This window comes from Lathyrus oleraceus, chromosome 6 (genome assembly GCF_024323335.1).
Source record: "Lathyrus oleraceus cultivar Zhongwan6 chromosome 6, CAAS_Psat_ZW6_1.0, whole genome shotgun sequence".
NCBI classification, from domain to species: Eukaryota; Viridiplantae; Streptophyta; class Magnoliopsida; order Fabales; family Fabaceae; genus Lathyrus; species Lathyrus oleraceus.
Window position 1 is genome coordinate 79,878,186 of NC_066584.1, and position 72,089 is coordinate 79,950,274.

Genomic DNA, 72,089 nt, shown 5'->3' on the forward strand with positions numbered 1-72,089 from the left:
TGCCATGTGCCATGGTCAATTATATCAACAAAGAATGAAGAAAGCTTTTGACAAGAAGGTCAAGCCTCGTGTGTTCCGAGAAGGTGACCTTGTGCTCAAGAAAGTCTTGTCTTTCGCGCCCGATTCCAAGGGCAAGTGGACTCCAAACTATGAAGGTCCATATGTTGTTAAGAGAGCCTTTTCAGGCGGTGCTTTGATACTTACAACTATGGATGGGGAGGATTTCACTCGTCATGTGAATTCAGATGCAGTCAAGAAATACTTCGCCTAAAAAATAAAATAAAAACAGAATAGCTCGCTAAGTTGAAAACCCGAAAGGGCGGCTTAGGCAAAAATGAGCGTCTCGGTGGATTGAAGACCCGAAAGGGCAATCCAGGCAAAAATTAGAGACATATAAAAATTGAATATATGTATCCCGCCAGATTGAGTACCTCACCCTGGGGAAATCTAGGCAAAAAGTAGGGATTTGGCAAGTAACTGCATCCTAACAAGACTTTGTTCTACAACTATTATCCGTCAAAGATTCTCGATCATTCATCATCAACCAAAGCTTCTAATACATCGGATTCGGAATTGGTGGAGAAATGGTCATTATGTTCAATGTAGCCCTTTTCCAATATTCATCACCAATCTCAAATTTGTAAAGATCCATGGAGCCTTTCCATTTGCAGACTACCATCCCATCAAATAAATTTGAGCCTTTATCCAATTATTTGCACTCTTACTTATTTCTATTCAACAAATGTTTTGCATGTTTTAATTGAAAAAATATATATCATTATTTTAAATAATCAAACTTTTCATAACTTTTTTTAAACAAAGTGAACATTCACAATGACATAGGAATACTGAGAATGCCTGTAGTGCTCTCCCAAGGATGATAAGATTCTCGAAAGGATAAGGCATTTGTTCATACCCCTGGCATGCTCATGTCCTCTTCCTCCGGAGCCTCTTGTGGTTTTTCTTCTCAAGCAGAGTGTTGAAGATCCATCCTCCTTCTTGATAACTTTCCCGATAGAGTTGCTCCTACGTCGGAGTTCATCTGTGCAACGGCTTTGCCTCAGTTGGAAGGACTGACGCTCATCCCCCGCAGAGATCTTTGTGATCTTGGCTTTCTCTCGAGATGTAGTACCGGATATTTGTGTACTTGTTCGTTGGACTCATTGATGTTAGAAACGTCTGTTTGCCAGCATTCATCATACATAAACCATGCATATGTGCATACTGATAATACTCATGTTGCATTCTTTGCCATATTTCTTTGTTTGCTATCCCCTGCTAGTTGGTAATATATTTCCCCAAGCGGATGTCGGTGTCTGATTTCCCCATATAGAATCAGCCCCTTAAGCAGAAAGTGTTTATCTTTCCTTCCATATTCCCCACCGAGTTATATCCTCGTGGATGATGGTTGTTTTTGTTTCTTCCCAACACATATATTGGGATGGGATTCCCTATTGAGTTATATCCTCACTGGGACGAGTCTTGATTCAGCTTGCCTCTTTAGTTTGATCCTAGATTGGTTTTCTTGTGACTGTTTCCTGCGCTTCCCTGTGGTATAAATGAATAATTGCTCAGTAATCAGTAATCATTCATCTTATCCCCGACGGAGTCTGTGGTTTTCTACCCTTATACCGGTAGTTGTGAACCCTATTTCATCCCCTTGCAGAGTTAACCTCTTGTTCATCCTAATCGATGACGGTTACTCTTTCGTGGTTTTCTACCCAGTATCCGGTAGATGTAATCCCCTTCCTTGACGGTTATCATTATCCAATATTCGGTATTGATAAGTCCTTCACCCCCGGTGATATATCTCTTGGATAATTGCTCTGATTAGGCAGTTTATCCCCAGCAAGTCATCTTTCATATACCGATTGCCGGTAATGGTTGTTGCTCCCCTTGAATGGTCATCATTATATACCTAGTTTCGATATCCCGATGCCTTTCTTTGTCGGTCGATTTATCCTTTATTAACCCAGTAACCGGTTGTGGATAATCTTCCATGCGAGTATATTATCTATGTTCTGACGGTAATAGATAATATATCTCATGCACTCTTTGGTCGAAGCCTTTTGTTCTTCCCCAGTTGAGTAAGATTCGTATCCCTCTGCGGAGTCGAACGTCCGTCCTATGTTAGAGTTTGCTTTTAGCCCTCTTTTGGATGATGAGTGTGTTGGGAACATTCCCCAATTCACGCTTTGGTTGGTCACCTATTTTATGCCCAGTAACCGGCATCCCTGGTGTTCCTTCCTTCTGCTCCCTTTTTTTGACTGGCTGTTCCTTTACGGAGTCAGATTTTCCTGAGTTGAAGTGTACCTTTTTTAGGTCTTCCTCAGATGATCTCGGATGTTTGATATCTCTCACCCTTGTACCGGTCTTAGATATTCATTCTCCCGGAGCATATTTTTCTCTCACCCTTATATCGGTGGGATCACATGATCTCTTTTTGAGTTTATTACCCAGTAACCGGTAATACCTCATTTGTTATTTCCCCACCTGAGCCCGGATGTTTATCCGAAGTATCCGTTATGGATAATTTTTGCTGTATTGGCATATTCCCCAATACGTGCATCTTTGAGTCAACTCGAGTCTTTCCATTGATGTATTTCACTGGATTTCCTTCGTGCCTCTCAGCAAGTTTCAAGTCGTGACCTGCTCACGCATTTTTATCCCTTTACTCCCCGGTAGAGTCTCTGCCCCATGAGTGGATTACTCATAGGGATTGTCAAATGCCTCCTGATCTTTGCCTTTGTGGACACATCCCCCCCATAGAGTATTACCGTTTGCATACATACATCATGAGGTCTCTTAGGGACCAAAATTCGTATCTTTGTTATTATTTAAGCCCATTCTACCTCGTCGAGGTGAAGATTTTAACCTTCACTTCTCCGGCTAGAATGACCTTAAATAGGGGCATCTGTAAGACCCCAATTTTGACCCTAAGATCCCTCATGGCATCATAACATTGCATTTGCATTGCCTCAAGGATCATAAGCATCTTGGTTCCCCTTACCTTTGGGTGGGACCTCTTGTGAGTGGTTTGAGATCACCAAGCATGCTTGAATTGTATATTATTGCTTTTCTTATTTTGTTTACTAACCAAAAGCACAAAAATATGTCACTAACATCTTTTGTTTATAGCTTGAGCAATCACAAGGTCAAAAGCTTCAAGGAGAATCATTGGTGCAAAGATATGGCCAAGAGAAGAGGAAAGCAAGCATGGTAATGGTTCTCAAAGCTCTCATCCATCAAATATGCCTCCCTAGCATCTCAATTCATCATTTTTGATCAAAGCCAGTCAAAGAGTTTGAGGTTTGTTTCCCAAAGAAACCCTAATTCCTCTGTGTACCACATTGCCTTGCTCCTGAAGCAACCTCAGCACATGATCAAATACAATCAAGTGAAGTTATTTAATTCATCATTTCATGCATATTTGAACCTATTTGAGTGTCCTCAATCATCAATTCATCAAGATATGAGTCATGGACTTGAGAAGTTGATCAGTTAATTCATCTGACTATTTTGAAATGCACTGAGACCTAACTTTTTATGTGTTGGTCAAATGGAGATGATCCCAAAGGAAAAAATGTTCTTAAGGACAATATGAACAACTTTCATGTTCATCAAAAATTTATTTGAAGCTTGGAAGGTCATCATCCATTCCAAGACATTATAGGTCATTTTGACTGAAACCCTAATTTTGGGTCAACTTCCCAAGAGCATAACTAATTAATTTTTTATGATTTTTAGGAGGGATAAAATTCATTGGAAAGCTTAAGATGTCTACTTAAAATGTTATGTTGAACAAAATATCAAAATCTCAAAGGAAATACATGTGATAATGCAAAACATTATAGGTCACTTTGGACCAAATGCATTGAAAGGCAAAAAAGTCCAACTTCAAGTGCCCATAACTCTTTCATCAAAAATCCAAATGATGCAAAATTTAAGTCCATTTTGATTTTCTTGAAACGATATACAACTTTTATGTTGGAGGTTTTTTCATTTGAGGTTTGCATCATCAAAAAATAGGGGCTTGAACATTGGCCAAATTTGGAAACCTCACCTTTGCATGTTTTGCACCTTACACATTAAACTCAAAATTCACTAATTTCCACACTTCAAATGGAGTTTTGCCCAACATAACATTTGTTCCTCACATCAAGACCTTTCCAACCATTACTCACATGCTCGTGTTTGAATTTGGCAAATGGCATTTTCGAAGAGGAGAAGTTTTAGGCATAATTGTGCATAACATGTTGGAACTCATTACACAAGCCTATGCATTGCCAACTACACGTCCATTTCAGCTCAATTATACTTCAGATTACATTTGGCATTGAGTTTGGGCCTTCTACATGATCATGCAAGCCCATGCAATGAATATCCTCTTCCCATGCACACGAATTTTTCACCTCCTTGCATCAGCTTCTACTATAAATACACTTGCTTGCTTCACTTGAAATTCAACCTAATGGCGCCTGAGATGGTGCACAACTGAATCCATAACCATTACCAAAGGAACTATTTCACTTTTCTTCAAATTTTTCAGATCTAAAATTCAATTAAATCTGGTTGAATCTTTGGATCTAAAGTTCCTAGACCTTCATCCTTCAGTCCATAGAACTTCTGTTTGGCTAAAGGAAGCAAGGAAGCAAGCTCAGATCTCCATAATTCAAAGGTTCTCTCCAACTGGTTTTTTCTTCGAAACTCACTATTTCTTGATCTATTTGCTTGGAGATTGTGTTGGCTGAAGTCCTCTTCATAGAGGCAATTGTTTTGAGTGCTCAATTGTTGAAATCCATGAAGTTCACATGAACACCATAGAATTTCCACTTCTGATTTCTCTCAATATAGAGATCTAGAGTGGAATTGAGTGGTACAGGGGTGATGTACATCACCCCAGCTTTCGAATGATACCTAGATCGTTCATTTTGGTTTCCATTTTAAGTTCTGCAAATTTTGGATGTGGCCGGAGGTTGGCCGGAGAAGACGGTGGCGCTGGCCACCGTCTGGTTCCCAGATTCAATCTGATCCGTCCATGTGAGTTTCCAGATTCAATCCCACGCGTCCATTGTTATGACTTATTTAAAGGCTTGGTGTGTTTCAGTTGACCAAGGTGCATGGTGAACGCGCGCTTCTAGGCCGTGTGATGATCCACGTCAATTAATGAATCTTCATCCAATGGCTCACGCTTTTTGCTTTTTTTTTAATTCTGATTTCATTTTCCATTTTAATTATTTTAATTTCATTTCATTTCAAAAATTCATATCTTCTTCATTTTAAATCCAAAAAATATGGGATCAATTGCATTCTTCTCCAAATAAATTATAGTTTCTAAAATTGATTTTTAATATTTTTTATTTTGTCATTTGATATTTGTTTGTGAATTTTCTCTTTTTTGGTTATTTTTAATTCATTTTAAATAGTTTTTGATATTCAAAAAATACAAAAATATTTTCCTAACCTATTTGAATGATGATGGATCTATAAAAAATATTCTCATCAATTTTTTAATTGATTTGAGAATTATTTGAGATTTTAGTTCAATTAGGTTATTTTTATTCATTTTTAATTGATTAAAAATAGTTTCTGACTTTTAAAAATGCTGAAATTTTTTGTCAAACTTTGTTTGACCTTGTTGAACTTGGGATAAATCACTTGGACCTTTCAAGGTTGATTTGAAGTGATTTTGAAGTTTGACCTTTCTTTTATTTTTAATTCAAGTTTATTTTGATATTAAAAATGCCAAAAAATATTTTGTTTATTTCTTGACCTCCAATCTTCATCCCATTTCTGGTTTCTCATTGTTTGACTTTGACTTTCAATGTCATTTGGTCAACACACATGGATTGGTACATTTTATTTCACCTTATGCATTTTAATCTTTCCATTTCATGATCCATTATTCATCTTTTTCTTTTTGTTCTTTTTTTTTCTTTTTGATCAATGAGTTAGAGGTTGATAAGTTAGCATTGATTAGGGAGGTTTAATCTTCCTTGATTCAAATATAATTCATCTTGATCAAATGATCAAGTGAATGGCTTTGCATTAAGGATAAGTTGCTTCCTAAATCATGCAAAAGACTTAAACCAATACAAGATCAATTCTCTTTTTTTCTTTTGGCATGGCAAGTTGTTGGAACTTGGTTCACTAATTAAGACTTCTAACTTGTGTTGTTGCCTACATTATTATTGACCGGCCTCAGATAGTTGTGACTTCTATATAAGTCCAATTACGATTGCTTAACATAGCGCTAAATTTGCCTTAGGGCACACTAACTACTAACATTAACCATTAACCATTAACATTTACTTTGTGCATTTTACATTTATGCAATTTATTATTCTTGTACATATTATCCATTTGCTTTTTCCTTTGCTCATTGGAGCACATGTTTATGTTAATGCCATTTGCCTTTTGCTCACTTGAGCATATAATTGTATATATATCTTTTGTGCTTGTGTTTGTCTGTTTGTTGTGAACCAAATGCAAAGAATTGGACAAAATGGACTTAGATCTTAGGACTTTACCCAAGCTAATGGAGTTTGAAGAGAAACTAGGCCTCATGCCTTTAGAATGCTTAAATGTCAAAGAGCAACTAGGCCTCATGCCTTTAGAATGCTTAAAGCTTGAAGATGAACATTGAAAGGACCATATTCTAAACTCCCTCTTGTCCATTCTTTAATTTATAAATAGAACCTTTTGATGTGTGTGTTTCTTTGTGCTAGGGATTCCCACTTGAGCCAAATTGAGGAACCATTACCATGAGCTCCTAAGAGAGAGAGATCCAAGATACATTGAGGAGCCTTTCCAAGAGTTCATTTGATTGATTGCTTGAGTTTATGTTTTGTGTGATTGCTTATTCCAAAGGATGGGAGCTACTTGTATCATCAATATGATCTCAAGAGAGGAACTCCATTTGTGGTTTTGCTTCTTGTCCCTTACCTTTTTGCATGTTTAGGACTCTAGCCATTCTTCTTCTTCCCTCCACTCTAACCCAAGCCAAAACTTTTGTGCAAACATCTAACACATGTTTTCAACATTAGAAACCTAAGCCTTATGCTTTTGATTTCCAAGCTTTCTTTTCATAATAATTATTTTGAACTGAATCTTTTTTTTAAGATGGTACATAGGCAATGGGTTTATCCATCCAAACACAAAAATGTAAATAACTTGTATATTCTCTTCTCATCTCTTCAATCATGTTTGCACAAACAATTTTTTTTTACAAAATAACAATCTTACAACAAATGTGAAAAGGGCTCCCTAGGAGTACCTAGGATGTTTTGGGTGCCTAACACCTTCCCATTGCATAACCAACCCCCTTACCCAGATCTCTGACTCTCTTTTACTAGTTTTTGATTCGATAAAACTTTTAGGTTTTTGTTCGCTTTCTAACCATTCCTTTGGATAAATGGAAGTGCGGTGGCGACTCGACTTGTATGATTTACCTATGATTTAGTCAATATCTCTAATGGTAACGAATACCCCGCTACACCGACGAACCTAACCGCGCCGGTTCGTCACTGGCGGTGGCAATCCTACTCAACCAACTCTCGCGGAGGCTTAGTAACGCTCAACATATGATTCATTCATTAATCCGTTATCGGATCCAAAGTTCATACCATCAAATTCGACTCGATATGTTATCGTATGAACGAACAGGAATAAACGATGTCGCAGGCGAATTGAAGACTTACCGAATGGAGAAATTATCGGGTCTTCAACCGGCTTTTCAATTAACTCTTCTTCTTCCTTTCTTGATTTTCGACTCTAATTTATGGTTGTTCTGATGTTTGCGAGTTTGATGCATTTGCGAATCCGAGCGACTCTTAGAGTTGCAAATTGTTATGACGGATGATTGAGGCCTCTTCCTCTGCGTTGTTATGTACGATGCGAGCGAATCGTAGTTGAAGAAAACTCCTCATTCTTTCTGTTACTTGTAGTTGTTGTTGTCCTGGTCGTGTTGGATCGAGGTAGGCAACGGATTCGTCAGAGAAGATGATCACTGTGGCGGCGACGTTGTCGGATGTGGTTCTTGAACGTTCCTCCTCTTCCTCCGTGTGGAATTTCGAGGAGTTCTTCTTCCTGTTATCGAGAGAAGCGGGGATGACAAAGGTATGCAGAAAACTGGTTTTTCCTTCTTGATTATCTCCCCTTTTCTGTTATGAATTCAGTGAGGTTCAATTGGGATGGGACTTTTTACAAGTTAATGAATGTGATGGATCAGAGTTTCATTGAGAAGAAGAGGTTGAGATGGTTATGACAGTTGGAGTTAGTTGGAGAAGGTGAGGGAAGTAGAAGAGAGTGGAAGAAGAAATTCTGGAAAAATCAGAACCCAATCTTCACTGCTTTTGTTCTTATAGATTTTTCAGTCTGTGTTTTTTATTCTCAATGTCATTTTGCTGCATTTATGCATTGCCGTCGTTTGATTCAAATTGTCATTCTACAGCTTCCTATTGTCGTTTGAGTTCTTACTGCAGCTTGCTATTGTCGTTTGAGATCTTATTGCAACTTGTAGTTTACAATTTTCTATTTTCGTTGTTTGAGTTCTGTTTTGGAATATTCAACTTGCGTTTCGCTCATGTTGCCATTGTAAGACCCCAATTTTGACCCTAAGATCCCTCATGCACTTTCATCATAAGCATTAGCATTGGGATCATACCTTAGCATCCTCCTTACCCCTCTTTCATTAGGTTTGTTTTGGGAGAGATCACCAAGCACTTTGTAATTGTATCATACTTGTATATTATCTTTTTACTAACCAAAATACCAAAAATATGTCTTTGTATTTGCCTAACTCTTTTGTAGGTAGGGGCATGATCTTCATTGATCTATCAAGTTCATATCTAGGGTTTGAGACCCCCATGACAAAGAGCACAACCATTGAATTGATACAATAATGGTTATGAGCATCATATATGAGTTCCATTGATTCCTACATGTTATATTGATCAAGTTTTCTTCAAGAGTTTAAGGGTGATTTGCCTTGGAAACCCTAGTTTGACTAGGTATCTTGAGTAACTTCTCCAACAAGCTATGTCATTAATTGATAAAATTTCTCAAGTGACACTTCAAATTTTATCATCTTATGCATATATGATCTACCATGAGCCTAGAAAGTCAAGATAATTGAAGATTGGCAAGTTGGTTGATGGTGGTTGGCTAGATGATTTCATCTGATCAAAACTGGCTCTCCCTAGACCCTATCTCCTACAATTTTCACCATATGAAAATTACTTAAAGAGAAAACTTACTCTAAATGACATTCCAAACAACTTTCATGTTGAGACCTAGAGCTATTTTTGCTTGGAAAATCATTTCCTATGTTGAATTATAGGTCATTTTGTCTAAACCCTAATTTGAAAGTCAACTTCTCAAAGCCATAACTTGCTCAATTTTCATGAGATGTAAGATTTCCAAGTTGCAAAATCAAATTCAAGATCTCTACTTAAACTTTTATGTTTGGAGTGAGATCTAATTCAACTTTTTTGAGCATGTGATATGAGACTACATTATAGGTCTTTTTTGACCTATACCATTGAACAAGTAATTTTTCCAAACTTCAAAAATTCATAACTCTATCACTTCAAATCCAAATGACATGAAACTGGTGACCATTTTTAAGGTCTTTGAAAGAGATACAACTCTGATGAAGACACGTTTCTCATTTGAAGCACACATAAAAAGTTAAGCAAGGTGGAATATTGAGATATATGGCTTAACACTTAGAAAAATGTTCAACATGTTGAAATTTCCAAACTTCCACCTCAAAATTCATCATGATACAAGCTCCAAATGGAAACGTGTTGAACATTAAATTTGTTCCTCTTGATCTAACCTTTCCAAAAAGTCCAAGTTCATCCAATTTGGACAAGAATTGTTAGGGCTGCGCATGGCATGAACATGGTATCATCATGTGTCAAAGATCAAACTTCAAATCTTCACACACACTTGCCTTGCAATCCAAGTTGATTTCAGACTCTCTTACATTCATTTGTGGACCTTAAGCAATGATCTCATGGGCCTGTACACGCCTATGCACCCATGCATCATGATTTTCCAATTTTGGAAAGTGAATTTTGAAGGTGCAAATATCATGAGTTGCATCGATAAATAGAGACCTCTAGCATCAGACTTGAACATACATTCGCGCCAACTTTGATCCTAAACCCCTAACCCTTCCATTTGAGAGGATAAACCTGAGAATTTCATCTTGAAATTGAGTTTGAATCTTATTATTTTGAGATTCAAAACTCCAGGGATCAAGACCTTTTGTGCATTTCATTCTACTCCTGCAAGCATTCTGAGTGAGATCAAGCACGAGCCAAGGCAAGAACAGTTGAATCCAGACGTGCATTGAAGGTATCTTCCAGAAAATTTCATCTCTTCGATTCTCTCTCAATCTTGCTCAATTCTCTTGATTCTTTGGTTGTCTGAAGTCCTTCCAATGTAGGAAAGAAGATTGAGTTGCTTAGAGGTCAAATCGAAGCAACTCAATTGACATACCTCAAATTTCAACTCCTCATATCTTTCTATATGTGAGGAGTTAGTTAAAATTGAGGTGATATTCGTGATCTACACCATTTTTCCTTTCAGATCATGTCCTTCTTTTTCATTTATGATATGGTGATGAATGGACCAGTCCGGCCAAGGTCGCTTGAGAATACGACTGACGCTTTGCTCCGGCAATGATGTGGCGTGGTCTTGAGCCATTAGATGAGTTCAATTTGATTTAATCATGAGCGTAAGTTTTAATTACCAAGCGTGTGGACGTTTGACTCAGGCGCACCACGGAACGCGCCTTGGTGGCCACTTGATCTGCCACCTCAATTAACGATGGAGATCAAGTGGTCCACGTTTTTTCTGATTATTTGAATTTCATTTTAATTGCTTTATTTTCATTAATTCATATTAATTTCAATATTGATCCAAAAAATATGAGAGTTTCACCAAAATTATTTGAAAAATTAACATGAGTATGGATGAGATTAGGCCACACCTTTTGCATATTCTTTTTGTGTGTGGTATATTTCATGAGCATAGTTCATAATACTATGTCTTTAACATGCATTAACACCAAAATTCAATTGCCTGGCCTTAAATAGTTATGACTTCTACATAAGTCCAATTACGATTGTTTAATGAAATTCTGGTATCAGATATGAGATGTCGAAGGTAATGTCACGACATTAATATCTGAACAATACAAACATGTTAAAAGATAAAGAACAGTAATGCAAGAGACACAAGCAATTGTTAACCCAGTTCGATGCAAACTCACCTACGTCTGGGGGCTACCAAGCCAAGAAGGAAATCCACTAAACAAAATCAGTTCAAAGACTCTCAATAAACAACTTCAAGTTACAGTCTTTTCACCTAATCTCCCCCTGTGTGACTTCTACCTAAGAACTCTTAGATATGAGATTCTACTCACTCCCCCTCAATCACAACAGTGATATAAAATAAGAATTACAATGAAAAGAAGACACTCTTCAAAGACACATACTTGATCTTACTTAAAAGCTTCAATCAAGTAAACACACACTCATGCTTCAAAGCTTAGAGTGGACAAATTACAACTCAAAAATCAGACCAATTCAATCATCTATGGATGAATTGAATGGCTTACAATTCACACGACCACACAAGACTAAAACCGTTATTCTCTCTCAATATTTCGTTCGTTATTTCTTGTGTATAAAATCAGGTTTTCCATATCCTTTTTATAGAAGCAATTGGCTTGGCTTGGACATCATAAAACCCTAAAACTATTTTCCATTCATATCTTCTCATGACAGTTGATTATATCTCTTTGGAAAATAAGTCAATCTAGTTGTAATTACTGATTGATAGCGTGTTCAATCATCTCATCAATCATACATAGATTAACATTAAAAACACAATCACATAATACATAACATTCATATTGAATGTTCTGTATACAAATGTCATGATATCGGGTCTGACATCTCAGTAAAATCCTGCATAATCACATTTTAAACATCATCCAGGTACATGATATCTTTTGTCAAGATAACACATGTGAAAACTTGTGAACACTCTAGGTTATACCAAAATTGCTGCCAACACAAGAACCAACAAACTCCCCCTTTGGAAAATTTTGGCTAAAACATATATCAGTCCATTTGTTCACAAGAGTAAAAAACACATCAGCAGAAGTAATAAACCACACATTTACTAGCTATAATAGCAACTAGTAAACACACGTTAAGCACTTATGTGCTTCTTCTCCCCCTAAGTCTGTTGAACACAGACATCTCCTTCAACAACACCTGTAACATCCATCACTCCATCTGACATCTCCTTCAATATCACCTGTACAACACAGAACATCATTCTGTTCAACATCAGCTGTCATCTGTTTATAGCCTAGCTACTTCATAACACATATTAACTGCAGCTCTCCTCTACATATTAACTGCAGCTCTCCACATATTAACTTCACATATTAACTTCTCCCCCTTTTTAGTAAAAATAGACCAAAGAGACCAATGAGACAAAATAAATGTCTATTAGTCCATCAGAGAATGTCACAAGGAATGTTAAAACATATAGAATGTTAGAACATAATGTCAGGTGTTATAGAACCACAATTATACACAACTATATGAGCTGAGATAAAAAGAAATCCAGAGAACTCACAAAGAGCCCAAAAGTTACATCATGGCATTAAAACAAGACTGCCAAAAAAAACATCAAACATCAAATCATCAAGGCATCCAGAACAGCAAATCATCATAACAGGGGGACCATCTTCACCATAACTCAGTCAGAGGAGGTAGCATCTTCATCACCTTCAGATCCAAAACTGCCACTAGATTTATCTTGAGATTCATACCTCTCACTTGAGGTGTGGGCATCTGTGTCCTTGGCTTGACCAACATTATCCATGTCTCCTTGCTCCAAGCTATTAATTAGAACATCCAGAGCTTCTTTCCTAGCTTTAGCCACCCTAATCCCACTCTTCAATTCCTTACAGGTCTCTTTCAGTTCAGCAATCAGGCCACCTTGAGACACTGGCTTCTTCATAGCAGATGTCATGACAATGTCATTGACATGACTACCTTCAAATAACTTGTAATTTATTGAGAATGGAGGTTTTTTTCTACTAGGGATATCACTTGTGCTTAGTATTCCAGGTTGCTCGCTTAGGATTATCCCACAAATTATTGAGGGAAAAGCAATTGGCAGCTTCACTTCATTTGTGGAAGCATGTTTGACAATTTGTTTAAACATGAACCTTCCATAATCAAAATTAAGCTTGGTTCCAATAGCAAATATGATCCTTCCAAGAGCATTAGAGATAGTAGATATGTGATTTGTTGGTACCCAGTTGGCTGACCCTATCTTATGCAAGATATCATATTTCACAGTTAATTTTCCAACAGAGAGATGTTTTTTTCTTGGCCACTCCTTGACCTGTGCAACAGTTATCTTCCTACAAACCTTATTGTCTGTGGCCTCTAATTCAACAACACCTTTTGTTCCTCTTCCTAGGAACTTATTGATCACAGTAGGAGAGAACCTTACACACCTTCCTCTAACAAACACCTTACAAAACTATTTGTTGTTCTTGTCAGCAATATCCTCGGGGATGTTCACCATAAACTCTTTAACAAGACCTTCAAAACATTGAGGTAACCCACTAACTGTTTTCATTAAACCAGTAGACTTGATCAGATCCATAACCTCCTTAACTTCCACAACATCCTTCCCCAGTTCTCTTTCCACAACTACTCTCCTCTGTATTACAAATTTCCACTTGGCTGCACCATCTTCCAGATGCAAGGAAATGTTATCCAAATGCACAGCAGCAACCTTGGCAGGGGATTTTCTAACAGTTTGCTTTTTGACAGGAGATATATCTAGGACATCGTCTTCAACATCATCCTCTGAATCAGAACTTTCTCTTACCTTTCTCTTATTTACCTCCACTTTACTCCATGACTTTGAAGGGCCTACAGCAGTAGACTTCTTACTAGTTTTGGCTGTCATCATCTCAGTCACAGACCTCCTGAAATTCTGGTGTAGTCAGTATTCAGATGTTCTACTTCAAGTCATGACATCTGATCTAACATTGTACTTATTACAGCAAGGCAGTTATTACACTCTGTACTATTTTGCACCTTTTCACAGTGTCACAACCTCTCCTTCTATGTCATCCTATAGAGGAGGAACAATTTGTTATGGGCACCATAACATTCACCACTGTTGTTTTCCTGCACAGTTGCCATCTTGATGTCTCAATCCTGTTTTGAACATCATCTGTTACATTGTTCCAGTTTGTTGGTCATGTACTTGTATTTCCTAGATTAAAGGTTGTAACAAGTTAAACTAATCTCCACTTATTAAGGAGCTGACAAATAGATTATTTGTTAGGTTCATTAATTGTAGCTTAGTTGTTAGTTTCCTAGATTTTAGAACAGCTGGTGGATTCCTGAAGAATAGCCTGAGAAAAATCCTGAAATAGATAAACTAACCATCCAACAATATAGCATATGCTGTCAGGAATGAATGTCACAACATTCCGTCTGACATCCAAGCCCAGAACCATATGCTCAGTCTGTTTAGTTCCTGAACACAGACTGCTAAATTTGCTGTACTGTAAAAGACCAACCAGTCTCTACTTCAGTATCAGCTTACTGGAAGAACTGTCAAGACATCCAGTTTGACAGTTTCCCACAGCTCTTTTGGCCTTGTCTGATATGCTTTTGAAAACCAGACTTCACTACATACTGAACTGAATTCATCAGCTTATTAAACAGTATGTGCTGTTGTTGATGAATGTCAAAACATTCTGATTGACATTCCAACAGAAGGCTATGTATCAGGTTTGTTATTAACTTGATTGGCAGACTGTAACACAACCTGAATTATGGCAGACATGATTATAACATGTAGAGGTAAACAAACACAGGAAATTGTTAACCCAGTTCAGTCCAACATGACTTACATCTGGGGGCTACCAAGCCAGGAAGAAGATCCACTATTAGTAGTATCAATTCAGAGTTAAACTCCCCCGTTTACAACTCCTCACTTAATCCCTACCCAATGCAATCTATACCTAGGAACTCCTAGATAGAAACCTCCAGTTTCCATTCCTATCACTACAAATACAATGTAATGTGCAAACACCTTGAACTTGCTTCACAGCTTCATTCAAGAACATAATTACTCTTGCCTACAGGCTTTGAGTAACAAACACTCTCAGGTTTACCACTGAGAGACACATGGTAACCTTCCCACAGATTGGGAGGTTTACCTTACACACACCCTTAAAAATTCATTCTAAGATGCTTACAAAAACTAGATTACAATCAGCTATTTATAACCTAATCACCCAACTGGATTTGGGCCTTCAGAAAGCTGCAGCAGACTTGTTCTTTGCTGTTACAACTTCAGCAGAAAAATTCTGCTAAAAACAAGGTCTTCAAGTTCCTAATCTCTCTCCATATATATCTCCATATTTTGAGCCTATATATATTCTGAATTAGTCTTCAATTCCTCCACAAGGGAGTTAGGATATTCACCAGATATCCTTGCTGATCCCTTGACATATACTGAATTAATTAATTCAGTCTTCTACACATGTGCGATGTCACAGACCTGACGTCGTGACATCGTACATGACATGTTGGTCCAGATGTTGAATTTCTTCAACCCAACATATTAAAACAACAGAGATGATTACATTATTTGTTTTCTAAAATTAATGCCAATCCTAAGGAATCAACAATCTCCCCCTTTGGCAAATTTTAGCTAAAACAAATAAACAATACACTGGACAAAACATCCCAATTTGGGAATGCTCTTCATCTCCGTCATTGGCTCCACCACCACAAACACCAAAGTTGGTGTACATGGGGAAGAAGGGGGACAATACTCAGTTGTACCAGAACTCTTCCCCTCAACCGGAGAGCTTCCAGAAGAATATGTAATGCTGAGTACATAGACAATGTAACTCAGATCACAAGGCACAGCTGTCTTCTTAACTCAGATCACAAGACACAAGTGGTAAACCCAGTTGGTGGGTTTTGTGCCTGATGCCAACTTCTGTTTGCTGCCACATCCACAGTTGGCTTTCTTCTGGTACATTCTCAACCCTAGGACTATATTTTCTCTCCCCCTTTTTAGCTAAACATTTGTAAAGGCACCCTTCACAAAACCAGATCCAGGCGCAGCTTGCCCAAACCTTAACAAACCCCATGATTCTGAGAATGGAGTGTTTTTCTTGTGAGAGGAAGAGGGTTATTGCATCCTTTAAATAGTCCAGCCCGTGCCTAGGAATTTCCGGTAGAAATAAATGCTTGGTCAAGATGCATTTATTTTTGCTGAGAAACAGTCAGAGAATCACCAACAAAATCTCAGACTATCTTTGAATACCTTTTATAGCTCTTGACTGTTTCTTTTCCAAAACAGCCGTTCCAGTGCATGGAGACCATTCCATATATGCAGTCAGACACGTTGCACGCGATGTCTTAACATTCCTGCATTCAGCCAGTATTCAACAAGACCTCTGTCATCCCTCCAGTAGATACTTGACACCTAGCACTGCTACAGCCAACTTTTCACACTTCAGTTGATGGTTACTCCCCCTGTACCACACAGCTGTAGCCAACAGGCTTATTCTGGTTTATCAGACTTAGCCACATCACCCTTATAATTCCTAATGACTTTAAGATTCAGAAGGAATTAACAGCACTGTCCAGGGCAATGTCATGACATCCGGTCAGACATTCTTCTGCTCACTCAGCCTTGACATACATCACAGCATCCTGATAACTACCTAGTCATCTGAGAGCACAAAGACCACAAGCTTGGTGATTGCTTGCAGCACAAAGGCACAACTCCCCCTGTCATGGACAACCTACTCTCTTGGAGGTCACACATGATCATATCCAACACCCCAAGGTTGGACCTTCACATACTTCCTGATTCAAAGAGATTCCAGACCACTTGATGAAAGGAAAACATAAGACGCATCTTCATGTTTTCAAGAGCGCACCCTCTGTCCAACCCTCTTGGCTGAACACATCCACACTCTGTGTCAATTTCTCTTCTAACCAGAACAGAAGATCACTTCACAAGATGTTTGAACATCAGCTGAGACTTCCTTCACAGCATCACAGCTGAGACTGACTTCAGATATTACTGAGTCCTCAGCTTGGGCCAGAGGAACCCAGACATACATTGGGATATATACACTCTCATCCCACTACCAGAGACAGTCTTCCATAGATAGCTCAGAACTCCTACCACAAGCTCCAAGGGATGAATGGGAACCACCTCCTTTTGTCTTCAACTTAAAACTTTTCTGCCCAAAAGTAATTTGTCTTAGACTTTCCTCAAGAGTAATCAGCTGCCTTATGTTGATTATCTTGATTCTGCGAACTCACTTCTGAGATAGACCAAATGCCACTGGTTGATTACCTCCTTCATGAATTCTCATATGACAAGGTCAAATGCTGCCTTTTGACCTTCCCAAGTTTATCAGACTTCTCCCAAAGATATTCTGACCTTTCAAGTGAGATTTGAACTTGAAGTGTCCAATCTACAACCCTGGAGATCCTTCTATCTCAAGTTGATGTGCCACTTCATCAACTAAGAATCTGATGCAGAACCGAATGTCACAACATTGTGCTTGACATCCAGCTGTTGAATTCAGCTCCTTCTTCTGCCACTTGAAAGAACTTCCTCCCTTCACAGAACAAGAGTTCAATGTTCTCATAGACTTGATTGTGGAACCAAGTTTGAGCAAACAACCTCCATCCTGTAGATTTGCAGTTCAGTCATCCAACCTCACACCTTGATGAATCCCTGCTTCTTCTCCAAAGACATCAGACACTCTGATGTATGAGTCTTCAGAAGGACCAGTTGGAAACTAACCCTTCAGCTCTGCCAAGGATTCCACTTCCTAAAGCAAGGCTGTTTCCATGATGTCAAGAATGCTGTCACTTGTTCTTGACTCCACAGTGTGCATTAGCCAATGCACTTCCTTACCTAGATCAGAAAATAAACTGATCCAAGTAACCACCATCAAGGCTCTGATGTCTTCTTCTTCTTGGACATGCCAAGGCTGAACATGTTTCTTGCCAGGAAACCTTTTCAGAGATCATACGCTTTTGCTGCCACCAAAGAGATAGATCATAACTCAATGTACTATCCTTCCTGTGATTCTTCACAGGGTCTTGAAGAAGAGATGTTCCAACATCTTTAAGAACATCAGTTGTCTTGAGCTCCAAGGATAATCAATTAAATACTTGTACTTGACACAAGTAGACATTGATCTTAAATCCTTTCCCAATTATCCTTTCAGATACTTCCACCATAAGAATACTTTGAAAATACTCTTCTAGTGTCAACATCTTCTGCTTGCAAGCACCTCAACAGTCTTGAGACTCTTTCCAGATTAGATTCACCCTTAGGAATGAGAGAGATGAATCCTTCCTTGCAAATGTGTCACACATCAACCAGAACCCATGTGACACAGGTCAACAGCCAACCTGACCCTAGGCTGACCAAACGTGAGGGGGTTGACCAAAACTCCCCCTCAAATCAACAATCATGGAAACTCCACACCAATATCCATGCATTGTACACAAATGTCTCAACATGACATCCACCATCCCTTACCAGTGGCAACTAACTCCTCCAATCACACCAATCAGGCTTCAGCTGATCATAAGTACTTGTGAGACACACACCAGTCAATAGTAGATATGCATTGCCAGATCATATTACCTCAACCAACCTCTGAATCTTCATATTCTCACTCCTAGTAAGAACTGCCACTTCTGAACGTGGTGTTTGAATAACAAGATTCATGGTTCCAATCCCCTTAAATGATATCACAATCAGGTTACCCCATTATTGACTGCTAACATCCAGGAGGCTTGTCTTCCAACACATCATAGTACTTCAGGGAACAACTATCCAATCCTGATCAAATTGCAGGAAGATGCCTAACAGCAGGAGATTGCACAATGTCACATCTCAACCAGCTCAACTTCTAGGGATGACCTTCTTGAGCACACACCCAGTTGACCCTGCTCTTGTCAACTTAGCACACACAGATGTCTCCTCTTCCAGGTCAGGAGTAGGTTCCAAACAGAATTATCCCTTTGTTTGAACCCTAATACATCTGCTCTTCAACCAGTAGCTGCATACTTGTTGAACAACATGTTCTAACATCACATAGAACATTGGTTCCACCTCCTTGGAACAAACCTTCCTTGAAGGTCTTCAAGGTCTTCATATACACTACTCAAGAGAGTAAGAGAATCAGTAATTAAGTGACTCTTACCATCCTGAAGTGAGAACGTCATGATGAGTGGACTTGAGGAGACTCAAGTATCTTTGACATCTTCAGTAGATTATGATGAGATCTTGAACACAGCAGCCTTTCATCCACATGAGGGGAAACTACATCAGAGTTTGAGTTCTGCCAGGTATTATGCAGCGGAAATCATAATACAACTCAACCTGTGAACACACACTTCACCAGATTGGCCTCCAAGACCATACCAGGTTTGAATGTGATTAAGTACTGGCACAACTGTCTCAAACTCAGGCCAATTGCCAATCTCCAGAGACAGGAACACACCATTCCTGTCATGAACAGTCCATCCACCTACTTCAAGGGACCATTCAGGGAATTGCAGAACCTTACACAGGGTCCAGCTTCAGTACTAACATAACTCCTTGCCAGCTGCCAGAAAGTATCACCCATGGATCTCATCCAGAGACAGAACAGGATGCCTGCTCTGATACCAATTGAAATTCTGGTGTAGTCAGTATTCAGATGTTCTACTTCAAGTCATGACATCTGATCTAACATTGTACTTATTACAGCAAGGCAGTTATTACACTCTGTACTATTTTGCACCTTTTCACAGTGTCACAACCTCTCCTTCTATGTCATCCTATAGAGGAGGAACAATTTGTTATGGGCACCATAACATTCACCACTGTTGTTTTCCTGCACAGTTGCCATCTTGATGTCTCAATCCTGTTTTGAACATCATCTGTTACATTGTTCCAGTTTGTTGGTCATGTACTTGTATTTCCTAGATTAAAGGTTGTAACAAGTTAAACTAATCTCCACTTATTAAGGAGCTGACAAATAGATTATTTGTTAGGTTCATTAATTGTAGCTTAGTTGTTAGTTTCCTAGATTTTAGAACAGCTGGTGAATTCCTGAAGAATAGCCTGAGAAAAATCCTGAAACAGATAAACTAACCATCCAACAATATAGCATATGCTGTCAGGAATGAATGTCACAACATTCCGTCTGACATCCAAGCCCAGAACCATATGCTCAGTCTGTTTAGTTCCTGAACACAGACTGCTAAATTTGGTGTACTGTAAAAGACCAACCAGTCTCTACTTCAGTATCAGCTTACTGGAAGAACTGTCAAGACATCCAGTTTGACAGTTTCCCACAACTCTTTTGGCCTTGTCTGATATGCTTTTGAAAACCAGACTTCACTACATACTGAACTGAATTCATCAGCTTATTAAATAGTATGTGCTGTTGTTGATGAATGTCAAAACATTCTGATTGACATTCCAACAGAAGGCTATGTATCAGGTTTGTTATTAACTTGATTGGCAGACTGTAACACAACCTGAATTATGGCAGACATGATTATAACATGCAGAGGTAAACAAACACAGGAAATTGTTAACCCAGTTCAGTCCAACATGACTTACATCTGGGGGCTACCAAGCCAGGAAGAAGATCCACTATTAGTAGTATCAATTCAGAGTTAAACTCCCCCGTTTACAACTCCTCACTTAATCCCTACCCAATGCAATCTATACCTAGGAACTCCTAGATAGAAACCTCCAGTTTCCATTCCTATCACTACAAATACAATGTAATGTGCAAACACCTTGAACTTGCTTCACAGCTTCATTCAAGAACATAATTACTCTTGCCTACAGGCTTTGAGTAACAAACACTCTCAGGTTTACCACTGAGAGACACATGGTAACCTTCCCACAGATTGGGAGGTTTACCTTACACACACCCTTAAAAATTCATTCTAAGAGGCTTACAAAAACTAGATTACAATCAGCTATTTATAACCTAATCACCCAACTGGATTTGGGCCTTCAGAAAGCTGCAGCAGACTTGTTCTTTGCTGTTACAACTTCAGCAGAAAAATTCTGCTAAAAACAAGGTCTTCAAGTTCCTAATCTCTCTCCATATATATCTCCATATTTTGAGCCTATATATATTCTGAATTAGTCTTCAAGTCCTCCACAAGGGAGTTAGGATATTCACCAGATATCCTTGCTGATCCCTTGACATATACTGAATTAATTAATTCAGTCTTCTACACATGTGCGATGTCACAGACCTGACGTCGTGACATCGTACATGACATGTTGGTCCAGATGTTGAATTTCTTCAACCCAACATATTAAAACAACAGAGATGATTACATTATTTGTTTTCTAAAATTAATGCCAATCCTAAGGAATCAACACCTCCCCTTTCTGGTCTTCATTCTCTTTGCAACACTTGGCTTCAAGTGATGAAGCAAGGTTTCATCTTCATCATCTGAGCTTTCTTCTTCCAAGTCAATCACCTTCTTACCAGAGTCATGCCTCTAAGAAGCATCTACAGATTTCTTACTAAGCAAGGTTTTCCCTAAAGAACACAGTCCCTCAGCAGCTATATTTTTCTCTGACCTAGATGACTCATCATCTTTCTCATTGTGAGGTTCCACCTCAGGTGAGGGGTCCCTTCTAGATAGAGGAGTCGAAACTCCCTTGACTGAGTGTCCTTCATTTAGGATCCTCGTGACCAAATTTCTAATGACACAATCAGTATGATGCATGTCATCTTTAGAGGTAGGGTTATTAGAGTTGTTATCTTGAGTATGCTCTGAAGTGGAGGATGGACCAGGGGCGTCGCCTAGGATGACTGATAAGGGAATCACTTCCAAAATGTCTTCATGCAGAAAATTCATAGAGGGTGTTCTTGCTTTGTGCGCAGGTTTAGAACCAGAAGATGAAGGATGTTGTGACATCTTATTGAGCTTGTGAAAGAATTTTTGTTGCCCTAGCAGAGATGGTCGATAAAGTTTGATGAAGATGGAAGTGGTTGAGCTGAGGTTGCATGTGAGAATGCTATAAATGGTAGTTCCAATACTAGGTAATGATTTACCATAAATGGGGAACTTTCTTTTAAGTGGGCAGACAATATTTTTATTACCTTTTCCACTCCAAATTAATTGCTATAAATTCTCATGGATACAAATCCCTAATTTCCCTCTTAAACATTATTAGCATCCAAAGCCTTTGTAAATATGTCAGCTACTTGCATTTCAGTAGTAACACGCTCCAGGGCTATAATTTTCTCTTCCACTAGTTCTCTAATAAAGTGATGATGAATATCAATGTACTTTGTCCTGCTGTGTTGAATAGGATTCTTAGAAATATTTATAGCACTCAGGTTGTCACAGTATAATGTCATGACATCTTGTGTGACATTGTATTCAATCAACATTTGTTTCATCCAAACCAGTTGAGAACAACTACTCCCAGCTACTATGTATTCAGCTTCAACAGTGGATAGGGACACACAATTTTGTTTCTTACTAAACCATGATATTAAGTTGTTCCCCAAGAAGAAACATCCTCCTGATTTGCTTTTCCTATCATCAACACTTCCAGCCCAGTCAGCATCACAGTAACCGGTTAACATAGATCCAGATCCATGAGTATATAACATCCCATAGTCACTAGTGCCATTGACATATTTCAGTATCCTCTTTACTTGGTTTATGTGACTGACTTTTGGTTCAACTTGATATCTAGCACAAACACCTACAGCAAATGCAATGTCAGGTCTGCTTGTTGTGAGATATAGCAGACTTCCTATCATGATTTTGTATAGACTTTGATCTACACTAACACCATTTTCATATTTGGAGACTTTCAGATGTGTAGGAGCAAGTGTCCTTTTTATGACTTGCATTCTCCATGCCAAACTTCTTAACAATGTTTTTGGCATATTTGCTTTGAGATAGAAAGATAGAATCTTCCATCTGCTTGACTTGTAGCCCAAGAAAATAGGTCAGCTCTCCAATAAGGCTCATTTCAAACTCAGACTGCATTTGATTAACGAAATGTTCGACCATCTGATCCGACATCCCACCAAACACAATATCATCCACATATATTTGAGCCACCATGAGTTTTCCTCCTTCATTCTTAACAAATAGGGTTTTGTCAATACCTCCCTTCCTGTATCCATTGTTAGTGAGTAACATTGTGAGTCTATCATACCAAGCCCTAGGAGCTTGTTTCAAACAATAGAGGGCTTTCTTCAACTTGTACACATGCTTTGGAAGATTTGGATCTATGAATCCTTTAGGCTGTTCAACATATACTTCCTCATTTAAGTAGCCATTCAAGAAGGCACTTTTTACATCCATTTGGAACAGTTTGAACTTCAGAATACACGCCACTCCAAGCAATAGTCTAATGGACTCAAGGCGAGCTACAAGGGCAAATGTTTCATCAAAATCAACTCCTTCAACTTGAGTATATCCTTGTGCTACTAATCTTGCTTTATTTTTAGTAACCACCACTTGTTCATCAGATTTATTCTTATACACCCACTTTGTACCTATGACATTTATTTCTTCAGGTCTTGGAACCAGTTCCCATACTTCACTCCTCTTGAATTGACCTAACTCCTCCTGCATGACATTGATCCAGAACTCATCAGTCAAGGCTTCCTTGACATTCATAGGCTCAATCTTGGACACAAAGCAGCCATGTGAGATCACTTCCCTTGATCTAGTTGTGACCCCTTTATTTGGGTCTCCTATAATGAGATCTTTGGGATGATCCTTCTGAACTCTGATGGAGGGTCCCTTGTTGATTTTGTCAGCTTCAGGTTCAGCTTGAGGAGGTTCACTCTCATTATTTTTGTCTGGTAAATCAGCTGGGGCGTCATTTAGAGATGTCTCAACATCGTCTATGACATCAGTTTATTGATCATCAACCATAACATTGATAGATTCCATCATTACTTTTGTTCTGGAATTAAAGACTCTATATGCTCTGCTGTTTGTTGAGTAGCCCAGAAATATTCCTTCATCACTTTTGGGATCCATCTTCCTTCTTTGTTCACGATCAGTCAAGATATAACATTTACTACCAAACACATGGAAGTATTTGATTGTAAGTCTTGTCCCTTTCCAGACTTCATATAGGGTAGTAGAAGTCCCTTTCTTCAAGGTTACTCTGTTATGAATATAGCAGGCTGTGTTCATAGCTTCAGCCCAAAAGTGGTAGGGCAATTTCTTGGCATGAATCATAGCTCTGGCTGATTCTTGGAGAGTTCTATTTTTCCTTTCTACCATACTATTTTGCTGTGGAGTAATGGGAGATGAGAACTCATGACTAATTCCTTCTGATGCACAAAATTCAGCAAATTTGTTATTCTCAAATTCCTTCCCATGATCACTTCTGATTTTGATAACTTGACTTTCTTTTTCTCTTTGAAGTCTTAGACAAAGATCTTTGAAAACTTCAAATACATCAGATTTTTCTCTTATAAAATTGACCCATGTGTATATGGAGAAGTCATCCACCACTACATAAGCATACTTCTTCCCACCAAGACTTTCCACCTGCATGGGACCCATCAAATCCAGATGGAGAAGTTCCAGCACTCTGGAAGTGGTGTCATGTCTGAGCTTCTGATGTGACATCCTTGTTTGTTTTCCAATCTGACATTCTCCACAAATTCTTCCTTCATCAATCTTCAAGTTGGGAATTCCTCTAACAGCTTCAACAAATATAATCATCTTCATACCTTTAAGATGTAGATGGCCCAATCTTTGATCTTGTTAACTTAGAGATGGTTTCCAAATGTTCTGCCTTCTCATTCTCCAACTATGCTATCACTTTTTTCTGACTTTCAACTTGTTAACACACTTCTTCACTTCTGTGACACAACTTTCTTTAGGTAGTGGCTAACTCATCAAAAGTCACTTCATCATCACTTAAGTCTTCATCAGACCCCCATCTTTTAGTCAAGGCAGTCACAAGATTTGCAGACTCTTCTGTTTCACTTTCATCAGACCAAGTAGCAGCAAGACTCTTCTTCTATTTCTTGAGGTAGGTTCCACATTCAGTTCTAATGTGTCCATACCCATCACATTCATGGCACTGAACTCCTTTTCCTTCTTTGGGCTTTTCATCTGATCTTGTTCTTCTTCCAGCATTGTTGGATTTACTGATGTCATATGAGATGTTCTTGACATTAGCCTTAGACCTTACATCCATCTTTTTTCAGAAGCCTGTTGAACTGTCTTCCCAGCAATGCTACATCATTTGCTAGATCTTCATCAATGTCTTGACCACTTTCCTCCTCTTTCTCCTCAGTGTTTGAAATGAAGGTTATGCTTTTGACTTTCTAGTTCCCAAGGGCTAGATCTCATCATTTGCTAGATCATTCTTATATACTCCATTGAATATAGCATTCAATGTTTTATAGTTCCCAAGGGCTAGATCATCCTCCTCCTTGGTCCATTGTTCCTCGATCTTCTTATTAGTTGTAGCTTCTCCATCCTTAGTAATAACTGGATGTTCCCAGCCTATTAAAATAGTCTTCCAAGCCTTATTATCCAGAGATTTTAGGAAGGCTACCATCGAGGTTTCCAATATTCATAGTTGGATCCATCCAGAATAGGTGGTCTGTGAACAAATCCTCCGTCTCTATCCATAATACCAGAAAGTAACGTCCCTAGATCTCACCCAGAACCAGAGCAGGATGCCTGCTCTGATACCAATTGAAATTCTGGTATCAGATATGAGATGTCGAAGGTAATGTCACGACACTAATATTTGAACAATACAAATAGGAAAAAAGATAAAGAACAGTAATGCAAGAGACACAAGCAATTGTTAACCGAGTTCGGTGCAAACTCACCTACGTTTGGGGGCTACCAAGCCAGGAAGGAAATCCACTAAACAGAATAAGTTCAAAGACTCTCAGTAAATAACTTCAAGTTACAGTATTTTCACCTAATCTCTCCCTGTGTGACTTCTACCTAAGAACTCTTAGATATGAGATCCTACTCACTCCCCCTCAATCACAACAGTGATATAAAACAAGAATTACAATGAAAAGAAGACACTCTTCAAAGACACATACTTGATCTTACTTAAAAGCTTCAATCAAGTAAACACACACTCATGCTTCAAACCTTAGAGTGGACAAATTACAACTCAAAAATCAGACCAATTCAATCATCTATGGATGAATTGAATGGCTTACAATTCACACGACCACACAAGACTAAAACCCTTATTCTCTCTCAATATTTCGTTCGTTATTTCTTGTGTATAAATTCAGGTTTTCCATGTCCTTTTTATAGAAGCAATTGGCTGGGCTTGGACATCATAAAACCCTAAAACTATTTTCCATTCATATCTTCTCATGACAATTGATTATATCTCTTTGGAAAATAAGTCAATCTAGTTGTAATTACTGATTGATAGCGTGTTCAATCATATCATCAATCATACATAGATTAACATTAAAAACGCAATCACATAATACAGTATATTCATACTGAATGTTCTGTATACAGATGCCATGACATCGGGTCTGACATCTCACTAAAATCCTGCATAATCACATTTTAAACATCCTGCAGGTACATGATATCTTATGTCAAGACAACACATGTGACAACTTGTGAACACTCTAGGTTTTACCAAAATTGATGCCAACATAAGAACCAACACTTAACATAGCGCTAAATTTGTGACATAAAGGCATAGCATTCTAGTTAGTGATATTGTAAGTCTCCCCTCTTTCATGGTATTATGTGGAACTTGGCCTTTTTTCCTTTATTTGGAAGATGTCTTGATTCAAGGATCCATGCTTGTGATAAGTGGGTTGAGTGTTCTCCAAAGAATGTCTAAGAATGAAAAGCAAAAACAAAACAATACTAACTTCTAACCTATTAACTACAAACTTTAAATTTCAAGCCCTTTACTTTAATGTCATTTAATTCTAGCTTTTATACATTTGCCATTGTTCATATCATTCTAATTGTTTATGTTAATGCCATTTTCACTTTTTCCACTTGGACTATATTGTGTGATATATTTTGTTTGTGATTGGCTTGTTTGTGTGATATTTGAGCATTAATGTACATAATAACAACAAAAACCCTAAAAAACTTTTGTGTGGACTGTTGGCTTGATCTTGGACAAATGGACTTAGAACTTAGGCAACATTCCTATGCTAGAGGACTTGGCCAATGCCAATTTATTTAGAAACCAAGTGCTTGTAATTTGAAACTTCATCTGATACATCATTCAAGATCTCTCTAAGTTCATCTGCAACATGATCTTTGTGACGCTGTTATTTTGAACCTGTGACTTACGGAATTCAGTGTTACATGGGCTACCTTGAAGAAGATCATGAAATGGATAAGCTTGGATGTGGCCATCTTTATTTGATGCTTTGCTCTTCAAGATAATATAATTGTGAATTTGTGTGTTGCTTAATTCTAAAAGTCCAAGGGAATTCTGGGTTTCTATTGACATTCTTGTCTATTGGATTGCTACCCATTTGGTTAGATCTTTTCAACTCTTAACTTATAATTTTGTGCATAGGATTAGTCTCTTCATCTTCTCCCCGTTTCTTTAATTTTAAAATCTCTCCCTACCTTTTCAAAATCTTCTTTGATTGAACTTATTTTGTTCTCAACTTTGACCACTTTGCAAAAAAGATAGAAACTTTGGCCTTATGCCATTGCATTTTCAAACTTCTTTTCTTAAAACAAACTTGTAAATAAACTTAACTATACTTGACTTAAAATTTCAAAAATCCAAAAAGAACTAACTCATTCAAACCATTTTTAGGCCTTTGTGCCTTTCAAACTTAATTTTTGTTAAAAGCAATGCATCCACTTTGAAATTTGTATCACGAACTACGAGGTTTTGATCCCTCATTTTTATGTTGGTGCGTAGGCACAGGACCAAAGGTCTTGCCAAACACAAAAATATAATTAATAAATTCTTTTCTCATCCCCCCATTCTATTTGTTTGAAAACATCATTTTGTACCAAATACATATGCACACAAAAAGGGCTCCCTAGGAGTACCTAGGACACTTTGGGTGCTAACACCTTCCCTCTGTGTAACCAACCCCTTACCTGTAATCTTTGACATTTTATTAGTTTTGATTTGAAAACTTCTTACTTTTGGGTTTTGTTCGTACTTTTTCCCTTTTCCCTTGGAAACAATAAAAGCGTGGTGGCGACTCTTGTTATTTGATCGCTAGCTTATTCATAGCTTGACGATCATGAATTTACTGCTACAGAAATTAAGTGACGACTCTGCTGGGGAGTAGTCTCCAGTGGGTTTAGCCTACTTTTTGTGTCTATATATTTGTATATATGTGATGTTTGTATATATGTATGTGTGATATAATCTGCTTGTTGTGCTTGGTGATCTCTGAGTGGTGAGATAAGTTCTAACCCGAACTTGAGTGCAATTAAGATAGGAGGATGGTATAGTCATGTTCGACTTGTGTGGAGTAGTCCTTAACAAGTTGGCTTGAGATCCATCCGCTCAGTGGAGATTCTTTTTAATTTGGAAGTGTCACACAAGTATTTGTGGTTAGGCATTACTATCCCTAACTTGGATCTGAGAAGTCGAGGACCGTAGAACATTTACCCCCTCTTGGCCTATTTAGGACGTAGTGCAGAAACTGTTCAAGTGTAGACTTGATAACAGTTGTTACGCGATACTACACTCAGACGAGTTTCTATTGAGAATATTATGGGTCGATGAGTCAGTCATCTTAACCTGTAATATCTGATAGATGGAATTAAGACTCTGGGAACTTTTTAGAACATGATCTACAGGTTATTTATCCTTAGTTCACTCCTTTGGGATGGTTCTTACCCAGACTCCATGCTCGTGACTTGCAACAAACCCTTGATTCTAGGTTGATCCAATCAAGTCCTATCAATATCAAATGAACTTGGGTGTTGATAAGGTGTAAACCATAATCCACCAAAATGGATGATTGATCTTGACAATGACTTGATTCATCCCTTGACCTTTGTTTGCCTTATGTGTGATCCCTTATTTGTGATTGTTGCATCCATGCATTCATGCGCATCATAACATTCATCACACGAAAATTTCTAGGAACTAAGGTATCATTTACAAATATTTTTCATACAATGGATTGTGGGTGAAGGAACACTAAGAAGTACAGTTTCAGATGTCCTGACTTGAAAGAATTAAGGAAGCTAGCATCTTTTGTATTAGATCCATTGGACTTCAAACAACGTCATGGGAAGCTTTTGTCCATCTTGTCTGCTGATGTAGTTGAAGGACTTCTGAGTGTGCTAGTGTAATTCTATGATCCTCTCTACCGTTGTTTCACTTTCCCAGATTTTCAGCTTGTGCCTACCTTGGAGGAGTATTCTCATCTTTTGGGGATACCTGTTTCTAATAGAGTACCTTTTAGTGGATTGGAGGAGATTCTCCGGTCTAATCTTATGCTGAAGCTCTTCACTTAAAGAAATCTGAGATAGAGGCTCATTGGGTGAAGAAAGGAGGGTTATTTGGGTTGCTATCTGATTTCCTCATCAAGGAAGCTACTGCTTTTGCTCAAGCCGGTAGTGTGGACGCTTTTGAAGCTATCTTTGTGTTGCTAATTTATTGATTAGCTTTTTTCCCTAACATTGATGGTTTTGTTGATGTTAACGCCATTAGACTTTTCTTGATTGGGAAACCTGTGCCTACATTGTTGGGTGATATGTATTTCTCTTTGCATCAAAGGAATTCTAAAGGTGATGGAACGATTGTTTGTTGCATTCCTCTTTTGTACAAGTGGTTTATTTCGCACTTGCCTCAGACACCTGCTTTTGTGGAGAACAAAGAATGTCTAAGGTGGTCGCAGAGACTTATGTCTCTCACTAATGATGATATAGTTTGGTATGATCCGTCTTTAAGCAGTTTGGAGATTATTGATAGTTGTGGTGAATTCTCTAATGTGCCTCTCATTGGTACACAAGGAGGAATTAACTACAAACCTGCTTTGGCTCGTCGTCAACTTGGGTTCCCCTTGAGAGACAAGCCTAATAACACTTTGTTAGAATGTTTTTTCTATCAAGAGGGTAAATATCCCCAACATTTGAAGCAGAAGGTTGTGCATGCTTGGCATAATGTGCATAGGAAAGGAAGATCTGAGCTTGGTCCGCACAATTGTGTAGCTTTGGAAGCTTACACTCTTTGGGTGAAGAAGAGAGCTTTGGATTTGAAGATGCCTTATCCTTGTGAAAGACCCATGTCTATGGTTGTGGTTGAGCAATTAACTCTCCCTAACCAAGATGTAGAGGAGTTGGAAGCCGCGCTCATCAAGATGAAGCAAGAGAAGGATATGTGGGAAGAGCGCTTCTGTGCTTTGAGCAAGAAGCATGAAGAGTTAGAGTTGGAGTCTAAGGACAAAGATGCACTTATTGAACTACTTGAAGACCGAGTGAAGAAGAGACAGAGAGAGCTAGAAGTTTCATCTTCTAGCATGCCTCAGCCTTCTGTTGCTTGGAAGAAGATTGTTGACCAACTTGTCCTTGAGAAGACCCAGATGAAGGCTTCTTTTGAGACCGAGATCTGTCGCATTCGAAGGAAGTACGTGCCTACAGCCAGATCTTCTGACATTGTTATTAGGGATCCTTAGGATGACTAGTCTCCTTTTCTCTTGTATTTTTCATTTGGTTTCTGAAATTTTACTCAGTGTAATCCTTCAAATTTATATAAATAAAAAGATATTTTTGGTCATATCAAATTGTTGTAATTGCTATTTAAATACATATATTTTCAAATGATATAGTAAGTTCCTTGAAAAATAAAAACAATCAAGCATTGCATCTCATGCATCATTTGCACAAGCAGGTTTCCGCCAGATGTATGATTGGTGTTTCTTCTGTGCTTTAGCCAAGCTGACTCACCGGTACAATACCCGAGCCAATCATCTGAGAATCATGGAACACCTAGAGCAAGAAAACAGAGAGTTGAAGGACGAGATCACCCGCCTGACTGCCATGATGGAGTCAGTTCTTGCTGCTCAAAGTCAATCTTCTCCAACGCCTGCAACTCCTCCTGCGAGGACTGTTATTTCAGAGGTGGCTACCTCTACCATGCCTGCTGCTCCCGCCCACTTCGCGCCAAATATGCCTGCCGGATTCCTGTGGGGAATGCCGTCCAACTTTGTGCCCGAAGGCTTTGCACCTACCTTTGCTTCCATGCCGACATCTAGCCCAGTCATGTCTGTGCCACCTCCCGTTGTGCACACGTTGCCTCGCGTAAAGGATACCATCTATCACTCCGAGCCGTCTGAGGGTCCAGATGTCTATGAGAAAATGGATGAAATGAAGGATCAGTTTCTTGAGTTGTGCAAGGAATTGAAGACACTGAGAGGTAAGGATTTGTTTGGGAAGAATGCTGCCGAGTTGTGTTTGGTGCCCAACGTCAAGATCCCAGTGAAGTTCAAAGTGCCTGACTTTGAAAAGTATAAGGGGAACTCTTGTCTGCTCAGTCATCTTGTGATGTATGCTCGTAAGATATCTACTCAGATCGACAATGATCAATTGCTTATTCACTACTTCCAAGATAGTCTGACCGGCGCTGCACTTCGTTGGTACATGGGATTGGACAGTGCCAGCATTCGCACTTTCAATGACTTGGGGGAGGCTTTTGTCAAGCAGTATAAGTATAATATGGACATGGCGCTAGATAGAGACCAGTTGAGGTCTATGTCTCAAAAGGATAAAGAGACATTCAAAGAGTATGCGCAACGATGGAGGGAGTTGGCTGCCTAGATCACTCCTCCTTTGGAGGAGAAAGAAATGACAAAGATCTTCTTGAAAACTCTGAGTTCATTTTACTATGAACGAATGATTTCTAGTGCCCCCAGTGACTTTACTGAAATGGTAAACATGGGGATGAGGCTTAAGGAAGGAGTTCGAGAGGGACATTTGTCAAGAGATGAGGCATCAACAAGCAAGAGGTATGGTAGTAAGTTTGGTAAGAAGAAAGACAGTGAGACGAATGCAATAAGCAGTGGGAGGCAGAGGAGGCCTCAGATCAGAAGGAATCCAATATCCTGTCAACATCATCATCATCAAGTATCTTCCGTTATCCCGATATTTTCTAATCAACAAACAACACCAGTTCAACAACAACAACGTCAACAACAACAACAACCACAACAACGAACGAACACCTACAACAACAACAATACCAACAACAATCATCAGCAACAAAACTTTGAAAGGAAAAAGGTCTCTTTTGACCCGATTCCTATGTCTTACGTAGAGCTTTATCCATCCTTGGTTCTCAAGAACCTGATCCAACCAAGAAACCCGCCACAGATTCCAGAACCACTTCCTTGATGGTATAAACTTGAGCTCCATTGTGCTTTTCATCAAGGAGCACCCGGACATGATATTGAAAATTGTTATCTGCTCAAGTATCAGGTTATAAAATTGATGAAGAGTGGTATGGTGTCCTTTGAGGACCGTGCGTCGAATGTGAAAGCAAACCCGTTGCTCGCTCATGGGAACTCTTCTGTGAATATGGTGAATGGTTGTCCTGGGTGTCGCAACCTCAAAAATACAGAGGTGCGAAAAAAACAACCGGCGAAGAAGGAATGACAGAAGAGTCGCCACCGTGCGTTATTTATCCCAAAGGAGGGAAAGGAAACGCTCGAAGTAAACCTGGAGAAAGGAAAGGAAAAGACAAGGTCTCGCAACCAAATCTTGGGTTCGGGAGTCGATTATGCGAAGGGAAGGTATTAGCACCCCTACGCATCCGTAGTACTCTACGGGATCCACTCTTGTTGTTCTTGTCTAAAGGGTGTGTGTTTATCTAATGTACTATTTACTAAAAGGGTCAAGAGAAAAATGACTCGCACAGATATCGCATCTATTGCATACGTATCTCATCTGAATATGAGAATCAGAGTCTTCGTAGCTCGGCTACCTATGGGTTAAAGAGGAGTGTGCTCGCTAAGACATCGCGTCTTATGCCTACGTATCTCATCGGGAATGAGAATCAGAGCAAAACGTAGTTCAGCTAACTACGGGAACAAGGGTCTCGATTGCAACTAGGGCAAGAGAAAAGGAAAGTCTCGATCGCAACAAGGGCGAGAGAAAGGATCGCAACGAGGGCGAAAGCAAACAAGGATTAGTTGTTAGTTGTTAGTCAAACTCGGCAAGACATCGCATCTTGTGCCTACGTATCTCATCTGAACATGAGAATCAGAGTTGCCGTAGTTCGGCTACATAGGGACTGCCATCTGAATATGGACTTACAAAAGGAGGACACCAGTTGTGTCAAAGGAGAGTGGGCGATGTGTTCACGTCCTAGCAGTAGGTGTCGCAGCTCGCTGAATCGAGTCTTAGGCAGTTACCTCTTTGCAATAGAACGGACTACATGCCACAAGATCGGAGACGCTCGGAAAGGTCTAGAAGTGGGGAAGCTCTGCCCTAGAGTTGTCATGCAATATGTACTTATGTTATCATACAAAAGAATAAGGGAATCCTACCTATGTTATCATACAAAAGGATATGGGAATCTTACCTATGTTATCATACAAAAGAATATGGGAATCCTACCTATGTTATCATACAAAAGGTTCTATCTAATGGGTGCTACCTAATCGGAACAAGAATTGACGAGTGGAGCAAGGAGAGGTGCTAGGGATAAGGGTAGATGGCGATGCACGGAGCAATCGACTTACAAGGTTGATGGCGATGCATAAAGCAATCGACTTACAAGGTTGATGGCGATGCATAAAGCAATCGACTTACAAAAGGGTGGACGAATACGTGCTGGTTCTGTTAGATTTTGAAAAATGATTACTCGACGTTGGATCGAGGTTTTGATCTTGTTTTGAAATGGTATCGAATGTTCATTTTAATTCTTGTATTAACAGATGAATAAAGAATGAAAGAATAAATATTATACATTTCATGGGAGAGGGATACATTTGTTATGAATGGGGATTCAAAGTATTGGAATAATTAAATCGGGTCCAAACAATAAATAATGCAATGTATGAGTGTAAGTGCAAAGGAACTGGCTCATTGTAAGAAAGCCCAAGAGTAAGCTATGTGAGGTTGATGGCGATGCTTAAAAAGCAATCGACTTACAAGGGTGTGAAAATGGGCTCGATATTAAATCGAGAAAAATATGATTTTTATAAGTTTAAAAATGGTTTTGAATAAATGGTGAAATTAAGAGAAAACAAATTTGCATTATTAACAAATGAAACTATGAGTATAATAAAGGCATAAACATAAAAAGAAATGAAAATGCTAAAAGAAAATAAAATAGCTAAAAGAAATAAAATGCCAAAAAAAATGCTATACATGAGTATTGAACCCACCCCACTCAAGACTATGATACTACCCTCCTCCACCAGACCACTCATGGTTAGTTATTATTTACGATGCTAATTTAGATATATAAACTAAGGTAGAATAAACATTGGAATAAAAACTAAAATAAAAAAAAGACTGTTGGACTACCAGTGGTTAAACCCAGCCGCCTGGCTATTGGGTTTTTCAATGGGGAATAAGTTGAAAACATAAGAATCAATTATTAACTAAACCTAGGAATTCTAAGCAAAACCTTTAATGTTTTAAAAAACCTATTCTGTTTAAAATGAAATAAAAAAAGAAAAATTGGAACAATAGCAGACTCGTTCTCTCCCTCACTCTCTCCCCAATCTCACAAACTCACTCTCTCAAACAAACGCCTTCTACCTCAGCATCTCTCAATAGAAATCTTTCTCTGCTCTCAAAAACCGCCCATCACCTCTCACCCTTCTCTCTCAATCGTGTCCAACCCTCTCTCTCTCAAAATCGCTCAATCATCATCTCTCAAACCTCTCTCTCGCGTACCCTTCGCTTACCCATCACCCAACAACGTTAAGCAACAAAAGCGTAAATCCACGGTTTCACAGAGACCTCAAGCAGAAATCTCACCTTCGATGAGACGGCGAATCAGGTGCTTAAATCTTCCGGCTCCTCTCTTCCAATACTGGTTCTTTGATTTTTGGGATTAGGGTTTGCCTTTGGGATTTTCCGCCTCCAGGTTTTTCGTTGTTAAATTTTTTTTCTTACTGATTCACCCTTTTCCTATTTATGCTCTCAGCTTAGGGTTTCGAATTGGTGCCCTTGTGTTCAAAGGCGTATCTCTGTAAAATCCTCTTTGATGTTCTCAGTTTGGATGGGCTTGTTTAATGCTAAAACCGAAAACGGTATTCTGAACTCACTCTTTCTTCTTCATTTTTGTCTCATTTCGAAATTGGGATGTTTTCTGGAATTTAACTGCCTTGCTGAGTGTTTACGTGTTTTTTACTGCAGTGAATCTCTATTGCCACTATGAGGTTTGTGTTGCAATAGCCATTGTTTCTTCGGTGTTACCGGTTCGTCTGAATTTCAATAAGCAATGCCTCTTTGTTCAAAAATCTGAGAAAACAAGTCGCACAAAGTGTCTAAATTGGTTGTTGTGGCTCACTTGTGATCTTGATACTGTTACAAATTAGGTCTGCTACCTGATGTTGCTTACTGGTTTTTGCAGGTTTGGTTCCACTTCATTGACTGAAATATGATTGGCTGAGCTACAGCGATTGAAGCAAGCTTCAAAAATACATGACAGTCATCACAGATACGTACATTCTTCATGATCCGTATCGGTGAAACTCCATTAGGTTTAAAATAATAAGCTTTATTATCAATCTGAAGAATCTCAATCGGAAGGATAGCTGGATCCCTATAACCAGTGCTGTGAAAACAGATCGAGACAGTATGGTCCACAAGAAACACCTGGGCTTCTGTAAATGCTTGATCATCCCGAGTGGTCCAACCTGGTTTCAAAGAATATATTTGAGTGCCTTGAATGGATATGTCAAATAGAGGTTCATTGGTAGCTCTAGCTTGTGCAACAAGTCCAAAAAATATCCTGACAGAGGAATGCCCCTTTGGCACTTTAGAAATCTTGTAGCAATTTGAAGGACCTTTAGACAAGGGGAAATAGCGAAGAGTTTTAAGAGGAGGTGTAATGTAACTTGTTTTAGATGCATTTGCAGGTATGCCTCCTGTATATCCAAAGTCTTTATACCATAGGGTAGTTGTTGGCTTTGTTACCTTGTTAATGAACTGATATGCTTGACAGGTTGTTAGCATGTTCCAAGACAGGTTCAAGGCTGGATTGGTGTGATGGAGAATTATGGTGCATCATTGTCTAGCTCCTAACATGCCAGTTGATTTTTGTAGGCTGCTACAAGATGATGACAGGGTGCAAGTGTAAGGTAGACTTCAATCTCTCCATTGTAGCTTGCATTTGAATTAAGCATTGGATGATGGATTTATTGATGCTGCAGGATATTGTGTTTTGGTTATGCACACTTAGGTCATGGTCTGCACTGGAATGGAATGTTTGCTGCAAAACTGAAGTCCCATGTAAATCTGCTACAATGAAAAGGCAACATGTAAATCGAGTCTAGTCAGGAAGCTACAGACACAATGCAATGGACCTGACTTTGAACCAAGGAAGACCGGCAACCAGCCGAGACAAAACCTCAAGCACACCTACAGTTCGACATCCTTTTAGAGCAAATTCAAGCTTGTAAGTCAGAACCTGCCAGGAAACTGCGTAAATAGTTCGAAATAGTACCAATGGTCGATGACAACTCTTCACCATGACAAGTCAAGAAATCCAATGAAAGTTGTGCAAGTCTCAAGTAGTCCTATTGCAATCCATGGTGTACATGACAACTCTGCATATTCCTCAATGAAGCCAATGGTCTTTCCCTTTGGACAACAGTATTCATCCATGAGCAACTTGCAGCAAGGCGTTCATCAGTTATGTATCATAGCAGGTCATGTTTGGCAATTGAAGCAAATACAGCCTACTTGTAATGATAATGCCATCCCTATAGATGAGGACACCAAGGAACCATCACTTAGTGTTAATAAGTTTGAACCAGTTAATTGCTTGTTATGATTTTGGGTTTGGCATAAATGAAAAACTAAACCATACGTTACAAGACCCATCACTTGCACTTTATTCTTTAAACTACACCCTTCTATTTGCATCATTATTTCCAAAATTTGTATCACTTAATCCTAGGTATCTAACAGATACAAGCAGACATCATTATCAATGTAGCGTACAGAACATGACATGATTAAATTACACACATACATATTGAACCTCAATGGATAGAGATTGACTTGTATTGTTTGACTGTATTTGTGATAGCCTGTTCCACTGGTAGTCTTTCCATGCTTGAAGCCCCATAAAAACCATGGACTCCTTTGGTTCTCTTCAATATAAATTCTGCCTCTTCTGGACCAGAAATTGGGCCCCCATGGCATAGCACAATAGTATTAGGATTGCTCCTATGTGCAGCATCTGCAATAGCTTGTACAAGAACTACACTTTCATCAAGGGAAACAAGCAGTTTTCAGGAACCAACTCAAACAACTTTCTAGCCTTTTCAGGCTTCCCTTGGTGCATATAGCAAATACTTATCGAAGCCCACAAACAAATTGCCTTTTTTAAACATTAATTCAAACAACTTATTGGCTTGTTCAACCGTGTTGTTGTGAAGATGCCCAACAATCATGTTGTTCCATGAAATAATGTTTTTGTGAGACGTTCTATCAAACAACTGTTGTGCCTCAATGACTCTACCATTTTTGCAAACACAGTTATCATGGAAATATATGTGGCATGGTTTTTGTGAATGACATTTGAGAATACCCTTCTGGCTTCTTCAACTTTTTCCATGTTTTTTCTAGATGAATGACTTCGTAGAAATCATTAAACTTGAAGTGGTCATGAAGAGAAAATGCAAATGACTCATTTGATGGGAAAAAATTTCAGAGTCAAAATCGGGGTATGACAGTTGCCCCTATTTAAGCGTCTTCAACTAGAGAGTATGAGGCAGGACGTTCTTCATATGATCATAGTGGGAGATGGTTAAATACTAAGAAGACCCGGATTTTGATCCTGATCCCCATGAAATAATTAACAATGCCTGTCAGAATCGGCAAAGAAGAAATCTCAAAAGGAAAATCCGTCTGGTACGGTGAAAATCGGCCTGAGTACCGAAACAGAAAGTTGACCTGGATACCAAAATAAATGGTAACACAGGAATACCCATGGCCTGAACGCCGCACATTAGTCTGAACATTAAGCATCGAAATATGAGAGTATCAATGTTGGTCTGATCATCGGAAATCTGGTCTGAACACCACTTCGATCTGGAAATCGGAAAACTAGCCTGAATGCCACAAGTACTTCGACTTGATCGTCGGAAACTTCTTCGATCTGAAAATCGGAAACTGGCCTGAATGCCACTTCGGTCTGGATACCGGGAACTGGCCTGAATGCCACAAGTTGCATCGACCTGAATGTCGGAAACTTCTTCGATCTGAAAATCGGAAAAACTGGCCTGAATGCCACAAGTGCTTCGACCTGATTGTCGGAAACTTCTTCGATCTGAATATCGGAAACTGGCCTGAATGCCACAAGTTGCATCGACCTGAATGTCGGAAACTTCTTCGATCTGAAAATCGGAAACTGGCCTGAATGCCACTTCGGTCTGGATACCGGAAACTGGCCTGAATGCCACAAGTTGCATCGACCTGAATGTCGGAAACTTCTTCGATCTGAAAATCGGAAACTGGCCTGAATCCCACTTCGGTCTGGATACCGGAAACTTCATGCCTGTCAGCATCGACAGAAATAGGGAACAATAATAATTGAGGCGGCACGTGGGCCGACGACCCATGCTGGGGATAATAAGTCATGAACAACCTTCAGTCTGAGCACCGGAAACAAACTTCTGGCTTATCACTTGGGATACCGAGAATGTTTTATGTTTACATGCATATGTTTGAATTTTGCGATGGCGTAATGCTCCATAAAAATGGAAATGCTACGCGATTTGGGAGGATGCAATGCAATATGATTCTACATGCAGGGATGCAAAATGCTGGGGAAAATGCCAAGCTGAAGCAAGGAATCCTGTTGGGGAAATGATCACAATCTTCTGGACCCCGGCACTACTGTTGGAGATGCACAACATAATGACCTATGTGGGGAAATGACCGGCCACGCGGTGTTCTGGAAATGACGAGATACCGAGACTCTGACTGGGGAGAGAACGGCGCTGCAAACCTGTTGTTGGGGAAAGCGATAGTGGTTCTGGCAACCATAATCTACGAGAGATGACTCAGCAGGGGGGAGCAAACACCGATACGGTACCGAGGTTATGCTTCCAGGAAAGAGATCATCGATCTGGGATTGAAATCCTCGATCTGGCATCGAACTCTGAGGAGCAGCTGCTTCTGCTGGGAAGATACAGCCTGGTACTGTCAACTCCGCTGGGGAGTGTAGTCTGGCACTGTCAACTCTACTGGGGAGTGTATATTCTGAAACAACCGCTTGGGGAAGTACGGTGGTGAGAACCTGCTGGGGATTGAGGAATCCAACACTCTGATCAGCTCTGCAGGGATAAGACACCGGATTTGTCTGTTGGCGACTTCACTGGGGAAGATATTCACGATCATCTGCAGGGGATTTTAAGGAAAAGCCCCGAGGGTGTCCGTTCTGAATAGACGATCCAAAGCACTTAAAATTTACAGCAATTTTAAATGTTTATTAAGCATGTACCTGTAAAGCCCTTATGTGTCATGATGCAATGTTTATCAAAAATCCGGACGTCATTTTTGCAAACAAAACAGTAAAATGAAAATGAAAACAGAGATATACTGAGTAACATGGTTTTATTGATTGAATGGCCTCTGAATAGGCATTTACATCAGGAAGCAATCCCTAGGAAGAGGTAATCGCAAAACAGAAATTAATCTAGTGGCAATGTGAAATGGATTTCTACTGGGTTCCAATTCTGCTATGACTCGCTCGTCTTCAAGATCCTCCAAATGATCAGCTTTCTGAAAAAGGTGATTGGACTGTCTCCTACCCTTTGAAAGTTTCCAGTCATCGACATGAGATGAGATTCAGAACTAACTCAGAACGCAGTCATTCGCTTAATCCCTAACTTTTGCCTGGATCGCCCTTTTCGGGTTTTCAATCCACCGGGATACCCATTTTTGCCTAAGTTGCCTTTTCAGGTTTTCAACTTACCGGGTGTACGATCTTTTCATTTTTAAATCCCTAATTTTTGCCTGAACCTTTTCATTTTCTTGGTTCGTCGGGATGCCCATTTTTGCCTGGACTATTCTTTTTACCGTCCAGCGGGTCTATCTTATGCGAAGTATTTTTTAACTGCATCTGAGTTTACCGGGGAAGTGAAGTCTTCACCATCCATCGTTGCAAGCATTAAGGCCCCACCATCGAAAACCTTGGTGACGATATACGGTCCCTCATAGTTAGAAGTCCACTTGCCCCTGTGATCCGTCTGAGGAGGAAGGATCCTTTTCAACACCAAATCTCCGACTTGGAAACATCGAGGGCGCACTTTCTGGTCAAAGGCTCTCTTCATCCGGCTCTGATACAACTGCCCATGACAAATGGCTGCCATTCGCTTCTATTCGATAAGACTCAACTCATTGAACCTTGTCCGAATCCATTCAGCTTCATCTAGCTTGACATCCAACAGGACTCTTAGAGAAGGAATCTCCACTTCAACTCGTAGGACTGCTTCCATACCATACACCAGGGAGTAAGGGGTGGCCCCGGTCGATGTACGTACTGAAGTACGGTATCCATGCAAGGCGAAGGGTAGCATCTCATGCCAATCTCCGTACGTAACGACCATCTTCTGCACAATCTTCTTTATGTTCTTATTTGCTGCCTCAACAACACCGTTCATCTTAGGACGATAGGGGGAAGAATTGTGATGCTGAATGTTGAAGTTTTGGCACAACTCCTTCAACATTTTGTTATTGAGATTGGAACCATTATCAGTAATGATTCTCTCGGGAATCCCATAGCGACAAATGATTTCTTTCTTGATGAAACGGGCAACCACATGTCTGGTGACATTCGCGAATGATGCTGCTTCGACCCACTTGGTGAAATAGTTGATGGCAACAAGGATGAAGCGGTGCCCATTGGAAGCAGTTAGCTCAATCTTTCCAATCATGTCAATGCCCCACATAGCAAACGGCCACGGCGAAGACATCACATTCAGAGGATTCGACGGTACATGCACCTTATCAGCATAAACCTGGCATTTATGACACTTCCGAGCATACTTGAAACAATCTGATTCCATGGTCATCCAATAATAACCCGCCCTTAACAATTTCTTAGCCATTGCATGTCCGTCGGCGTGAGTACCGAAGGAGCCTTCATGAACTTCCTGCATTAACATGTCCGCTTCGTGTCTGTCCACGCATCTGAGCAGAACCATGTCGAAGTTCCTCTTATACAACACATCGTCTTTGTTCAAGAAGAAACTGCCTGCCAATCTTCTCAAAGTCTTTCTATCATTGTTGGATGCCCCTGCAGGGTACTCTTGATTCTTCAGAAAGCACTTGATATCGTGATACCAGGGCTTGTCATCGACCATTAGTTCAGCGGCAAACACATACGCGGCCCTATCAAGGCGCATAACATCGATCCTAGGAGCATGGTTCCACCGAACCACCTTGATCATGGAGGATAGAGTAGCAAGTACGTCTGCCATCTGGTTCTCATCACGAGGTATATGATACAATTTTACTGTTGTGAAGAAAGTCAACAGTCTTCTCGTGTAGTCTCTGTACGGGACCAGAGTAGGCTGGAGAGTGTTCCAATCACCATTCACTTGATTGATCACTAGAGCTGAATCTCCGAAGATGTCCAGAGTCTTGATTCTCAAATCAATGGCTTGCTCAATACCCAAGATACAGGCCTCGTACTCAGCTTCATTATTGGTGCACTCGAAAGTCAGACGAGCGGTGAAGGGCGTGTGGGCACCTTTCGGAGTTGTAATGACAGCACCAATTCCACTTCCTTTGGCGTTGACGGCCCCATCAAACGTTAAAATCCACTTTTCATCTGGATCAGGTCCCTCCCCAACAACTGGCTCTTCACAGTCTTTCATCTTGAGGAACATGATGTCTTCATCTGGAAAATCAAACTTCATCGGCTCATAGTCTTCAATCAGTTGTTGAGCAAGATAGTCTGACAGAATACTCCCCTTGATGGCTTTCTGGTATGTATACTAGATATCATACTCTGTCAGTACCATTTGCCAACGAGCAACCCTTCCGGTGAGAGCTGGCTTCTCGAATATATACTTGACTGGATCCATCTTGGAGATCAGTAAGGTTGTGTGAGTCAGCATGTATTGTCTCAATCGCTTAGCAGCCCATGCAAGTGCACAACATGTCTTTTCAAGCATTGAGTATCTCGACTCGCAATCTGTGAACTTCTTACTCAAGTAGTAGATGGCATGCTCTTTTCTACCTGTCTCGTCGTGTTGACCGAGAACACAACCCATAGAATTGTCAAGTACTGTCACGTACATAATCAGCGGTCTCCCTTAGACTGGAGGCATGAGGATAGGGGGATTCTGCAAATACTCTTTTATCTTTTCAAAAGCCCTTTTACAATTGTCATTCCACCTGATAGCCTGATCTTTCCTCAGCAATTTGAAAATTGGCTCACACGTGGCTGTTAGATGAGAGATGAACCTTGCAATGTAGTTCAACCTCCCTAAGCAACCACGGACTTGCTTCTCCGTTCTTGGCTCGGGCATTTCCTGTATTGCTTTCACTTTGTCAGGATCCACCTCAATCCCTTTTCCGCTAACAATAAAACCCAACAATTTTCCAGATCTCACCCCGAAAGTGCACTTGTTCGGATTAAGCCTCAGCTTAAATTTCCTTAAACGCTCAAACAACTTCTGCAGATTCACCAGATGTTCTTCTTCTGTCTGAGATTTGGCAATCATATCGTCCACATAAACCTCGATTTCATGATGAATCATATCATGGAATAGAGTCACCATAGCTCGTTGATATGTTGCCCCAACGTTTTTCAGACCAAACGGCATCACCTTGTAGCAGAAGATGCCCCATGGGGTTATGAAAGTTGTCTTCTCCATGTCTTCTGGTGCCATCTTGATTTGGTTATAGCCAGAAAAGCCATCCATGAAGGAGAATACCGAGAACTGAGCTGTGTTATCCACCAAAACGTCGATGTGAGGTAATGGGAAATCATCTTTATGGCTAGCTCTGTTCAGATCCCGGTAGTCAACACACATCCGTACCTTTCCATCTTTCTTGGGTACTGGAACGATATTTGCAACCCATGGCGGATAATTGGTAACTGCTAGAAACCCTGCATCCAACTGTTTTTTCACTTCTTCTTTTATCTTGACAGCCATCTCTGGTCTTGTTCTTCTGAGCTTCTGCTTGACCGGAGGACAACCTTCTTTGAGAGGCAAGCGGTGTACCACGATGTCTGCGTCAAGCCCTGGCATATCCTGATAAGACCAAGAGAAGACGTCAACATACTCTTGCAACAGTTCAATCAACCCCTTCTTTACATCGTCTTCCAAAGCAGCCCCTATCTTGATTTCTTTCTTGATGTCCTCGGTGCCAAGATTAATCACTTCAGTAGCCTCTTGATGTGGTTGAATGACCCTTTCCTCTTGCTTTAACAGCCTGGCAAGTTCTTCAGGGAGTTCACAGTCTTCATCACCCTCTTCTTCAGCTTGGAAGATTGGGTTTTCGAAGTCGAAGCGAGCCATAGCAGAATCGTTATCAATAGGATCCGGTGATGTGCATCTGCATGAGTGATGGTATGTGCTTATGAGTGTGAACAGTGAGTGAAAACTAAACAAAACATTGCCAAATATTTTTATTCTTTTGAAATTTTGAAAACTGCAAAAATAGAAAGACAGTGAACAAAATGTTTGAATGCAAAAGACGTCCTTCATTTATGATAAACAATGCAGGTATTCACATAGATGAGCCCTACAATGAGTCATTACGCCCTGGGCGGAACGTAAGACTTGGACATGCATGAATAAAACAAAGAAAAATTACTCCTCTAGAAGAGTGACTTGGACAATTTCCTCGGAAGACCAATTGTTGATGACTTCACCAGGGATCCTCGGACGCACCCAGTTGTCGATGTCGCAACCATTATCCCCATTTTCATCGTTGATCGCAGAGATCTGGCCATATTGGATGACGCCAGCACTAGAGAAAGTAATTGGCCCCTGACGAGTCTGAGATGCTGAAGTTGTAGAAGTCAGCGCTGGTTGATACCCAATCCCGAACTTGTCGTCCTTCATTGGTAACTCCAACAGACGCCCCCAACCAGGAGCAACACCTGAATCCACCAAGGCTTGCGCCTGCTTGAAAGATGAGATAAGGGCTCCTGCTTTAACCCCTTCCACCGCAGCTGCATCCTTGATCTGAACTGACTCAAAGGCCTGACAGAGAGTCTCATGAATTTCACCTTCTACCTCTACGTACTTGAAGGTAGACAGGTTACTTACCAGTATGTCCTCCTCACCACAGACGGTGACAATTCTTCCATTGACTGGGAACTTGATCTTCTGATGCAGAGTTGAAGAGACTGCCCCAGCATTGTGACATGTTATGGGATATGCAAATGCACTAACATGTTTATCAATTCCAAAAGGCATTCTACCCCCTTGATTCCAGTCTCACATTTGATAAACGGTGTAAGAAGAAAATCCCGACTAGAATCAAGAAGAAGATATGAACCCCTGGGAATAGATAAACATGTGTTAAATGATATGAATGCAAAATGATATGATGTAATGCAGTGACATGGAAATCAAGATTGCTGTATCTGCTTGAACATCTGTCGGGTTGCACTGTCTGAAGAGAAACCCACTGAGGAGTATAATACAAGACCAAAACTCTTCTCCAGAAAACCGGGTTGGTTGGAGGTTAAGGTTCCCTGAATCTAGCCCGCCCCTCACTGGTAGGTTCTAAGAATAGAAGTTTGTCAGCTTCAGCCCTTCAGTCGAGAATAATACGTTTACCACTGAAGGTTTGGCATTATTACGGGATGAAAGACCTCCACTGACTCCCCTCAACAGGACATCCTAAAGCAAGTTCCCAGTCTCGGGGTCCTCGGATTAAGCAGCGAGAATGCGCCCACCAGAGCTAACATAATCACGTCTCGGAGGAGAGGCCTCGACTGAGTTCTCGGGAAATGGTCACCAGAGTCGACGATTTCTAAAGGAATATCTGTCGTTATGGAACACCCATAGGACAGAATATATCCAAAAGAAACCTCGTCTGGAATGTGGGTCTCATGAACGACTTAACATAGCAACATACCATGCAAGCCTCATGACTATCCACTCTAACACCTATGTGTACACTCAAGCCTGGGTAGTGGGCTTATCTCTCATAGAACAGTCCCAACCCAACAAACAAACAACCCACAGAACCCACAGATACAATAAACATATGTACACAATGCAAAAGATAAAGCAGATAAATGCTGAAAATAAATAACTGTACAAAAGAATAAACACCCAACAAACAAGAAACCTACAAAAGCTAGGAGGGACTCGCTTAGGGAAACCAGAGATTCTGGGTATTGTCCCCAGCAGAGTCGCCAGCTGTCGCAACCTGAAAAATACAGAGGTGCGAAAAAAACAACCGGCGAAGAAGGAATGACAGAAGAGTCACCACCGTGCGTTATTTATCCCAAAGGAGGGAAAGGAAACGCTCGAAGTAAATCTGGAGAAAGGAAAGGAAAAGACAAGGTCTCGCAACCAAATCTTGGGTTCGGGAGTCGATTATGCGAAGGGAAGGTATTAGCACCCCTACGCATCCGTAGTACTCTACGGGATCCACTCTTGTTGTTCTTGTCTAAAAGGTGTGTGTTTATCTAATGTACTATTTACTAAAAGGGTCAAGAGAAAAATGACTCGCACAGATATCGCATCTATTGCATACGTATCTCATCTGAATATGAGAATCAGAGTCTTCGTAGCTCGGCTACCTATGGGTTAACGAGGAGTGTGCTCGCTAAGACATCGCGTCTTATGCCTACGTATCTCATCGGGAATGAGAATCAGAGCAAAACGTAGTTCAGCTAACTACGGGAACAAGGGTCTCGATTGCAACTAGGGCAAGAGAAAAGGAAAGTCTCGATCGCAACAAGGGCGAGAGAAAGGATCACAACGAGGGCGAAAGAAAACAAGGATTAGTTGTTAGTTGTTAGTCAAACTCGGCAAGACATCGCATCTTGTGCCTACGTATCTCATCTGAACATGAGAATCAGAGTTGCCGTAGTTCGGCTACATAGGGACTGCCATCTGAATATGGACTTACAAAAGGAGGACACCAGTTGTGTCAAAGGAGAGTGGGCGATGTGTTCACGTCCTAGCAGTAGGTGTCGCAGCTCGCTGAATCGAGTCTTAGGCAGTTACCTCTTTGCAATAGAACGGACTACATGCCACAAGATCGGAGACGCTCGGAAAGGTCTAGAAGTGGGGAAGCTCTGCCCTAGAGTTGTCATGCAATATGTACTTAAGTGTTAGGATTTACAAATGGGAATATCTACCTAATGTTAGCATGCAAAGAATATGGGAATTCTACCTATGTTATCATACAAAAGAATAAGGGAATCCTACCTATGTTATCATACAAAAGGATATGGGAATCTTACCTATGTTATCATACAAAAGGATATGGTAATCTTACCTATGTTATCATACAAAAGGATATGGGAATCCTACCTATGTTATCATACAAAAGGTTCTATCTAATGGGTGCTTCCTAATCGGAACAAGAATTGACGAGTGGAGCAAGGAGAGGTGCTAGGGATAAGGGTAGATGGCGATGCACGAAGCAATCGACTTACAAGGTTGATGGCGATGCATAAAGCAATCGACTTACAAGGTTGATGGCGATGCATAAAGCAATCGACTTACAAAAGGGTGGACGAATACGTGCTGGTTCTGTTAGGTTTTGAAAAATGATTACTCGACGTTGGATCGAGGTTTTGATCTTGTTTTGAAATGGTTATCGAATGTTCATTTTAATTCTTGTATTAACAGATGAATAAAGAATGAAAGAATAAATATTATACATTTCATGGGAGAGGGATACATTTGTTATGAATGGGGATTCAAAGTATTGGAATAATTAAATCGGGTCCAAACAATAAATAATGCAATGTATGAGTGTAAGTGCAAAGGAACCGGCTCATTGTAAGAAAGCCCAAGAGTAAGCTATGTGAGGTTGATGGCGATGCTTAAAAAGCAATCGACTTACAAGGGTGTGAAAATGGGCTCGATATTAAATCGAGAAAAATATGATTTTTATAAGTTTAAAAATGGTTTTGAATGAATGGTGAAATTAAGAGAAAACAAATTTGCATTATTAACAAATGAAACTATGAGTATAATAAAGGCATAAACATAAAAAGAAATGAAAATGCTAAAAGAAAATAAAATAGCTAAAAGAAATAAAATGCCAAAAAAAATGTTATACATGAGTATTAAACCCACCCCACTCAAGACTATGATACTACCCTCCTCCACCAGACCACTCATGGTTAGTTATTATTTACGATGCTAATTTAGATATATAAACTAAGATAGAATAAACATTAGAATAAAAACTAAAATAAAAAAAAGACTGTTGGACTACCAGTGGTTAAACCCAGCCGCCTGGCTGTTGGGTTTTTCAATGGGGAATAAGTTGAAAACATAAGAATCAATTATTAACTAAACCTAGGAATTCTAAGCAAAACCTTTAATGTTTTAAAAAACCTATTCTGTTTAAAATGAAATAAAAAAAGAAAAATTGGAACAGTAGCAGACTCGTTCTCTCCCTCACTCTCTCCCCAATCTCACAAACTCACTCCCTCAAACAAACGCCTTCTACCTCAGCATCTCTCAATCGAAATCTTTCTCTGCTCTCAAAAACCGCCCATCACCTCTCACCCTTCTCTCTCAATCGCGTCCAACCCTCTCTCTCTCAAAATCGCTCAATCATCATCTCTCAAACCTCTCTCTCGCGTACCCTTCGCTTACCCATCACCCAACAACGTTAAGCAACAAAAGCGTAAATCCACGGTTTCACAGAGACCTCAAGCAGAAATCTCACCTTCGATAAGACGGCGAATCAGGTGCTTAAATCTTCCGGCTCCTCTCTTCCAATACTGGTTCTTTGATTTTTGGGATTAGGGTTTGCCTTTGGGATTTTCCGCCTCCAGGTTTTTCGTTGTTAAATTTTTTTTCTTACTGATTCACCCTTTTCCTATTTATGCTCTCAGCTTAGGGTTTCGAATTGGTGCCCTTGTGTTCAAAAGCGTATCTCTGTAAAATCCTCTTTGATGTTCTCAGTTTGGATGGGCTTGTTTAATGCTAAAACCGAAAACGGTATTCTGAACTCACTCTTTCTTCTTCATTTTTGTCTCTATTCGAAATTGGGATGTTTTCTGGAATTTAACTGCCTTGCTGAGTGTTTACATGTTTTTTACTGCAGTGAATCTCTATTGCCACTATGAGGTTTGTGTTGCAATAGCCATTGTTTCTTCGGTGTTACCGGTTCGTCTGAATTTCAATAAGCAATGCCTCTTTGTTCAAAAATCTGAGAAAACAAGTCGCACAACATGTCTAAATTGGTTGTTGTGGCTCACTTGTGATCTTGATACTGTTACAAATTAGGTCTGCTACCTGATGTTGCTTACTGGTTTTTGCAGGTTTGATTCCACTTCATTGACTGAAATATGATTGGCTGAGCTACAGCGATTGAAGCAAGCTTCAAAAATACATGACAGTCATCACAGATACGTACATTCTTCATGATCCGTGTCGGTGAAACTCCATTAGGTTTAAAATAATAAGCTTTATTATCAATCTGAAGAATCTCAATCGGAAGGATAGCTGGATCCCCATAACCAGTGCTGTGAAAACAGATCGAGACAGTATGGTCCACAAGAAACACTTGGGCTTCTATAAATGCTTGATCATCCCGAGTGGTCCAACCTGGTTTCAAAGAATATATTTGAGTGCCTTGAATGGATATGTCAAATAGAGGTTCATTGGTAGCTCTAGCTTGTGCAACAAGTCCAAAAAATATCCTGACAGAGTAGTTCCCCTTTGGCACTTTAGAAATCTTGTAGCAATTTGAAGGACCTTCAGACAAGGGAAAATAGCGAAGAGTTTTAAGAGGAGGTGTAATGTAACTTGTTTTAGATGCATTTGCAGGTATGCCTCCTGTATATCCAAAGTCTTTATACCATAGGGTAGTTGTTGGCTTTGTTACCTTGTTAATGAACTGATATGCTTGACAGGTTGTTAGCATGTTCCAAGACAGGTTCAAGGCTGGATTGGTGTGATGGAGAATTATGGTGCATCATTGTCTAGCTCCTAACATGCCAGTTGATTTTTGTAGGCTACTACAAGATGATGACAGGGTGCAAGTGTAAGCTAGACTTCAATCTCTCCATTGTAGCTTGCATTTGAATTAAGCATTGGATGATGGATTTATTGATGCTGCAGGATATTGTGTTTTGGTTATGCACACTTAGGTCATGGTCTGCACTGGAATGGAATGTTTGCTGCAAAACTGAAGTCCCATGTAAATTTGCTGCAATGAAAAGGCAACATGTAAATCGAATCTAGTCAGGAAGCTACAGACACAATGCAATGGACCTGACTTTGAACCAAGGAAGACCGACAACCAGCCGAGGCAAAACCTCAAGCACACCTACAGTTCGACATCCTTTTAGAGCAAATTCAAGCTTGTAAGTCAGAACCTGCCAGGAAACTGCGTAAATAGTTCGAAATAGTACCAATGGTCGATGACAACTCTTCACCATGACAAGTCAAGAAATCCAATGAAAGTTGTGCAAGTCTCAAGTAGTCTTATTGCAATCCATGGTGTACATGACAACTCTGCATATTCCTCAATGAAGCCAATGGTCTTTCCCTTTGGACAACAGTATTCATCCATGAGCAACTTGCAGCAAGGCGTTCATCAGTTATGTATCATAGCAGGTCATGTTGGGCAATTGAAGCAAATACAGCCTACTTGTAATGATAATGCCATCCCTATAGATGAGGACACCAAGGAACCATCACTTAGTGTTAATAAGTTTGAACCAGTTAATTGCTTGTTATGATTTTGGGTTTGGCATAAATGACAAACTAAACGATACGTTACAAGACCCATCACTTGCACTTTATTCTTTAAACTACACCCTTCTATTTGCATCATTATTTCCAAAATTTGTATCACTTAATCCTAGGTATCTAACAGATACAAGCAGACATCATTATCAATGTAGCGTACAGAACATGACATGATTAAATTACACACATACATATTGAACCTCAATGGATAGAGATTGACTTGTATTGTTTGACTGTATTTGTGATAGCCTGTTCCACTGGTAGTCTTTCCATGCTTGAAGCCCCATAAAAACCATGGACTCCTTTGGTTCTCTTCAATATAAATTCTGCCTCTTCTGGACCAGAAATTGGGCCCCCATGGCATAGCACAATAGTATTAGGATTGCTCCTATGTGCAGCATCTGCAATAGCTTGTACAAGAACTACACTTTCATCAAGGGAAACAAGCAGTTTTCAGGAACCAACTCAAACAACTTTCTAGCCTTTTCAGGATTCCCTTGGTGTATATAGCAAGTACTTATCGAAGCCCACAAACAAATTGCCTTTTTTAAACATTAATTCAAACAACTTATTGGCTTGTTCAACCGTGTTGTTGTGAAGATGCCCAACAATCATGTTGTTCCATGAAATAATGTTTTTGTGAGACGTTCTATCAAACGACTGTTGTGCCTCAATGACTCTACCATTTTTGCAAACACGGTTATCATGGAAATATATGTGGCATGGTTTTTGTGAATGACATTTGAGAATACCTTTCTGGCTTCTTCAACTTTTTCCATGTTTTTTCTAGATGAATGACTTCGTAGAAATCATTAAACGTGAAGTGGTCATGAAGAGAAAATGCAAATGACTCATTTGATGGGAAAAAATTTCAGAGTCAAAATCGGGGTATGACACTGGGGAATTTAAAGTTTTTGATGTGTGTTTTATTAGGAGGTCCTTAGTGCAGATGCATAAGGATGTTTGTTTGGTAAGTGGTGTGAGCACGACCATGACGGTTGTGCTGTTTGTAGTGTTAACCCGAGGGATTGCGAAGTTTTGAAAAAGGACATCCAGCGACTGATGGATGAAGGCATGATCCAAATTGTTCAATCACATCATGTAGATGACGATGTTAATGTCATAATGCCTATTTTCAAGCAGCCTGAGAAGTTGGTGATTCAGTATGACTCTAGTAACAGCAACAATCAAAGATCAGTATCGTCGTTGGACGGTTAGCGGGCCCAGTCCCGTATTCATCTGATAAAGTTGTGTCGTATCATTATAATGCTACAATGATGAAGGATGGTCAAGAGGTCTTGTTGCCTACGACTAGTTCAGTGGTGAGCATTGTTGATGTTACTAAGGTGACCCGCAGTGGTCGAGTGTTTGGGCCGGTGTTCCCAAAGGATAAAGAAAAAGCAGCTGGAAGTAAGAAAATGGAAGTTCCTGTTGAAAACCCAGTTGGTTGTTCAAAAGATAAGTCTGGTGAATCCAGCAACTTGAAACCCAATGATAATGATGAGGTACTTCGGTTAAATAAAAGACGTGAGTTCAATATGGTGGAGCAGCTGCTCCAAACCTCCTCAAAGATCTCAGTGTTGTCTCTGCTCATGAATTCTGAAGCGCACAGAGAGGCACTGCAGAGAGTTCTAGAGCAAGCGTTTGTATAACATGATGTTACAGTGGATCAATTCGATCATATTGTGACTAACATCACTTCTTGCAATAATCTTAGCTTCTATGATGAAGAACTCCCTAAGGAGGGAAGGAATCATAATCTGGCTTTACACATCTCGATGAATTGCAAAGAGGATGCTTTGTTAAATGTGCTTGTTGACACCGGTTCGTCACTGAATGTGCTTCCGAAGTCAACTTTATCAAAGTTATCTTACCAAGGAGCGCCTATGAGGTATAGAGGTGTAATTGTCAAAGCTTTTGATGGTTCACGCAAAACGGTTATTGGTGAAGTGGACCTTCCAGTTAAGATAGGTCCGAGTGATTTTCAAATTAATTTTCAAGTAATGGATATCCACCCGGCCTACAGTTGTCTGTTGGGAAGGCCATGGTTCCATGAGGCTGGAGTCGTTACTTCAACTTTACACCAGAAGCTCAAATTTGTGAAGAATGGCAAGCTAGTGATTGTTGGAGGAGAGAAGGTGTTGTTGGTTAGCCACTTGTCATCTTTCTCTTACGTAGAAGCTGAAGATGAGGTTGGAACTCCGTTCCAAGCCTTATCTATTGCTGCTGAAAAGAGAGTTGGGGCACCTATGTCCTCGTTGAAAGATGCTCAAAAGATTGTGGAAGAAGGCAATGTTGATCAGTGGGGGCGCATGGTAGAGGTCTCCGACAACAAAGGCAGAACCGGTTTGGGGTTCCAGAAAGGCTCATCAATTGCAAGGTCTGAAGATATGTAACTTAGCTTCCGTAGCGGAGGGTTCATTCGTGGCAATGAACAACACTTAGCTGTTGTGCTAGAGGATGACGAAGAGGAAGACTGCACCAATTTTGTGACGCATGGAAAGGCTTGCAACAATTGGACTGCTGTTGATATTCCTGTTATTTTGCATCAATCTAAGTAATTGCTTTTATATGTTTTAGAATCCTTCTCCTATGCCTAAGGGAGAAGTGAACATTGTTTGGGCATTTTCAAAATTGATCATTAATAAATTTAATTATATTCATCCACATCTATAATGTTTGTTTTTACTTTTTGCTTTATTCTTAAAATGGTAATCACAAAAAAACAACATAAATAAACAATATAATTGTCCATCTACATAATATTTGGTCACAAATTCACTTCTCTAAAATCAAAATATCAAATCATTATGCAGGTTGGTTCCTAACCCCATTGAATACAATGATCCTCCTCCTTCTCTAAATTTTGAATTCACTGTGTTTGAGGCCGAGGAGGAAAGTGATATAGAAGTAAGTGATGAATTATCTCGTCTTCTTGAGCAAGATGAAAAGACCATTCAGCCGTTCGAAGAGCAGGCCGAGTTAGTCAATTTGGGTTCCGAGGATGATGTAAAAGAAGTCAAGATTGGGCCTCGTTTGTGTCTAGAAGTCAAGAAGGGGTTGATTGATCTTCTTCGAGAGTATTCAGATGTGTTTACTTGGTCCTATCAAGACATGCCTGGGTTGGATTATGAGATTGTGGAGCATAGATTTCCGTTGAAGCCAGAATGCCCGCCAGTCAAGCAGAAGTTGAGAAGAACGTATCCTGATATGGTTGTGAAGATCAAAGAGGAAGTGCAAAAGCAGATTGGTGCCGGTTTCCTTGTAACCGTTGAGTATCCGCAATGTCAGTAATGATCTTACTTGGCACACCATAATGACATATAATCTGATTCTTGATAAACCTTACAATAACTTGCTTGGTCACATTTGCATACAATGCCGCTTAAACCCATTTTGTGAAGTAGTCAATTGCCACCAAAATGAAACGATGTCCATTCGAAGATTTGGGTTCAATCATCCCAATCATATCAATTCCCCACATGGAGAAGGGCCATGGGGAAGAGATAACAGTTAATAGTGTCGGAGGAACATGAATCTTATCAGCATAAATTTGAAACTTGTGGCACTTCTTCACAAATTTGCAACAGTTAGATTCCATTGTCAGCCAATAGTAACCTGCTCGCAACATCTTCTTCGCCATTGCATGTCCATTGTAATGAGTACCAAAGGAACCTTTGTGCACTTCGGTCATCAATAAGTTTGCTTCGTGTCTATCCACGCATCTGATCAAAACTATGTCGAAGTTTCTCTTGTACAGTATATCACCATTCAAGTAGAAATTGCCGGCTAATCTTCTCAAAGTCTTCTTATCTTTCAGAGATGCCCCAGGCGGGTAAATTTGACTTTGGAGGAAACATTTGATATCTTAATATCATGGCTTCTCGTCTTTAATCTCTTCAACAATAAACACATGAGTTGGCCTATCAAGACGCATCACAGACAAATAGGAACTTCATTCCAATACTTCACTATAGTCATTGATGCCAATGTTGCAAGAGCATCTGCCATCCGGTTTTCATATCGAGGGATATGATGAAACTCAACCTTTGTAAAGAAACTTGAAATCCTCCTCACATAGTCTCTATATGGTATTAAACCGGGTTGATTTGTCTCCCAATAACCTTTGATTTGATTCATAACCAAAGCCGAATCACCGAAGACATCCAAATACTTGATTCTGAGATTCATGGCCTCTTCAAGCCCCATAATGCAGGCTTCATATTCTGCCATGTTGTTTGTACACTTGAAAGCCAATCTAGCTGTAAATGGTAGATGCGTTCCTTGAGGAGTAATACTCACTGCTCCAATGCCATTTCCATATTGATTAACAACTCCATCAAATACCATACCCCAACGGGAACCAGGTTCTGGCCCTTCTTCAAGCAATGGTTCATCACAATCTTTCATTTTCAAGTACAAAATCTCTTCATCAGGAAAGTCATACTATACTGACTGATAATCTTCATTTGGTTGGTGAGCCAAATGGTCAGCCAAGATACTACATTTGATTGCTTTCTGAGATTGGTATTCGATATCATACTCTGATAACAACATCTGCCAACGGGCAATTCTCCCAGTTAAAGCAGGCTTCTCAAAAATATACTTGATTGGATCCATTTTGGATATCAACCAAGTGGTATGATTCAACATATACTGACGCAGACGCTTAGCAGCCCAAGCCAATGCGCAACATATTTTCTCAAGCACGGAATACCGAATCTCACAATCGGTGAATTTCTTACCGAGGTAATAGATTGCGAATTCTTTCTTTCCAGTCTCATCTTGCTGACCAAGAACACAACCCATACTCTCATCAAGCACAGCCAAATACATGATCAACGGTCTTCCTTCAACAGATGGAGACAAAATCGGAGGTTCAAGCAGATATTCCTGATACTGTCAAAACCTTTTTGGCAGTCTTCGGTCCAATCACAAGACTGATCTTTATGAAGAAGCTTGAATATAGGTGCACGTGTGGCAGTCATGTGGGAAATGAATCTGGAAATATAATTCAAGCGGCCGAGAAAACCTCTGACTTGCTTCTCAGTTTTGGGCGCAAGCATCTCTTGTATTGCTTTGACCTTGGCAGGATCAACTTTAATACCCTTCTCGCTGACAATAAAGCCCAACAACTTACCAGAACGAACACCAAAAGTACACTTATTGGAATTCAAGCAGAGTTTATATTTCCTCAAACGCTAGAATAGCTTCAACAAATGCTTAACATGTTCCTCTTCATCAATTGATTTAGCAATCATGTCATCGACATAAACTTCAATCTCTTTATGGATCATATCGTGAAAAAGAGTAGGCATTGCTCTCTGGTAAGTTGCACCAGCATTCTTTAGACCGAAAGGCATCACTCTATAACATAATGTTCCCCAAGGTGTAATGAATGTGATCTTCTCCATATCTTCGGGTTCCATCTTGATCTGATTATATCCGGAAAATACATCCATAAACGAAAAGACTTTGAATTTAGCAGTATTGTCTACCAACATATCAATGTGTGGCAGAGGGAAATTATCTTTCGGACTGGCTTTATTCAAATCTCTATAGTTAACACACATGCAGACTTTTCCATCTTTCTTCGGAACTGGCACAATATTGGCCACCCTATGGATCGAACTTGAATAATAATATGGTGGAAGCTCTTTTCAAAGACTTCAAGATTGCATATCATAATTCTTCTCCCTACAAACCCAAGATGAATGGGGTTGTGGAAGCTGCAAACAAGAACATAAAGAAGATTATCCAGAAGATGGTTGTCGCATACAAGGATTGGCATGAGATGCTCCCATTTGCTTTGCATGGGTATCGTACATCTGTCCGCACTTCAACAGGGGCAACCCCTTTCTCTCTTGTGTATGGTATGGAAGCATTACTCCCCGTAGAGGTTGAGATTCCTTCATTGCGTGTGCTTATGGAAGCCAAGTTGTCTGAAGGTGAATGGTGTCAAACCAGGTTTGACCAGTTGAATTTAATTGAAGAGAAGTGATTGACTGCCATGTGTCATGGTCAGTTGTATCAACAAAGGATGAAGAAAGATTTTGATAAGAAGGTCAGACCTCGTGTGTTCAGAGAAGGTGACCTTGTGCTTAAGAAGATTTTATCGTTCAAGCCAGATTCCAGAAGAAAATAGACTCCTAATTATGAAGGCCCATATGTTTTTAAGAGAGCCTTTTACGGCGGTGCCTTGATACTTACAACTATGGATGGTGAAAAGTTCACTCGTCCTGTGAACGCAAATGCAGTCAAGAAATACTTCGCCTAAAAAAGAAAAGAACAACTCGCTAAGTTGAAAACCCGAAGGGGCGACTTAGGCAAAAAAGGAGCGTCTCGGTGGATTGAAAACCCGAAAGGGAGATCCAGGCAAAAATTAGAGACATAAAAATAGAAAGAATTTCCCGGTAAGTTGAGTACCCCACCCTGGGGCAACTTATGCAAAAATTAGGGATTATGGCAAGTAACTGCGTTCTGCTGATCTTCAGTGTTTTGAAAGTTTGATTGAGCATAAGGGTTGACATCAATTCATCACCCCGGCAGTGGTCGAGAGCACAGTGGATATCAAGAGTTGGTAGCAATTGACTACTTCACAAAATGGGTTAAAGCGACATCTTATGTGAATGTAACCAAGCAAGTTGTTGTAAGGTTTATCAAGAATTAGATTATATGCCGTTATGGTGTGCAAGTAAGATCATCACTGATAATGGATCGAACTTGAATAATAATATGATGGAAGCTCTTTGTAAAGACTTCAAGATTGCACATCATAATTCTTCTCCCTACATACCTAAGATGAATGGGGATGTTGAAGCTGCGAATAAGAATATTAAGAAGATTATTCAGAAGATAGTTGTAACGTATAAGGATTGACATGAGATGCTCCCATTTGCTTTGCACGGGTATCGTACATCCATCCGCACTTCAATAGGGGAAACCCCTTTCTCTCTTGTTTATGGTATGGAAGCAGTACTCCCCGTAGAGGTTGAGATCCCTTCATTGTGTGTGCTCATGGAAGCCAAGTTGACTGAGTCTGAATGGTGTCAGACCAGGTTTGATCAGCTAAATTTGATCGAGGAGAAGAGATTGACTGCCATGTGCCATGCTCAGTTATATCAGTAGAGAATGAAGAAAGCTTTTGATAAGAAGGTCAGACCTCGCGTATTCAGAGAAGTTGACCTTGTGCTCAAGAAGATTTTGTCGTTCAAACCAGATTCTAGCGGAAAATGGACTCCTAATTACAAAGGCCTATATGTTGTTAAGAGAGCCTTTTCAGGCGGTGCTTTGATTCTTACAACTATGGATGGTGAAGAGTTCACCCGTCCTGTGAACGCAGATGTAGTCAAGAAATACTTCACCTAAAAAGAAAAGAACAACTCGCTAAGTTGAAAACACGAAAGGGCGGCTTAGGAAAAAATGAGCGTCTCGGTGGATTAAAAACCCGAAAGGGCGATCCAGGCAAAAGTTTGAGACATAAAAACAGAAAAGAATCATCCCGATAATTTGAGTACCCCACCTTGGGGAAATTTATGCAAAAGTTAGGGATTATGGCAAGTAACCGCATTCTGCTGATCTTCAGTTTGGAAAACTTTGTTGAGCACAACGGTCGACGGTGATACATCACCCCAGTAGCGACCAAAAGCACAATGGACATCAAGAGTTGGTGGAAGGATTAGTGGTCATTTGTATTCAATGTAACCCTTTTCCATGTAAATTACCATTTTCAACTTTGTAAAAATCTATGGGGTCTTGTCATTTACAGACTACCATTCTATCAAATAAAGTTGAGCTTTTATCCAATTGTTTCTACTCTTATTTATTTCATCCAATAGTTTAAATTTTATTATGATCATTTTTTGAAAATTTAAATTTTTTTTAAAGCTCTTTTTCTTAAAACATATAAAAAGCAAGAATTTTCCAAGGCAATTAAAAGAAATATCAACAGCATTCCGATGGATAACAAGTCCTTGAGTGCGAAACATCAGAGGTCCCCCAAGCAGTTAACCCTTCGGGTATCCCTAGACGATTGTGTTAATTTATGTCCTCAGTGGAATTTTTTATTCCCCAGTAAAGCTTCGTTCCTTTTTCTTAGCTAAGTTGGTTGATTCAGGTACCCTGCGACTTGTCTCCCTCGACAGAGATTCTGCCTTCTGTAAGACCCCAATTTTGACCCTAAGATCCCCCATGCAATTTCATCATAAGCATTGGCATTAGGATCATGCCTTGGCATCCTCCTTATCCCTCTTTCATTGGGTTTATTTTAGGAGAGATCACCAAGCACTTTGTGATTATATCATACTTGTATTTTACCATTTCACTAACCAAAATACCAAAAATATGTCTTTGCATTTGTCTAACTCTTTTGTAGGTAGGGCATTGATCTCATTTGATTCATCAAGTTCACATCTAGGGTTTGAGACCCTCATAAACAAAGAGCACAACCAAGAATTGATTCAAGAATGGTTATGAGAATCATATATGAGTCCCAATGATTTCTACATATTATATTGATCAAGTTTTCTTCAAGAGTTTGAGGATGATTTGCCTTGGAAACCCTAGTTTGACTGGGTATCTTGAGTAACTTCTCCAACAAGCTATCTCACCAATTGATCAAATTTCTTAAGGGACACTTCAAAATTCATAATATTATGAATATATGATCTACCATAAGCCAAGAAAGTCAAGAGAATTGGAAATTAGCAAGTTGGTTGATGGTGGTTGGCCAGATGAATTCATCTGATCAAAACTGGGTCTTCCTAGACCCTATCTCCTACAATTTTCACCATATGAAAATGATTCCAAGAGAAAACTTACTCTAAATGACATCAAAAATAACTTTCATGTTGAGACCTAGATCTAGTTTTGCTTGGAAAATCATTTTCTATGTTGAAACATTATAGGTCATTTTGTCTAAACCCTAATTTGAAAGTCAACTTCCCAAGGCCATAACTTGCTCAATCTTTATGAGATGAAATATTTATAAGTTTCACAACCAAATTCAATATGCCTACTTAAACTTTTCTGTTTGGAGTAGGAGCTAATTCAACTTTTTTGAGCATGTGATATGAGGCTACATTATAGGTCACTTTTGACCTATACCATTGATCAAGTGATTTTTCCAAACTTCAAAAATGCATAACTCTATTATTTCAAATCCAAATGACATGAAATTGGTGACCATTTTGCATTTATTTGAGAGAGCTACAACTTTGATGCAGACAATTTTCTCATTTGAAGCTCATATAAAAAGTTAAGCAAGGTGGAATATTGAGACATATGGCTTGACACTTAGAAAAAATTTGACATGTCAAAAATTTCCAAACTTCCACCTCAAATTTCTTTGATCTCCAATCTCCAAATGAAAAAATGTTGAACATGAAAGTTGTTCCTCTTGATATCACCTTTCCAAAGAGCTCAAATTCATTCATTTTGGACAAGAAATGCATAGGTTCCACATGGCTTAAACAAAGTGACATCACTTGGCAAGGACCAAGCTTCAAACATCAATGTGCATTTTCCTTGGATAAGCCTGGACCTCAAACAATCATTTCATGGGCCTATGCACGCCCACGCACCATTGCATCACCATTTGCCAAAATTGGAAAGTGAATGTGAGTGTGCAATTATCAACCATTTCACCTATAAATAGAGCTTCAATTGCTCAGAAATTCACACACAATCGCGCCAGCTTTAATCCCCCATTTCAAACCCTCAATTCTCAAAGGATAAGCCTGGAAAATTCTCTTGAATTTGAGCTTGAATCTCCACTGTTTTGGAATTCAATTCTCTAGGAATCCATAGCTTTTTAACCATTCAATCCTTCTCCTGCAAGCAAGTGGAGTGAGTCCAAGCACAAACAAGATCAAGACCAGTTGAATCCAGACCTCCATTGAAGGTATTTTTCAGAAATTTTGAACTCTTCGATTCTCTCAAATTCTTGCCCAATTCTATTCATTCTTTGGTTGTCTGAAGTCCTACCAATGTAGGCAAGAAGATTGAGTTGCTTTGAGGTCAAATTGTAGCAACTCAATTCATGTACCTCAAATTTCAATTCCATATATCTCTCAATATACTTGGAATCGGAGTGAATGGAGGTCAGATTCGAGCTCAGTGCCATTTTTTCTTCAAGATCATGTCCTTATTTTTCATTATGGTGATGGTTCATGGTGGACCAGTCCGGTGAGGTCCACCGAAGAAGATGACCGGAGCTCTGGCTCCGGCGATGAGTTGGCTAGCATCTGAACCACATGATCCGTCCCTTATGTTTTAATCTTGATCATTGGTGTTGATTACCCAAGTTGCAGCGTTGTTGACTCAAGTACATGTGGAACGCGCGCTAGGGACCATCAGATCTGCCACCTCAATTAATGAGGGAGATCTGATGGTCCACGTAATTTAGATTTTCTGAATTTTATTTTAATTGCATTATTTTCAATAATTCATATTAAATTCAATATTGATCCAAAAAAATGGGACTTTCACCACAAAAAAAAATATTTCTCTCTTTCATATTCTGAATTAAAATTATTTTTGGATCATTATTAATATTTTTCATGAATTAATTGATTTTGTATTTGTTTTTAATTGTTTAAAAATATTTTTAAATGTCCAAAAATTATGAAATTTTTTCTCCAAGGTCCTTTGACCTTGTTTGACCTATGATAAATCTCATGGCCATTTCTTTGGTGTTTTTTATGAGATTTTAGGAATTGGACAAAACATATTTGATTTAAATGCACTATTTTATTATTTTTAATTGAATAAGTGCCAATTAAATTTTGTTGACCATTTGTATTGACTTGTATGAGTTTCTTATTGTTGTTGGGCCTTGGTCAAGGTTGATTTGACTTTGTCAAGTTAATATCATTGGATTTAGGGGATTTATGGAATGTACATTCCATCTCCCAAAATGAATGAATGATATTAATTTAATAAAAGTCCTCCTTTGACCAATTTGTGATCTCATTCATCCCCTTCCCACTTCATCTCATTCCTCTTCTTAATTCATTCATTTCATCTGGCCTATGACATCTCAAAGTCCTAATGCTGGTTGATTGAAAAATTGACATGAGTATGGATGAGATTAGGCCACACCTTTTACATATTCTTTTTGTGTGTGGTACGTTTCATGAGCATAGTCCATTATACTATGTCTCTAACATGCATTAACACCAAAATTCTATTGCCCGACCTCAAATAGTTATGACTTCTACATAAGTCCAATTACGATTGCTTAACGTAGCGCTAAATTTGTGACATAAAATGCATAAGCATTCTAGTTAGTGAGATTGTAAGTCTCCCCTCTTTCATGGTATTGTGTGGAAACTTGGCCTTCTTTCCTTCCTTTGGAAGATGTTTTGGTTTAAGGATCCATGCTTGTGATAAGTGGGTTGAGTTTTCTCCAAAGAATGTCTTGAAATGAAAAGCAAAACAAAATTAACTTCTAACCTACTAACTACTAACTTTTAATTTCATGCTTTTACTTTAATGTAATTTACTTTTAGCACTCTATTTTATTTGCCATTGTTCATATCATTCTAATTGTTTATGTTAATGTAATTTTCACTTTGTCCATTTGGACCATATTGTGTGATATATTTTGCTTTTTTATACTTTGCTTGTTTGTGTGGTCTTTGACCATTAATGTACATAATAATAACAAAAAAAAACCTAAAAAAAACTTTTGAGTGGACTGTTGGCTTGATCTTGGACAAATGGACTTAGAATCTAGGCAACCTTCATATACTAATGGACTTGGCCAATGCCAACTTGTTGAAGAACCAAGTGCTTGCAATTTGAACTTCATTTGATACATCTTTGAAGATCTCTCTAAGATTCATCTGCAACATGATCATTGTGAAGTTGTTATTTTGAACATGTGACTTGTGGAATTCATCTGTTACATGGGTTATCTTGGAAGAATATCATGGAATGGATAAGCTTGGATGAGGTCATCTTTATTTGATGCCTTTATCTTCAAGATAATATAATTGTGCATTTGTGTATTGCTTGATTCTAAAAGTCCAAGGGAATTCTGGGTTTCTATTAACATACTTATCTATTGGATTGCTATCCACTTGATCAGATCTTTTCAACTCTAAACTTTTAATTTTGTACATAGGATAGTCTCTTCATCTCCTCCCCATTTCTTTAATTTCAAAATCTCTCCCTCCATTTTCAAAATCTTCTTTGTGTGAACTACTTTTGTTCTAAACTTTGACCACTTTTGCAAAAAAGGTAGAAACTTTGGCCTTATGCCATTGCATTTTCAAACTTCTTTTCTTAAATCAAACCTGTAAATAAACTTATCTATACTTGACTTAAACTTTCAAAAAGCCAAAAAGAACTAACTCATTCAAACCATTTTAGGCCTTTGTGCCTTTCAAATTTAAATTTTGTTAAAATCAATGCATCTACTTTGAAATTTGTATCACGAACTATAAGGTTTTGATCCCTCATTTTCATGTTGGTACGTAGGCACAAGACCGAAGGTCTTGTCAAACACAAAAATATAATTAATTAATTCTTTTCTCACCCCCCCCCCCCCCCCCCCCCATTCTATTTGTTTGTAAACATCACTTTGTACAAAATACATATGCACACAAAAAGGGTTCCCTAGGAGTACCTAGGACACTTTGGGTGCTAACACCTTCCCTCTGTGTAACTAACCCCCTTACCTGTGATCTCTGACTTTTATTAGTTTTTATTTGAAAACTTCTTACTTTTTGGGTTTTGTTCGTACTTTTTCCCTTTTCCCTTTGAAACAATAAAAGCGCGGTGGCGACTCTTGTTATTTGATCTCTAGCTTGTCAATAGCTTGATGATCATGAATTTCCCGCTACAGAAATTAAGTGGCGACTCTGCTGGGGAGTAGTCTCCAATGGGTTTAGCCTACTTTTTGTGTGAATATATTTGTATATATGTGATGTTTGTATCTATGTATATGTGATATAATCTGCTTGTTGTGCTTGGTGATATCTGAGTGGTGAGATAAGTTCTAACCCGAACTTGAGTGCAATTAAGATAGGAGGATGGTATAGTCATGTTCAACTTGTGTGGGGTAGTCCTTAACAAGTTGGCTTGAGATCCATCTTCTCAGTGGAGACTCCTTTGGATTTGGAAATGTCACACAAGTATTTATAGTTAGGCATTACTATCTCTAATTGGGTCTGAGAAGCTGAGGACCGTAGAACATTTAACCCATCTTGGCCTATTTAGGACGTAGTGCGGAAACTGTTCAAGTGTAGACTTGATAACAGTTGTTATGTGATACTACACTCAGACGAGTTTCTCTTGAGAATAGTATGGGTTGATGAGTTAGTCATCTTAACCTGTAATATCCGATAGATGGAATTAAGACTCTGGGAACTTTTTAGAACATGATCTATAGGTTTTTATCCTTAGTTCACTCCTTTGGGATGGTTCTTACCCAGACTCCATGCTTGTGACTTACAACAAACCCTTGATTCTTGGTTGATCCAATCAAGTCTTGTCAATATCAATGGAACTTGGGTGTTTATAAGGTGTAAACCATAATCCACCAAAATGGATGATTGATCTTGACAATGACTTGATTCATCCCTTGACCTTTGTTTGCCTTGTGTGTGATCCCTTATTTGTGATTGTTGCATTCATGCGCATTATAACATTCATCACACGAAAATTTAAAGGAACTAAGGTATCATTTTCAAATATTTTCAAACCATGGATTGTGGACGAAGGAACACTAAGAAGTACAGTTTCAGATGTCCCGATTTGAAAGTGTTAAGGAAGCTAGCATCTTTTGTATTAGATCCCTTGGACTTCAAACAACGTCACGAGAAGCTTTTGTTCATCTTGTTTGTTGATGTGGTTGAAGGACTCTTGAGTGTGTTGGTTCAGTTATATGATCCTCTCTACCATTGTTTCACTTTCCCAGATTTTTAGCTTGTGCCTACCTTGGAGGAGTATTCTCATCTTTTGGGGATACCTGTTTCTAGTAGAGTGCCTTTTAGTGGATTGAAGGAGATTCCCCTATCTAGTATTATTTCTGAAGCTCTTTGTAAGACCCTAATTTTGACCCTAAGATCCCTCATGGCTTCATGATATTGCACAAGTGCATTACCTCAAGGATCATAGCATGTTTGGCTCCTTAACCCTAGTGGTTGGGACTTGTTTGAGTGTTTTGAGATCACCAAGCATGCTTGTATTGTATGTTATTACTTTTCTTATTTGATTACTAACCAAAAGCACAAAAATATGTCAATAACTCTTTTTGTTTTGAAGCTCAAGTGATCATGTGATCCACAATGCTCATAGGAGGCTCCTAAGCCCAATGCAATGGTTAGATGAAGATGAGAAAAAGCATGACAATGGTCCCCAAAGTTCCTAATAATCATATATGTCTCCCAAGTGTCTCAGTTTACCAATTTGATCAAGATAACCCAAAGGGCTTGAAGAATGTTTCCCAAGGAAACCCTAATTTCCCTATGCTTTGACTGTGCCTTGCCCATGAAGCAATCTCAACCTCTGATCAAATTTAATCAAGGGAAGTTCTTTCATTTATCATTTTATGCATATATGAGCCTATTTGAGGCCCCTCAATCATTTATTCATCAATATTGGAAGTTTGGCCTTGAAAAGTTGACCAATCAAGTCATCTGACTAAGCTAAGGATCAATGAGATATACTTTTTGATGTGTTTGTCAAATGAATATTACCACAAAATAAAAAATGTTTCTAAGAACCATATGAACAACTTTAATGTCCATCAAAAATACATTTGAAGCTTGGACGATCATCATTCATTTCAAAACATTATAGGTCATTTTGACTGAAACCCTAATTTTGGGTCAACTTGATAAGGGCACAACTTTCTCAATTTTTATGATTTTGAGGTGAGACAAAAGGAATTGGAAAGCTTTAGATGTCTACTTCAAATGTTACGTTGGATAAAACTTCATAATCCTAAAGGAAATACATGTGATAATGCAAAACATTATAGGTCATCTTGGACCTAATTCATTGAATTCGAAAAAGTACCCAACTTCAAATGCCCATAACTTTGTCATAGAAAATCCAAATGATGAAAACTTTGAGTCTAAATTGACTAACTTGAAAAGCTATACAACTTTGGTGTTGGATTATTTTTCATTTAGAGCTTGTATCATGAATATAGAAGGGCTTGATTAAGCTTACTTTTGGGTGACTTTTTCAAAATGATTTGAATATGTTTTACACTTGAATTTTCCAAGCCAGTTTAGATCAATTTTCACATGCCAAATGATTTTTTTCCCAACATGACTTTTATTCCTTATTTCAAGAGCTTTCCAACCATTACTCACAATAGTCCTTGGGGTCTACCATTTGGGAGTTTCGAGTTTCTTTTCATTAATGTGCATTCTTGATATTTTATGCTAAAACTTGGTATGCAAGCATTTCCCACTTCATGTGCACATCCAAATGCCTTCTATGTGAACTCAACAAGTTGCTTCAGCCATCCATGGGTCTCTGACACCTCCACAAAGGCCCATGCACTCAAATTTCAAATTCTCATGCACATGAGCAAAGTGTGAACTCAGCCACATTCAGCTATAAATAAACACCTCATGAGCTTCATTTCACAACCTTTTGGAGATCCCATATGCTGTTGCACTAAAACCATAACCCTCACCAAAGGAATCAATCACTTTCTTCAATATTTTCGAGCTTGAAATTCAGCACCATTAGCTGAGTTTTAAAGCCAGATTCCTTAGCCAATCATTTCCACTACATTCATAGATCAAGAAGGAGCAAAGATCTTGGAGAATTCGTGGCCAGAAACTCATCAATTTGAAGGTATCAACTCAAACTTTTTTGATCTGAAACTCCTAATTCAATGTAGTTTTCTTGTGTTTTGGTGGTTCTCTGAAGTCCTCATACTTGATGCAAGACTTTGATGCATTCAATTTGCCATTTCATGAATAATCCGCGTGGATAAAATGATTTTCTCCTTCATCTTTCTCTCAATATAGGAAGATTGAAAGAAATCCATTGGTACAATGATGATCTACATCACACGAGCTTCATTTCCATATCCTTGTTTCTTATTTTTGTTAAGATTTGTTTTCTGCAACTTTTGGCCGGAGTTTGTGTGGTTGGCCGAAGAAGACGGTGGTTTCCACCCCCACCACCACGTGTGCATGCTGATAGCCTTTGGATCTTGCTTCCATGATCTAATAGTGTGCGTTCATTTTAATTACTTATTTTAATTCACCATGTGGCACGTTTGACTCAAGCCTAGCATGTGTCTTCAGATCCAGACCATACATCCTTGCCACGTCAATTAATGAATTGCATCTTGTGGCTCAGGCTTTTTCGCTTATTTCATTTTTATTTTTATTTTCTGTTAATTCATTTCATTTTCATTAATTCATTAAAAATTCATTTGAAGTCAGAAAAATATGAGACCAACTCTAAAAATTTTCTTGAAAAATCTAGTTTCATATTATGATTTTTAATTATTTTTGTGACTTCATTTGATATTTTTTATGAATTATTTGGTTTTTAATGATTTTAATTCATTTTAAAATACTTTCTGACTTTTAAAAAATACAAAAAGATTTTCATAGCATCTATGGGTCATGATAAGTCAATGAAAAATAGTCTCAACAATTTCTTGTTTTTTTGAGATTATTTGAGATTTAATTCATATTATGCTATTTTTGGTTGTTTTTAATTGATTTTAATTACTTTCCGACTTTAAAAATTTGTGAGAAAATTAGTCAAAGCTTGTTTGACTATGTTGAAGCTATGAGTAAGTTGTTTTGAATTGAATTTGAGGTTCAACTTTGTTTTTTTATTTTTTATTTGTATTTTCTTTTAATTCAAAAAATACCAAAAAAATATTACTGACTTCTTAACTTGTTATCTTGATTTCTCTTATGTTTGGTGTTGATTGATATTGAATTGATTCAACTTTGATCAAATTCATTGGATCTTGTGGTTTAAAAATCCTTAAGGATCACCATCTAGAAAGATGGATGAATTTGATCAAGGATGAGTTATCTCTTGATCAATTGGGATTGGTTGTTGACTTCTTACCCCATCCCTTTCATCTTCATCCCTTTCTTTCCCTCAATGGCCAATGAGTTAAAGTCTTGAGGTTGGTCTTGACAAATAGGAGTTTAACCTTCTTTGATCCAAACCAAACTCAACTTGATCCATGATCAAGTGAGTTATTTTGTGTCAAAGTTAGGTTACTTCTTGGTCAAGCAAATAACCAAAAGTTAATACAAGGCCCTTCCCCTTTTGTTTGGTATGGCAAGTTTATGGAGCTTGGCTTACTAGTCATGATCTCTAACTTGTGTTCTTTGCCTACATTCTTATCGACCGACCTCAGATAGGTGTGACTACTACATTAGTCCACTTACGATTGCTTAACATAGCGTTACATTGTCTTATGACAAGCTAACATAACCTTATTAACTACTAACTTTAATTTGATATTTTAAATTCTTGTCATTTACTTTTAAGGTAATTTATTTCTTGCTCATTATTCATCTTGATTTTCATCTTTGCTCACTTGAGCACATATTTTATGTTTATGTCATTTTTCTTTTGCTCATTTGAGCCCATTATTGTATATAAATATATTGCTATTTTGTGTGTTTGTGTTTGTTTTGATGTGAACCAAAATGCAAAATGAGAAAGGACTTAGAATTAGGATGTACCCATGCTTAAAGGAGTTCAAGAGCAACTAGGCCTCATGCCTTTAGAATTCTAAAACTCAAAGTTGATCCTAAAGGACTTCTCCTTAAACTTATTCTTTGTCCATTCCCTTTATCATGTTATGAGCTTTTTGATGTGTGCTTTTGTATGATAGGAACCTCATATTAAGATTGTGAAAAGAGGACCATTGTCATGAGCAGCCAAGTTAAGAAACAAGCCAAATGGAGATCCTAGGAGCTTGAATTCAAATTATTGATTGCTTGTTTGTGTGTTAAGTCCAAAGGAAAGGAGCATCTTGAGTTATGTATATGACTCCAAGAAAAGGAACTCCAAGGGTTATCTTTCCCCTCTTATCTTTGTATGCTTTAGGAATAGCCCTTCTCTCTTCTCCCCACTCTAACCAAGCCAAAAATCATTTTCAAAACTTTGACTTTATTTCAAATTAGAAACCTATGCCTTAAGCCTTTGACTTTTCAAAATCATTTTCATAAATACTCATTGTAAATAAACTTTAATCCAACTTTGACCTCATTTTGTAAATAAATCTAACTTGTAAATATAACCCATTTCAAGTTGTTTTGTGGTTCCAATGACCACTTGTTAAAACCTTTTCAAAACATAAGTCATAGGTTTGAGTTATCATAGTAGTTGATGTAAATCTCACCTCATCCTTAGTGTTGGATTATAAGCCTTCCATTCATATTATAGGGTTAACCCCTCACTAGCATGTTGAAGCCTTCCTCACATGGTGGATTGTTGGTTTAGGTTGAGTTTTCTCCCTTTGATAACAAAAGACCTTAAGGCTTTTGATTAAAATCAATTCACCAATTTTTGTGATTTTTACCCCGAACTACAAGGTTTTGATCCTCCTTTATGATGGTACGTAGACAATGGGTTCATCCATTCAAACAACAAAATTTGTAAATATAATTTATTCTCTTCTCATCCCTCCAATCTTTTGCACAAATCTTTTCTCAAATACCAACCTACAACACATATTTGCAAAAAGGGTTCCCTTAGAGTACTAAGGATATTTTGGGTGCGTAAAACCTTCCCATTTCATAACCAACCCCCTTACCTAGATCTCTGACATTTTTATTAGTTTTTTATTTGAAAAACTTCTTACTTGGCTTTTGTTCGCTTTTTACCCTTTCCTTTGGACAAATAAAAGTGTGGTGGCGACTCGAATTGTACGTTGACTTTTGGTTTAGTCAATAAACCTAAAGGTAACGAAAACCCCACTACAGAAAAGTGGCGACTCAGCTGGGGACAAGCTAATCAAACCCCGTGGGTTTAGCCTACTTTTTGCTTGTATGTGTTGTATGTTTATATTTATTTATGGCATATTTTTGTGCAAATTTGGGATGAATGTATTGTTTGTAATGTATGAATTGCTTGATATATTAATTGCTTGTATGCTTGGTGGTTTCTTGTGAGATGAGTTCTATACCCGAACTCGAGTGCACTTATGATAGGAGAATGACATAGTCTTGTTGACTTGTGTGGAGTTACTCTTTAACAAGTTAATTTGCAAGTCCATTCACTTGGTGGAGGTTTTATTGGGATCACTAATGTCACACGAGTAGTCGTGGTTAGGCATTACTCTTTCCAATATAAATCCTAGAAGCCAAGGACCTTAGATACCTAGCCCATCTTGGCCTATTTTAGGACGTAGTGCGAAGGTCGTTCAAGTGTAAGACTTGATGCGATTGTTACGCGATACTACACTCATAAGACTCTCTCTTGAGAATATTTTTGGAGGACGAGTAGTCGTTTTATCCGATAATATCCGAAAGATGGGATGATGACTATGGGAACCTTTTAGAACATGATCGTCAGGTTTAACCATAGTACACTCCCGTTGGGTGGTTCTTAACCAAGAATCCATGCTCGTGACTCATAACAAACCCGTGATTCGCGGTTGATCCGTTCTCGTATATCCTCAAAATCAATGGAACTTGGGTGTTGATAAGGTGTAAACCATAATCCACCAAAATGGATGATTGATATTGACGATGACTTGGGCCATCCCGTGACCTATGTATGGTGTGACTTGCTTGATCCTTAAGTGTGTTTGTTGCATCCATGCATCCATGCATTCATCCGCATCCATGTCATCAACAATAAAGATTTTCGCAAGGAACTTAAAAGGTCTATTTTCAAATTTTCAGACATGGATAAGCAAAGAAGGAATACGAAGAAGTACAGTTTCAGACAACCCGACTTGAGAGAGTTAAGGCGTCTGACATCTTATGTATTAGAACCCTTGGAGTTAAAAGCTCGCCATGGGAACTGTAGCGGTGTATTCGTCGCTATATGATTTATCGATTAAACCATAAGCAAAGCATACAATGAAAATTTCGAGTCGCCACCGCACTTTTATTTATCCAAAGGATTGGCTAAAAAGCGAACAAAAGCCTAAGAAGTTTTACACGTAGAAAACTAATAAAAAGATCAGAGAGTCTGGGTAAGGGGTAAATTACGCAATGGGAAGGTGTTAGGCACCCATCACGTCCTAGGTACTCCTAGGGAGCCCTTTTCACACTTGTTGTAAAAGATTGTTATTTGTTATGACATAAGATATTGTGCAAACATGATTGGGATGGTGAGAAAAGAATATACAATTTTTATTGGGTTTGAACGGATGAACCCGTTGCCTACGTACCTTCCATCAAAGGTAAGGATCAAAACGCCGTAGTTCGGCTAAAAGATTTCCAAAAGTTAGTTGGGTTCAATTTTAAACACAAACCCTAAGGTCTTACGTTATCCACAGGAGAAAACTCAACCTTATACAAACAACAACGTCCACCATGTGAGAACAGCTTCAACTTGCCAGGGAGGGGTTAACCCTATAATAGGCAAGGAAGACTTACAATTCAATCACTAAAGACAGAAGGTGAGATTAACATCAACCACTAAGATAAATCAAACCTCTAGCTCATGTATGAAAAGATTAACAATGGACAAAGCCAAAACAAGTGAATGAATGAAGTTAATTGATTGTGATTATGAAAATGGAGTCAAAGTATGATTAAGATTAATTCAAAGAAGTATTATGAAATGAAGTTTGAAAAAGTCAAGGACTTGGGGTCCAGGTTTTTAGTTTGAAAACATGAAGATGTTTGCACAATAACTATGTCAAGTTGGAAATCAAAGAGTGAAAAGGTTTAGGACATAATGGGGATGAATGGATGAGAATGGATTGTAAAACTTCTTAGAAGGTTCACTTCTTGAAATCATATAGAAGATGATTCAAGTGTGTCCTTTGGAATAGCAATGGATAATAACAAACAAACAAGAAAGTCAACAAAAGCGGATATCGGATGCCAATCACTGGGCTTATACCAATCTCCTAAAATAAAACTGGATATCAGATGCCACTCAATGGTCTTACACTAATCTCCTCAAACAAAGAAATAAAAGGGTGGATACCGGATACCAATAGATGGATTTACACCAGTCTCCTAAAACAGAACAGGATATCAGAAGCCACTCAATGGTCTTACACTAATCTCCTCAAAAGAAAACAAAGATGAGAAATGGAAGTTAACTGCCAATCTATCTGGACTTAGGTTAACTCCACATATGATCACAGGAAAACAATGCCACATTACAGGGACTTATAATGGATCCTCACATACAAGAACAGAAGCAACACATGATCATAGGAAAGCAAATGCCAACTTACAGGGACTTACAATTGCAACCTCACATATAAACAAACAAACCAACTTATGATCACAGGAGAGCAAATGCCAACTTACAGGGACTTATAATTGCACCCTCACATAAACAAACAAAAGCAAAACATGGATGTCAGATGCCAATCTATCTGGGCTTACTCTAACTTCCACAGTATGGTCCTAGGAATACAAATGCCAACTTGCAGGGACTTACAGTTGTATCCTCACATACGAACAAACACAACAACATGTGATCATAGGAAAGCAAATGCCAACTTACAGGGACTTATAATTGCATCCTCACATACAATCAAACAAATGCATTAAGCAAAGACAAGATGAGTGGCCAAGGTGATGGTCTTATACTCACTTCCATATCATAGGAGCAATGGCCAATGGATGGTCTTACAATTGTCCTCAATGGGTAAACAGCAATGACAATATCACAAAGACAAATGAGATGATTGTGCATTAATGAGCAATTAATGATGATAAATGCATAAAGC